The sequence below is a fragment of the Pithys albifrons genome, chromosome 18, assembly GCF_047495875.1.
Source record: "Pithys albifrons albifrons isolate INPA30051 chromosome 18, PitAlb_v1, whole genome shotgun sequence".
Classification (NCBI taxonomy): domain Eukaryota; kingdom Metazoa; phylum Chordata; class Aves; order Passeriformes; family Thamnophilidae; genus Pithys; species Pithys albifrons.
Window position 1 is genome coordinate 2,603,894 of NC_092475.1, and position 70,149 is coordinate 2,674,042.

Genomic DNA, 70,149 nt, shown 5'->3' on the forward strand with positions numbered 1-70,149 from the left:
AGGGCCTGTTGTGGAATCCTGCCTCGTGTGTGGCTTTGTTCTGCTGGCTCATCGTGAAGCTCCTTGCCAGCAGAGATGATGCTTCCCCTCCCTCCTCCTTCTGCTGTTTGCTCTCTTCTGCATGTATTTCCTGTTCTGCTTTTTAGTGAATGTGAAACAAGGAGCTGAACAGAGGGTTTGAGGGAAGAGTGAAGGAAACAAGGCTGCTGAGAGCCCTCTCAGCTATTAACTGAATTCTGCAAGGCTGCTTGCCCAGGAGCTTTGTTTTTAGGAGGGAAAGCAAAGGGGAAGGAGGGTGCATTGTTCCCTCAGTGGCCCTGGGGTGGCTGCCTCATGGGGCTGGAGGTGATGCTGACCCAGGTGTTGTTCTAGAGGTGTGACAGAGACACCTGAGCCACTGGTGTGCCAGGGAGGGACAACATGCAGCTTCTGGTCCAGGGAGTCCTCTGTTGTCCTCAGCTTCATCGTGCTCCTACAGTGCTCAGCAGTGATGATCTGGAGGACTCCCTTCCTCCAGTTCAGTCCCCCATGGGAATGATGCCTCTGGGAGCCCCTGGGTGAGCTACTGAGGCTTTTACAGCAGCAGCACCACCCAGCCTCCTCCCTTGCCAGGGCAGCAGTTGGGGCCATGCCATGCCCCATGCACACTGGTGCCCAGAGAGCACCAGGGGAGGGTGACTGTGCTTGCTTTTCATAGCTCTCACCTGGACACAGTGGTGAGACTCCAGGGCAAGAGAATCATCTGTCCCAAAGTATGTGCTCGCCCTGGCTGGCAGCAGACTCCTTAACTAAGCCCTGCTAGTCACTCCCTGTCCTGCTGGGTAATTTATAGGATCTTAGGTGGTGTGTTGGTGGCTGCTTTTGCTGTAGTGTCTGGCCTCAGTGTCCAAAGTAATTTAAATTTGTCCTTCTCAAATTTGCCACTTTTTTTTTTAAACAAATCATCTTGAGCTGGTTAGAAGTTTCAGGCTGAAGGGACTCTGAAATGGTGATCAGAGCAGCAGAGATGTGGAGAGCATGGTGTGGGTGTATGGCTAGGGGGACACGAATCATGGCATGTGCCAGATCAAATCATAGCCTCACACAGCCTGTGGGCTATGAGCAGGCTGGGGGTGGAGATGTGAGAGAACCAGGGCTGATTTCTACCATCACAGGGTGGGAGTAGCTCAGTAAAAATCCTCCCCGAGCCTTTGCTGCTCTGTCTTGCTCCAGGTACGTGTCAGGGACGAGGGCAAAGGCTGTCACTGCTGCCAGGGTGTGAGGTGGGGATGGAGGGAGCTGCTCAAGGTGAACAGCACTGTCTGCATCCCAATTAGCTGGAGCTATGAATATGAAAATCAAGAGACTTAGGAGACAGGGAGCTCCTGGAGATAATGCTCAGGGTTCCCCAGGGCTGCAGGCTTTGCTCTAGTCTCTCTGCCCCGGTGTCTGCTGCCCCATTTTGGGTTGTAGATTTGCTGCACCCAGCTGGTCCTTAGCCCTGGGGCATCTAGAGTGGCTCACTGTCCTGCAGCCTTGCTACAGCTGGGTGGCAAAGAGGGAAAGATGCTCAAACAGGTCTGCAGCTCACCTGAGTCTCAGCTGGGGCAGAATCCATCCCTGTGAGAAACACGGCCTCAAAGAGAGCTGTATCTTACCCATCTTCTCACCCAAATTGTGTCTTCCCCTTGCTGAAGCCCAGCTTTGTTCCAGGTGACGCTACCTGAGGTCTGTGTATCCAAAGGGAGAAGGGAGATGAGTGCTGGGCTGATATCCAGGCATTTTTCCTCTTAGACTTCGGAATTCAAGAGAACAGGATTGCAGAGCTAAGCAGTTAATGTCGTGACAAAGGTGGAGCTGGATGGAGAGCTGAGAACCACCTTGTGGGAGATGCTCCATTAGGGAATTACCTCTATAACAGAGTGCAAGAGAGTGGCTCAGCAGGCAGGTAATGTCCTCCACGGAGGCTACAGCCTTATCTGCAGCAGAGCTGTGCCATGGGGGGAGGAAACTGAGGTGCCTCCTAAAGCCTGAGAGTTTAATTTGTTGGGTTTTTTGTGCCGATTAAGAAAAAGAACACTCTCAGTTCCTGAAGGAAAAGAGTTTAATCCAGTGAAGTGATTAATTGATTTTTATGTGTACTGAACATTCTGGAAATGTTTGGGAACATTGTTTGGTTGGGATAATGGCTGTTGGCTCTCAGCATGCAGAGAAAGTGGAGTAGAAGTAATTAATTAGGTGTAAATTAATTTCCCCACCTTCCAAGAGCACAAAATCAGCTTTAAAATCCACTAGAAGATGGGTTGAAGGAGGTAAATGGTGGCCCAGCAGCCTAAGAGTGTCCCTGTGTTGGAGAGAGCCAGGGAAGGGGACTCTGCTATCCCCTTGAGGAGGTGGCAAGGAAGGAAGTGGCAGAGAGGAATCTGCATGGAGGGAGAGCAGGTTTTGCAGGGCCAGGCTGAGCCACTGCAGCTGGACTCTGAATTCTTGCTGAGAAGTGTCTGGGAAGAGAGGGATGGGTAGGGGTGCAGGAGGGAGCCAAAGGTTTGTGACCTGCACTCCCTGAGCTCAAGGCTGGCTGAGATGCCCCAAACTCCTCAGTGCTGAGGAAACAGGAGTGTGCAGGAAGGCAGCTTTGTCCCCCATGGATGTTGGAAGGGGGCTGGAAATGGGTGAATCGCTGCTTGTTTCTCCCACTGGTCAATAAAAAAGACAAATTCAAACAAACTTTTTCTGGTTTGCTGTCAAGTTGCTCATCACTGTTCAAAGTTGTTGTTCCCTTGAGTTCAAATGTCTCTAAGAGCAGCCAGGCTTAGAGGCATGTTGATGAATTGTCTCCAGCTCCTGTCCCCCTGAAAGGATGGACTGCATCAAGCTTGACCTTTGGGAAGCTTGAGTCAGCCCAGCCAGATCTGTGGGGTACAGAGGAAGAGTACAGCTCCCAGGAGACCTTCACTAGCATGGTCTTAAGTGACCAAATCATTTCTTAAAGCCTGAGCTGACAATACTTATTTTTGTGTGGGCTAATAAAACCCAGTAATTTAGTTTTCTTCATTTCAATTCTCTGCTGACTTAGACCCACCTCATCCTCTGTGTATTTTGCTATGCTTATGCCAACTGGAAGAATTGAAACAAGAAAACTTCCCCACCCTGAGATGCTGCTCTGGGGCTCAGGGCACTGGAATCTGTTGTAATTCTGCCTAGGAAATCCCAAAGCTTAAGGGCCTGGCAGCTGCCTGGTTGAGCTGGATTTGCAGTGTGTGGCTTGTTCATCCCATCAAGACGGGAAAGGCACTGGCATTTCTCTTCTAGTAGTTCTGGTTATGTATGTTTATCTGAGCTGTCTTTTTAAGAACCTGTGATTTCTGGGCAAAGAGGAGCCTGAGTCAGGCTTGTGTGGGGACCTCAAAATGTTTCCAGCCTTGTTTCCATCAGTGCTCACCTCCAAATGTTTCCCTTGGCTTTCAAGGTCAAATGGAACATTTGGTCTTGCTTTCTGAATTTGCTTTCAGACTTCTAATACAAGCCCAGCTTAAAGCCGCAAGGTGGGGAAAAAATAGACTTTATAGTCTGGATTGTGGCTCCCCTGGCTCCTATTCTTGCAAACCTGGCCATGCCACCCTGTGTCTCAGCAGAGTTCAGTGGGCCACTGATAATGTTCTGCCAAGCATTCAAATAATCTCAGGAACTGAAGTTCAGACCCTCAGGGCATGGCATGGAGCTGAGAAGGGCAGTTGTGGGTTTGCTGTTCTGAATCAAATTGACAAAATGAACTTTTTAGGTCAAATCAGACCCTGTAATATTCTAATACAGACTGAAGATTGTGTGGCAGCTTGAGTAGAAGTGTTACCCTCAAATGAACTCGCACTTTGTTAATAACACACATCACTGTCTGCCATTTTTGGCCACATTTCTGCAAAGGCCATTGCTATAGTAAATGATGGATGAGCTGTAGTTTTAAAATTATACCTATTTGAGCTCTTATTTTGCCCATGAGAGGAACATCCTGGAGCTGAAATGTAAGATTCAGTCACAGAGTCACTGTTGAGTTTCCATTTCTGCAGACTGTGCATTCTCATGGGTAGGTGATTACAGTTTGCTTTGCATCATTTCCCATGTGTGAAAGGAGATGATTGCCATTAGAGCAAGGTGAATCTTTCTGGCAATCAGTTCATGTGGTAAAAGTAATATTGAAATGAGAAGAATTTCTTGAAGTGGAGTTGACTTTGACTTTACCCCTTTCTTTCAGAAGATCCATTGTGATATTTCAATTTCCGATTCAAGCCTCATTCCTCACCAGTTTTTAGCTGGCTGGGGAGGGCTGTATTGCCCATTCTGACAGTTCACATTAGCCATACTCTGACTATGAGCCCTTACAAAATGGCTAATCAGTTTACCCCTGGACCTTTTAAATCAGCTTACTGAGAAAAGCTCTCACCAGTTTTTATAATAATGAAGCCATATGTGATGAAATCCTAGGTTAGCCTTATTGAAGTAATTTTTCAAGAAACACTCCGAGTTGACAGCCTCAGGCTTTCCTGGTGCTCCCTGTCAGTCAGAGGGAATAAGCTTCTCTTGCCCATGGAACTGATTGTGAAGGTACTGGTTGTGTTTTTGTAGGAGCTGGGCTGAGCTGTGTTGATAGACCTGTGAGAGGTTGAAGGGTGAGGGTGATCAGTCTCAGCACGTAAGAAAATACAGCATCTCCTTCCTAAAGTGGCAGAGTGGCCTTGTCAGTAGAGTTCAATGTCTTAGCCATCATGGTCAGGTGGAGCTCTAACCATTGCTCATTCCTGCATTTCAGGTTCACCAAGATGAAGACAGCAACCAACATTTACATCTTTAACCTCGCTCTGGCTGATACCCTGTGCCTGATGACCTTACCCTTCCAGGGTACAGACACGTTCCTGGGCTTCTGGCCCTTTGGCAATGTCCTCTGCAAGATTGCCATCTCCATAGACTACTACAACATGTTCACCAGCACCTTCACGCTGACCATGATGAGCGTGGATCGCTACATCGCCATCTGCCACCCCATCAAAGCCCTGGACATCCGCACTCCCCACAAGGCCAAGGTGGTGAATGTCTGCATCTGGGCACTGGCTTCTGTCTTTGGCATCCCTGCCATGGTGATGGGATCTGCAGAGAATGAGAACAACGGTCAGTAAAACTGCAACTGATGGGTGGGAGTTGCTGGTGGCCAGGAGAGTCCATGGGCTTGGGGAGCCACTGGAGAGGGGTGTCATTTTCATCAGTGGGGGGAGGTCTTTGCTATGAAGTTGCCTTAACCCTTTCCTTTCTGCCCTTGCCTCTCTGTATCACTGCTATTGCTTTTCCAGTATTAAACATAGAATCCCGGAATCGTTTTGGTTGGGAAAGACTTCTCAAACATTGACTCCAACCATTTATCTAACCAGTCAAAACTAATCTGAATGTGCAAATGAGTTTTTGCTTGATCTGTGTTTGCTGATCTTCCTTTCCATTTTATTTTTTCCCTTGCAGAAATTGATTGTCTAATTAAACTCCCTTCACCAGTGGACTACTGGGATCCGGTGTTTGGCATCTGTGTCTTTCTCTTCTCCTTCATGATCCCTGTGTTGATCATCACCATTTGCTACAGTCTCATGATCAGAAGGCTCAAGAACGTCCGTGTCCTCTCAGGCTCCAAGGAGAAGGACCGAAACCTGAGGCGCATCACCCGGATGGTCCTGGTAGTCGTGGCAGTCTTCATTGTTTGCTGGACTCCCATCCAGATCTTTGTGCTGGTCCAGTGCTTGGGTGCCAAGGCAGAGAGTGAGCTCGAGCTGGCCATCTCCTGCTTCTGCACCGCGCTGGGGTACGCCAACAGCAGCCTGAACCCCGTGCTCTACGCCTTCCTGGATGAGAACTTCAAGGCGTGCTTCAAGAAGTTCTGCTTCCCCACTGCCTTCAGGACCGAGCTCCAGATGTCCAACAGAATGTGCAGCATTGCCAAGGATGTGGCCTATGCCTGCAAGAACTCGGAGGGGACTAACAATCCGGCCTGACTAGGCATGGAAATTCCCATGGTGGCTGTCGCCCAGCAGAGTCCAACCACCCCCACGTCAGAACTAACTCAAATAACAGCTCTTTAGCAGGACCTCAAAACTGAGAGGCAAGAAACCAAGGAAATAATTTTGGGGGTTGGGAAAACTGGATGCTGCAAGAGCATGCAGAAAAAGTGAGCCCATTTGATGCATTTTTAATTCTAGAGCATCCTGCACTAAGGAACATGCTTGAAATCAGCCCTTTGATTCCTGCCAAACCCTGGGGGTTTGAAGTATTATTGAGAGTTCAGGAATTAAGGATTTAAAATAGGCATCGCTTCTGGGACTTACACTTTTGCTGCTGGGAGACAGACAGAGTGTAAACTCTTCCATTGCTTTTTGCCTCCCTGAGTTGTTGGAGATGCTGACAGCTCGTGTGGCTCACCAGGCGCTTGTGTGCGGGTTTTATTCCTGTGCCATCGCTCTGAAATGAGACTTTGCTGCAGCCAAAGTGAGCAGGAGCCATCAGACAAAACCCAAGATCATCTCCAGGATGAGTCATCACACAGGGAAGGATGCAGGGAGGGAGAGGAGGGAGCTGGCACAAAGGGAAACTGACTGCTTTGGGAGGAGAAGGCCAGCTCCTGCAGACAGGGTCTGCTGTAACCCCCCCCCCTCAGAGGGGAACAGGGGGTGAGAAGGGACTGCCAAAAGTGGTTAGTGTAGCTCTGAAGAGGAGGAAATGAATTCCTCGTTTACATGCTGCTACTGCTTTTTCTTTTTTTTTAAACTCTGTATTTCCAGTGTAACAGTGGACAGAATGTGTCTGTATATACATGTCTGTAGTGCTCTAGGTACAGATCCATGGTAGGATTTCACCTCGCCAAGCATGCCTTGGGGATCTTCCTCAGTGAGAAGAGGAAGGAATGAAGTGGCCTATATATACACATGTAGTTATGTGGAGGGGAAAGCCATTTTGGAGAAGTCAGAATGGCAACTCCTCCAGAAGACATGGACATTCCTGGTAGGAGGAGGCAGCCTAAAACAGTCCCATCTGCTCTGCATGGGGTAAGCAGGGCACAAACCATACAAAAGGTGGGAGTTTGTCATTTGTTTGTTTTCTTTTTTTTTTTCAACTGAAATGAGATCCACGATGCTGAGAGCAAGTGGGAACTGCTGCCCAGGTACCACCCCTCCTGCCAACCATGGATTGATTTTTACTCTCCCACTAGGACAGAGCTTTGTGGAAAATGAAATGTCGTGTCATTTCATTCAATAATGAAAGCTTAGTCGAAGAGTTCAACCACCGAGTGCTCTCTGTGCTGGGGGGGACAGCAGACTGGTATTCTCACTGTAGCACAACAGCCCAGGGAAATCTGGGCACTTGTTGCCAGTGGTGCTGATGGAGAAGAAAAGCAAAGACCTCCATTTGGAGACAGGAGGTCAACCCCAGTGTGAGAACCAACAGCATTGTCTGGACTGTACAGATTTCATGTGAATATATTTCTTGTGCTCTGGTCTAGGAGATTCTGTATTTTTAATGTATTGATTTGCCAATATTTCAATGCTGTCATGTTCTTTATATATGCTGTATAAAAGAATCAAATGTTATATTTCTATGTAGAGTGTTTCCCTTATGGTTGGGCTTCAAATATAGACAGAATTTCAGTGTCCTGTGTAAAGGACCTAGATCACCCTTGTAAACTGCTCAAGCTGGGAGGATTTTTGTGCTGATTAGCATTTGATTGGGAATCTGGAGGGATACCAGAGCAAATTTTGCAATTATCACTTCCCCTGACTAATCTGGGGGCAGGAGGAAATCTGGGCACTTGAAGCACTTTGGGATGGATGTTTCTCCCCAAGCTCTCACCAGGAAATCCCACACAGCCCCCAGACATGAGAAGAATGACTCCCTGGGAACTGTGCTGCTGGTAAGCTGTATCCATGCCCTTGGAAAAGTCCAGTTCCATGGGATGTTGTGTTTGTGCATGTAAAACAGGCATGGGGCAGTGAATGACCTTGGGTCTGTTCAGCCCCTCAGCAGTTGGATGATCTGGTGGGGTCTGGGTATGGTTGGGCTGGAAGATGACTCTGGACTGTTCTTGCTGTCAAGGAGCAGGAGAGCATTCCTGAGTGGCTGGCCAGGGAACAGTCACTCTCCCTTTGTCATTCTTGGTTGGGTTTTTAAGTAGACTTATGTCCTCTGAATAAAATATACCTGTGTTTGGCATTTTTTAATATGGATTTTGTTATAATGACTATGCTGCAATGATCTTACATAATCAAGTACTCAATAAATGTGTATTTACTAAGCTTTGGGGTATTTCCATGGCCCTTGCAGTGACTGTGTTTAGACATTCTGTTCAATGCTCAGTGGAGTTTGTTATAAGAAGAGCAACAAAAACCTGAAAGCAGAACCTTATTGTATTGTGCCTATGGAGTTACAGGCTTGTGGTCAGCTGGAAGGCTGGATCTCTGGCTCTGTGGTTGCCTTTGGAAATGGTTGTGTTGGTGTGATTCTACAACTGCTGCAATGTAAATGACAATTTCCTAGGTGGTTACTCGTGTGCTTTAATAAAGGAAAATAAAACCTCCTGCGCTTCGAATGATGATCTGAAAGATTTGGGTGTGTGGGTCACAGATGTCTGTGCTGATCCCTTTTTAGTGAGGTAAGTGGGACCTTTGGTTAAACAGGCAGATTTGTCTGTAGGTAACTCAGGAAACATGATATGAAATGCCGGAAAATTGGTGGTTGGAGATGGGTGTGAGCTGCCTGAACCCTCCAGCCTCTACATGATCCCTGGGTCTTGCAACAGGCAACTCTGGTGGGCAGGGCAGTGATGCAGGCAGCTGCCTGCTCTTAGAGGTCAGGTCTGGTGCAGGGTGAAAACAAGCTCCTCCCACAGTTCCCAGGAGTTACGGGATTAGGCAGGACCAGGGAGAACAATAAATTACAGAGGTGCTCTGAAAATAAAGCCAGGGCCGTATTCTCAAAGAAAGATGGATCAGCCAGTGAGATGTGTGATCAGGGAAGCACTTTCTCTCTGCACAGAGATCAATATTCCTACCCAAGCCTGTAAATATCAGGTGAGGGCTTTTTATTAGCAGGAGTGATTTTCTTCTTAAAAAAAATGGTGAGAAAAAATGGAAATCTTTATTTCTCTTCTCGTTCAGTTAATTATAAGTATCCAGGGGTGAGTTCTCATAGCAAAGCCATAAACCAAAGTGCTTTATTCAGTATTATGGGATTTATTAATGTACTAAGTGTTCTCTCTGCTGCTGCTGGTTGACAGGAAGTGCTGGAAAAGGCCAAGGAATGGATGAGCAAGTGACTGAGCTCTCTCCCAAGGAAGTCCTTGGCTCATGGCAAATCTGGGCAGATCACTGGCTTTGGAAGTGCCACATTTCCCTTCTCCCTCAGCCAACAACTTTCCACCCAGTGAACTACAACTTCTAACAGCAGAAATAAGGAACATAATTTACATTTTCACTGAGGTTTGGATGGACAATGCTCTCTGGCACAAGGTGGGATTCTTGGAGTTGTACTGGGCAGGGCCAGGAGTTGGACTCAGTGGTCCTTGTGAGTCCCTTCCAGCTCTGGACATTCTATGATTTATGGTTTTATGCCATGGGAAGAGCTTAGTCAGGGAGGTGCTCTGAATGTGACGGGCCCCCAGGGCTGAAGACAAATTCAGCAGGTGGGAGAAAGCCCAACTGCCAAAAGATAAAGCTGTGTTGGCCCCCTGTGGTACCAACATTGTAGCTGGGGACTTGCCCTGATGAAGACACTGCCTGATGATGAGCAGTTGCCATCTCTGTTTTCCCAAGGTGTTTCCATGAGGTGCTAGACTGTAAATATGTCCTTTTCTACTTTCCTTTTTTTCCTTTTTTTTTTCTTTTTTTTTCCAGAGGAAGACTTGTTAACTTTTCAAAGAGCTGTCACTGGGCTCTGATCTCTCTCTGGGTACTTTGGGATATCATTGCTGGGTAGGACAATGTGTGCCCAGAGAAGGATGCCTCTCACCCTGCAATGCTTTAGAGGGAAGGTGGCTGCTCTATATAGTTTAAGTTAAGCCTCTATTTTTAAATGAAAAGGATCTCCAGCAGCAGCTGGTGCAGGTGCAGCCTTTGCTATCTGCTCAGAAGAGAATCTCTCAGACTGGCAGCCAAGCAGGCTCTGCCAAAAAAACTCCAGTTTGCTTTCCCACTCATTTCCTTGTGCTTCCCCTCAGCTATTTTTATGGCTATTTATGCATAAACAAATTTCTCCTTCCTTCAACAGGAGAATCTCCTTTGGACACATCCCTGATTGTGCACTCATGGCTCGATGCTGCATTTCTGTGTGAATCTCGGGGGCAGCAGAGCTTCATTGCTGTGACTCTGCAGAATCAGTTGGTAATCCACATCCCTGATCCTCACCTGCCAAACCCTGACCAAGGCTGTCTGAAGGACCAGATCTTAATCCCCCACTTTCTCCTATGCTGAGGAGAACCATGAAGCTGAGATGGGAGGGATGGATGGAGGGTACAATCTGCAGCAACGGCTGTAGAAAGGAAAGCTGTCCCAATTCCATGGGGGGAATCACTTGTGACATGGGGAGGCCAGAAAGAGAGAAGGAGACCTGCTGGAGAGTCCAGAGGAGGCCACAAAAATGCTCTGAGGGCTGGAGCACTTCTGCTGTAGAGACAAGCTGAGAGAGCTGGGGGTTCATCCCAGAGAATAGAAAGTTCCAGGGAGACCTTACAGCCCACTCCAATGCCTAAAGGGGCTCCAAGAGAGCTGGAGAAGGACTTTGGACAAAGGCATAAAATGACAGGACAAGGGGAAATGGCTTCACACTGACAGAAGGCAGGGTTAGACTGGATATTGGGAAGAAATTCTTCCCCTTGAGGGTGGGAGGGCCCTGGCACAGGTCACCCAGAGAAGCTGTGGCTGCCCCATCCCTAGAAGTGTTTGAGGCCAGATTGGACAGGGCTTGGAGCAACCTGGGATAGTGGAAGATGTCCCTGCCCATGGCTGGGAGTTGGAATGAAATGGTCTTTAAGGTTCCTTCCCACTCAAACCACTCTGTGGTTCTGTGACAGGAAGGTGGACTCAAGGCAGCAGCATCAGCCCATAACCCAAAAGTTGTGGAGCTGCATGAGAAACAGAGATGGACTAGAAGAAAGTATGTGATGTGTCATGCCAATAGGTGTTTGGAACAGGTTTTTTTGGGTGGGGATGTGATGATAAAGGATCTGCAGCCCCTCCTTGCCATGGCTGAGCTGGTGCACACCTATTTTGAGTGGCCCACGCTGGCTGTAAGCACCTGCCAGTCAAATTGGGCATCTGTACCACCTATGCTTAAAGCACATGATAACAGATATATTGAGGTCATAGCTCATTTTGAAAGGAGTTCTAGGGTTTTTATTAAGCAAAGGGACTGCTATTGGAGTGGGTGTCCCATCTCACAAAGTCCCTTTGTTCCTGTTTTCAGTACCCTGGATAGATTGCATGACAGAATGAAATAATCAATAGAGCAACATGGGTTTGTATCTTGGCAACGATGATGCTGATTGACCATGTAAACTGACTTTGCTCTCTCTTCCTTAATGCAGAGAAATCCTGTCTTGTCTGCAGTGAGAGAGTGATGCCAGTTCTCTGCAGTGCTGGGGGACACAGGCAGGCCCTTCCCTCACCTGATGCCTTTCCTCCTACAAAGTTTCTGCTTCAGGAACCTAAATACTCCCTGAGGTAGAAAGTGCACAATAATATCAAACCCAGCTGGGATCACCTACATCCTCTTGGACAACATCTCTCATGTTTGGATTCATAGAATCACACAATCCTAGAATGTTTTGGGTTGGAAGTGACTTAAAAAATCATCTAGTTCTGACCTCAAAGAGATCTCTAATTCCAACCTCCTTGTCATGGGCAGGATTCTTGGGAATTTGGTCTTGCCATAATCAAATTGCTGGAAGGGCCCCTGGGAGGAAACCTGAGCTCCCCATGGCACGTGGCATCACTTGGGATCTCTCTGAGTAATGAACAGACTGGGTCATTTGAGGATCTTCTGTATACCATGGTTGTTGCATACATGTTGTCTACATGTCCTTACTTCCTCCTCCTGCTTTGCTCTGAGATCCCTGTGCCAGGTGGGATATCCTACCTGCAGAGCCCATGCAGGCAGCTGTTAGAGGGAGGTCTCATATCCTGTGCATATCTATATAGGAGTCCATCCCTCATATTCACAGCCCACTCTTTGCAGCAAAAGGTGTTTTTCATCCTGTGTATGTTATTGCAGTGAGAGGATGTAGCTCCAGTGCTGATGGAGTCTCCTGCCTCCCTGCAGTGGTCAGGGAGATATCACTGCTCCTCTCCCCTTTGGGCCTGAAGCCAGGCAGGATGGGCTGGAGCCTTGCAGAACCAGCCCTGCCAAACAGAGGATTTTCAGCATACTGAAGTGAAGGATGAATCTGAAAGAAACAAAGCAGAAAACTTGATTTTTTTCCAAGGAAACCATTGACAAAATCAACATCTTCCCACAGTTTTGGCTGCATCAGATCACCTTTCTCTTGGCCACAGAAAGCACAGGCAAAGCCTGGGATGGCTCAGTCCATTCCATAGACATTGATTTCTTGGTGTGTTTTCAGTCTGCCATGTGCAGAAGGGCTACGAAAAAAGCTCATGCCATGCTGATTCATTTAGTGATGAGAAATAAAAACACAAGCTCTGTAGTCAATATAAAATTAAGATTAATGGCTTTTCAGCTCTGTGTGAAAATAATCCCATATTGTGATTCAGCTATTTAGTGTTTGTTCAATGTTAGGCTTTCATAGCAGCTTCTCTGTGTGCACAGGTCATTTGTTCACATACTCTGTTCTCATCTCAGCCTTACACTGCTCTTGCTTTGCTTAACTACAGAGAAAACCACAGAATCACAGAATGGAAGGGACCTTAAAGATCACCTACTTCCAACACCCTTGTCATTAAAATTCCTGGAGATAATCACTTGCCTGCAGGGACCCAGCCTAAAAGGGCAGAAAATGAGCCCAGCCCCTGGTGCTGGGGTTTACCCTTCTCCCTGCATTCCTGTGGTGACTGGGAGGTGGGAATGAAAAGCCAACTAGGGCTGCTCACCCCACAGTTTGCTTTGGTGTCTGCTCTGGGGTTTAATTTGGACGTGCTCGGCTGGAAAACTGCTTCATCTTTGGGTGTGTGTTGTGTATCAGGAAACGATCACCACTATGTCCCCAGCTCCTGGTCAGCTTGGATGAAGGAGCTCAGCTGAGTGTGACCATGGCGTGGAGGATCCTGCTGCCTCCATCACACAGATAAGAAAAATGTAATTACATCCGTAGGATTTCCATCAGCACTGAGCAGCAGCAGGCTGGGTCTCAGGGGAGATTCTTCACTGCATTGAAATCTGACTTTATTAATTACCAGCCTCTGATCTCATTTGAGGGTTTAAGTTTATGAAACTGAATCCTTATTCTTCTGATTTCCTTATTCATCTGGTTTATTGAGTCTTGTACAGCGGATGGTTTGGACCTTAGGAATTCCCAAGGTGTCTTGTTGTTCTGGGAGCAGCTGTGCAGCAGAAGCATCAGAGCAAAGAAAGATGATGGAGTTGTACACAAGTCCTGGGAAAAGACAGAGAAAGAAAACACTTCTCAGGGAAACTGAACATGGGGACAGTTGCCTGAGGTCAAAGGTCTTAACCCCAAACCAAAGCTAATTTTCCCTCTGGCAGGAAAAACCTCTTTCCAGATGGGATGCTGGTGGCAGCACCCAGAGCCCCCACCCCTGCCCAGTGAGGGGACATTGAGGTGTGAGACTTTAGCAGAGCCACCACCAGACTTTGGTGCACCCTCTGTTCACTTCCTCCCAGGGAAATCTTCCCACCCTGTTTATCCAGGGAGCACCAGTCTTGGCTATAGGCACTTTTAGGAGTGCCTGGTTTTTATCTGGATATCATTTGTTTATTTTAAGAGAAAATAGCCACTAAACAGCCCTTCAAGTTTCGTGCTAGTGTCTATTTCTACTCAAAGAGCTTTTTTAGATAATTGTAATACTTTTCTGAGAGAAAATAGAGCAATTGAGGCTTGTAATTAAAAGCTATTCAGACAGCTTTGAAACTTCCCTCTCCATATTCACTTACCAAACACAAATGTCAAGAAGAAACTCTTGGCAACATTTACTGTCACTATTCTTGGCCTTTGCCTTTAAATTACCTCCTCTTCCTCACTTTCAGTCGAAAGGAAGATGAGAAAGAGAACTATGGCAATGTGACTTTTCAGTAGAGGTTTCTTTGGAACAATTTTTGATTGGGTTTTTTTTTTGAGGATCCCTGATATCACTGAATAATAGAATCATTAAGGCTGGAAAAGGTCCAACCATCAACACAGCATCACCACCATGTTCACCACCAAACCATGTTCCAAAGTAACACATCCTCACATTTTTTGAACACTTCTAGTGATGGTGACTCCACCACTGCCCTGGGCAGCCTGTTTCAATGAACAGTGAAAAAAATATTTCCTAATATCTAATCTAAATGTTTTGTGGCACCACTTGAGACCATTTCCTCTCATCCTGTCACTCCATAATGACAGGATGAGAGGAGGCCTCAGGGCTGCCATGGAAGAAGAGTTTGGCAGCCCAAAACTGGCTGCAGGCACAGCCTCGGCTGCAGTGATGGTGTGGATGGGGTTTTACCCACAGTGTCTGCCCTGGGCAAGGACAGGGAGCTGCCAGTGCTGTGTCACCACAGCCCATAGAGGGTCCTCAGTTGACCTCCTGACTCACCATGAGAGGGAACCCAGCCTGGGAAGTTCCCTTCTCTTCATCAGCAGGTAGAAACACCAAACCTTGAGGTGCTGAGACCCTTTGAAGGTACTAAATTGGGCTTGTTTCTCTCAGACTTGGCAGTAGAGCCAGAGGGTCACCATTTCATTGCATTTGTGGAGGGAGAATCAGCGGCTCATCAGTGGCTCATCAGCACCACCCAGCAGCCTGTGGGAAACAAGGGAAAGATAAGTCAGGCTGTACATAAAAGAGACAAATTCTCTCTCTTGGATTGATTCTAACAGTAACCTCTGGAGACCTTTCTGCTTCCTATATTCTATAGTCCAAGTTTTTGCTTATCCATTTTTAATCTTTCTTTTCATTTTGTTCTCATCTAAAGATCCTTCTGAGAGCCAGGCCTTCATCTCTCACTGGGGGATTATTTCTTTTCTTACCCAAAAGCATGACCAGCCATAGAAAGACAGTGTGAGACTGCCTAAGTCCCGGGGGATTAGAGCTTCCCAGGGGAACCAGCTGCAGCACAGCTTGGAGGAGGACAATTGATGGAAACAGCCATTATTGCTGCGGCAGGGAGACTGAAAAGGCAACAGTCATTTCCGATTCCCACCCCCTCCCCTTATCTCAGCCACTGCGTTTATAGCCTGCAGTGGGAATATGAGCCCTGTACGAACCATAATTCCGGTTCTGGGGTGGACAACGACTTGTTCCCCCTCTCCCGGGGATGATGAAGCAGAGTCCTCCAGGGCTGTCTGTGCTCAGGGGTGCAGCGGAATGGGGAAGCCGATTCCTTCCTGGAGAGGAGGCAGGCGAGAACCTGCCGCGTTCCTCCGCGCCGCTGCAGTGCCTGGAGCCAAGGAAAGGCTGCAGCTCGGGCTGTGGCCAGGGTGCTGTGAGCTGCCCCTCAGCTCTGCGCTCAGTAGGATACCCCAGACTGTCCCAGAAGGAGGCTTCTCCAGCTTTGAGGCTGAGCTGACTTCCCTGCTCAATGCACAGCTCTCTGGGAATAGGCTGGGATGGGAGAGCAGCCTCTCTAATTCAGCCTCCTGACCCTGCAAACCCCGAAAGAATTTTGGTTTAGGAGGGAATTTTTTTCAGTGAATTGTTAATGGGGTTTATTTCACCGCTTCCAGCTAATGTGGATCGGTGTGACAAGCCAGTCCCAGCAGCGGGAGGAGATTCAAAGGGATGAGTTGGCGTGCAGGATTTCCCTGCGGGAATTCGCGCTAGGGGTGGGCAAACGCCTCCTTGTGAAGGTGTTTTTGCTCTCCCAGAAGGAGCTGAGGCAGCCTGGCCTGGGGTGCCTTGCTCTGAGGGTGTGCCTGGGCATGGGCACCCCGAGTTTGCCGGCAGAGGCAGAGTGCCAGGCTGCGTGTGAGGCTGAGCAGCTGCGGGAGACGCGGCGATGCTGAGCTGAAAGCAGAGAGTGCCCCTTAGTGCCTTGGCTCTGAAATACAGGGCGGACACACCGGACACTGCGGGGCTCCCGTGGGAGCCACAGCCCACCCTAAACGCGGGAGGAGATCTTGGCCAACGCAAATCCTTCTTCCTTTGGAACGTTGAACCAGCTATGCCTGTAAGTGCTTGGGTAAAAGGTGCAGAGAAGAGGGAACCACCGACACTTCTTGGTGATTGTTCAGTGACAGGCGAGGAACACAAACTGAAATATGGAAAGCTCTATTTAAGCACAGGAAATAAATTTGCTGGGAGAATGGTGAAGTGTGGGATTATGTTGCTGAAAGAAGTTGTGGCATATCTGTCCTCGGAGACATTCAAACCCGAGTGGACATTGTTCTGGGAAATCTGGTGTAGATGACCCTGCTTGAGCCACGCTGTGATTCTGTGACAGTCATGACTTGTGATTTAACGGGAAAAGCTCCAGCAATTACTCTGTCAGTTCTGCAAGTGGGTGACTCACACTTGAAGTGTCCCTTCCATCTAACCAAATATATTAGGTTTTCCATTTAATAAATTATATTGCCTTTCCTACAGACCCAATGCCAATGACCAGTGACCTTTCAGCTAACCAGGCAACTCGTGTGTGAGGTGGCACTATTTGTGTTAGTTTTCTACACTCACGAGAGGTGTTTCCACCTGGGGAGCCCATTGCCAGCAGGTGGCAATCATGCTAAAGCAAAATTCCTGGAGAGGTTTCACCTGGAAGAATGTGTTCTCCTTCGTTGTTCTTCCAAAGTTAGCACCTTTAATATGGAGAAGCAACACAGTGATCTTGTATTCACACATCTCTTTCAGTTTTCTAAAAGAGACAAAGGCAATTGCCATCCTGATATATCAGGCGTTTTGTTGTTGGGATGCTGAGGGCACTTGACCCAATTGAATTGACCCTGGAGTCTCCTCCCACACCCTCTCCCATTGCTCCGGGAGCCCTTTTAAGCTGAGAACTGCAGGCCTGTATTCTTCTGTTTTAACCGTCCTGTGCTTTTCTGGTGGAATTTGGACAGGTAAGAGCCCAGCTTGGTACTTGTGAATATGGGGAAAACTTGAGAGAAAAACTTTAGCTGAAACAGCCTTCCTAAAACCAGAAATATATTTACTTTGCAGCACTAAAGGCTGTGAGAAGGAGCTTTCCAAGCTTCTAATATGGTGCTTCTGATCTGCAGACTCTTCCTCTCAAGTCTTGCTGTTGTTGAACTATTTTGACTTTTTATCTGTTAAAGAAGAAACTTTATTGCAAAGTTTGCTAGAGTTTTTCTTGTGGTTTACAGATACCTTAACTTTGTTACAAATCTACTGTATTTGACTTTACAGCAGGTAAAATTATATATATATATATATATATATATGTTTCTCCAAATATATATGATATATATATATATGCTATATATATATGATATATATATATATATATATATATATATGTAGGCACAAGGAGTGGAAGTTTTCTCTTGTGAAAGAAGAACCAGACTCTTTTTCCCTATGAGCTTTATTTCATTAATCACTCTTAAATAAATATATATTTGACATTTAAGAGGAACAATTAGTTAAAAATAATTTCTACCACAAATTCCCACAGTTGTCATAGTAATTGTATGGTATTTTTATATGGTATTTTTGATATACAAATCTTCCTTTTGGTTTAAACCTGTGTTGACAGCTCAGGAGAGCAGGAATTTGCAGTGGGGTGACAGATGGACACCTCTCAAAATCAGAAACAAAGCCATAACACACAGACACATCCATGGACATGAAAATGTTTTTGTTTGTTTTTTTTCTTCCAAATACTTATCCTCTGTCCGTTTTATTGATATTTCATTGAAAGTGCTTGTTAGTTCAGCCCCCATCAACACAGTAACAAAGAACTGAGCATTGCTTTAATCTGAAAACTGGTCTGCAGCCTGTTGGTGCTGTACAGCAGATGGCAATAAAGGACCACTATGTGGTAGAAATGCACCTCTGAAAGGAAGTTTTCCTGTCTTTAATAATTCAGTGTGTAATTAAAAATAAGAATGTAGAAATGCAACACTGAGAAGTTGGGAGGAGCACAGAGAGGAAATAAGAATTGCAAGGGAGCAACACGAACTGTGGATGATGAGCATTATAAACAGACACGTACATTATGTGTAAATGAAAGAAAGAACATTGTGCATTATTCACCAGTCACTCCTTCAGTCTGGGAAGATGCCCTGCAAAGCCCCAGGAGGGCAGGGGTCTATGAGCCCCAACCAACTGCTCAAGAAGTTCTGCATTCCAGCAACTTCCGGAAACTTTTCCGAAAACTGTCATCCAGGAAAGCATACAAGAAAGGATTCAGGCAGGAATTAGCATAGCTTAGGCTGGTGATGAAGTAGGATATACCAATGACCATGGAGGTCTGGGGCAAGTCAGTGGTCAAAGCCACGATGGTGGCCAAGTGGAAGGGGGTCCAACAGAAGAGGAACACAGCCAGGACTATGAAGACCATAATGGTGACCTTCTTCTTTGCCTTGTCCAGGGCTCTGGCGTTAGAGTTCAAGTGCATGTTCCTTAGCTTGTAGAGCATCATGGTATAGAGGATGCAGATGGTGGAGACTGGAATGGCAAAGCCAAGGATGAGGGTATAGATCCTGCTGGCTTTGAACCAAAACCTTTCAGGCTTGGGGAAATTGAGACCACAGCTCTTTATCTCCAGGTCATCGGTGTAGACATTGGCAAAGATGATGAAAGGGAGGACTATGATGGTGACCAGGATCCAGATGCACAAGCTGACAATCCTGGCTGCACGGTACGTACGGTGCGGCATCCTCTTGGACCTGACTGTGGCCAGTACCACCAGATACCTGTCTATGCTCATCACTGTTAGGAAATAAATGCTGGAGAAGATATTGTAGTGGTCTATGGATAAGATGACCTTGCAGAGGACTTCTCCAAAGGGCCAGTAGCGGAGCAGGTGTTCAGCAATATTAATGGGCAAGACAAGTGTGAACAAGTCATCGGCTATAGCAAGGTTCAGGATGAACATGTTTGTCACAGTCTTCATCTTGGGGGCCTTGAGGATCACATAGATGACAGCAGTGTTGCCTGTGAGCCCCACAGCACAGATCACGGAGTAAATCACAGGGAGGACAATGTAGAAATCAGCTGCCTGCTCTTGGAAGGTGAAGTTGAACCTCATGCTGTTGTCCAAGTAGCAGCTGTTGCCTGTGTTGCTGCAGGTACTGTTCAGATCATCCCACAAAGAGCTGTTTCCCATGCCTGTTGATCACAGACCACTGTCAGATGTTACTGAAAGCCTTGCTAGCCTGGAAGAGAGAAGGATTTTTGTTGGTTGGGGTTTTTTGTTTGATTTTTGTTTTTGTTTCCTGGGAGAAGCAGCCACTATCTCATGTAGAAGCAGGTTATTTTCAAAGGTGGGTTGTGAGGCAGCATGAACCACCTAACTTATCTCTCCTGTCCCCCATGTTGGAGAAGTTAGAATTTGAAGTGATGAGAGGGGAGAAAAAGTATTTTAAAGTCATATAAGGCTCCATGAACCAAGAAAACAAGAGAATTATATCTCTCTATGTAAGTTAAGGAACTCTTCTTTCTGAGAGCATTTTGGTTTTGTCTCTGCTGGGGAAGTTAAGTGGCTCCAGTTCAGCAGTCTGCAGTGAGAGTTCTGGTGCTGGCAGGAACAAGGAGGCAGAGAGGGAGCTTTGTGTCTGTCTGGCTGTTCACAGCCTTTGGAGGGCTCGAGGGATGGCTGCTGTTTCACTGGCACAGCACTTTCTGTGCCGGAGCAGAAGCGTTGTAGTTAATTAGTGCCTGCCTTGGTGTTGGAGTTCAGGCTCTCCAGATCTCACAAACAATTAAGAAGTTTCTGATACTGCTACTCCCCACTCCCAGGGTCCCCTAGTAAAAGAAGGAGGAGGAAAAATAGTTCAGGGAGTATTTCCAGAACTAAGGGTAAAGGGGCTTAACCTGCAATCAAACTAACCCATTAAATGAAGGTGGGATATGATCTTTACTCACCATGAAGACCATCCCTAGTGCAAACAACTGGCAGCACAGCAAACATGCCACAGACAAACCTGCAAATTTCAGAAATCCAGGATTAATCAGGGAAGAGGGAGAAAAGTACCCTGAAAGTGAATCCACTTGAGTCACAGCAAGAATCACCACATCTGTAGCAGTTCCCACATCCATCACTATCGCCTGACCTCTACTTCCAAGAATTCCCCCGCAGGGAATGAGCAAACAACCAACCCTCCGCCCCGTGAAGATCAGAGGTTTGGCAATGGGTCCCCAGGCTCTGCAAAGAGAAATGCCTCGGCTGGTCTTGCATTTTGTCATCCCATAGCAATCAAGTGCAGGACCGCCAGCGCTGGGCATGGAGGGCTGAAGTGTCTTACCTGGTGAGTGGCTCCGCTGCCTACTCCAACACCTGCTGCTTGTGCTGCTGAGTCTCTTCCCTCTAATCCGAGTTGGAGGAGGGTCTCTGGGATGCTGACGTTACCGGGCTTCGCAATTATATCCACATGATGCCTCTGTGTGTGTGTGTTGCATGTCTAAGCAATTAGCACTTGCTCAGACCAGGGAAGAGACGCAAGAAAAAGGTTTTCTTTCTGCAGGGTTATTTAAATAGTAAATAAGGTAGATGCTGGTGAGCAGCTGATGCTCCGGGATGTTTCCTTCAGGAATGAGCGAGATGTGGAGGGACGCAGTCACCACCCAGGGCTGGCTGAATGAGGGATGTGTGAAACGGAGGGAAGCGGGGGGTTAAACTGCTTCAATAGGGAACACTGGCTCGTTTTAACAAAGGAAGATGCCCCAGAGGGAATGGGAGGAGACTCAGCAACACAGCGCGCAAAATGAACAAATAAACAGTTCTTGCCAGATCTGCGCTGCTTTCAGCTGCTCTGGGGAAGTTTGGCTGATTTTCCCCAGCTGGGTGTCTGGTCCAGCTTTGGAAATGCAGTGAAATCCTTCAGATGTGCATCAGGAGGTGCTTGACAGAAATGCACCTCAGGTTATAGAGCAAAACCAGCAACAGTGTAAGATCACTTCACCTTCATGTCCCTAGAAAAGGAAGAAAAAGGAAAACAAGGGTTTCTTGATTCTCCTTTAGCCCTATAAAAGTTGCCTGGCCTTTGTTTCAAGACCAGGCAAGGGAAAATGCAGCCATCCATCAGTGCCATGCCTGGCTATGTGCATCTAACCAAACAGGTCAGCTTGTTGATCTGAGCTGTGGAGCCAAAAGCTGTGTTTGACCTTGCTCCTTTTCTGGAGATATTTACACTCTTCTGGCAAGATTATTGTGCACCAGTAACCAGGTGGGAATAAAACATTTCATTGCATTTGGAGGTAATTTCTTAAGGCCTTGGATATAACTGACTTTTCAACAGATGGGAATATTTTTATGCCCAGTGTACAACTCTTCCAGATATTTTCTTCATCTTGACCAAAATCTGACCAGACATTAGGCTTAAGAAAAATTAAACAGAAATTATATTGACCAAAAGATGCATAGGAAGGTTATGGATGATATTTCCTCAATTTAAACACCCCTGGATCTGCTTTCTTGCCTGTTTGGATAAAGCTGGTGCAGCTTGTAAGTAGTTATAAAGGAAGCAATGTATTGATAGGTCTGCAGGGAGAAGGCAGTTTCCAGGAATTGCTGTTGTCTTTTTCGGAGAAGAAAGTACAGGAAGGCAGAGAAATTCAGGAGAATGTGATGTTACATTTGCTGATCTGATCTGTAACTATTCTCCAGGACAAAAGGCTTTGAAAGCATTTTGCATCCACAATCCTTCCACTGCTGGTTTTCAGCACAAAGAACATCTCTGGTCTCTGGGATAGCTTAGAAGCCATCCCTAAACGATATTATCTTGGCGTTGGCATCGCACTGCCCCATCCAGTGGTGGTGTGCCCAGGTGCTGTGTGTTTTAGGGACCATGGTGCTGGGCTGGGAGCTGGGGGAAGGCTGCAGGGGCTGTGCTGCTGGTGATGCTCCCCTGTGCTTTACCCTCTGCCTTGTGCCTTACTCCTCATTATCCAGAGTGAACATTCTCTCCGTGCCTTGGTTAGAATGTGCTTGATTAAAATAACCTGTCAGAGATGCAATAGAGACTAATTTAATCTCGTTGCCTGGTGTGAGTAGAGGGGTTTTTGCTTCTTATATCCCCCAAACAAATTACCAGCACCTGCTTTCTGAGCTGTGCTCCTTGCATAGTTCTTCAGTAAAACTCACTTGCTTTGGAGCAACAGATCTAAATTCATGTAGAAAAGTGCTTTGCAGCAGGGAGCTCTTCCACCAACAGAGAAAATCTTTCACCCAGTGTGGCTCTGGGTCCTACCAGAGCCAGTGGCTGTGCATGGAGGAGGCACATTGTGTGTATTGGTGTGATGGGGAGTGCTTGGAGGGAAGACTGAGAGGGTGTTTATTCGTTGTGTTTTCTCTGACTCGGCATCCCCCCTTCCACTTGATTATAAATGTAATGGTGGCACAAACCCCTGAAAATGAAGCAATGGTTTGAAGATACTGTTATGAAGGACATGAGGTGTATTTTCCCTCATTGCTGCTTGGATCTACTCTTGTGCCAGCAGCTCCAACACCAGCATGTGCAACAGGCACAAAGTTTCTGTTCCTGCCAAATCCATGCCATGGAGATGAACTTTGCCTCTGGAAAGCCATACTCACACTGTGCAGCTCAAGTCAACTGTGCAAACGAAAGAAAAGGCAGCATTTTAGGGAGGGGAAAATCCCTGCCAAAGCTAAACCAATGGTGCTTTATTGCCTTCATAAAGCTGCCATGCTGCTCACTCCAGACAAAGGCAATCCACCATTTTGGAGTTATGGAGAACCTGTTTTGTTGGGCTCTGCTGCTGTCAAAGAGTCAAGTTCATCTCAAGGACACAGATACACAATCAATACTCTGTTTACCAAAACAAAATGTTCTCGTCTGACTGTCTTGCAGTCACTGGTTATTAGGGTGATTTGTTTGTATGAGGTGTTCAGGCTTTTCAAAACCACTGAAGGTTAATAATAGAATGAAGGAATAGTTTGGGTTGAAATGGACCTTTAAAGATCATCTAGTCCAACCACCCTGCAATGTGCAGAGCCATCATCAGCTTGATCATATTGCTCAGAACCCCATCCAGCTTGACCTTGAGTGTTCCCAGGGATGGGGCATCTACCACCTCTCCTGGTGACCTGTGCCAATGCATCACCATCCTCATTGTAAAAACTCCTTTCTCATATTTAACTCAGATCTGCACTCCTTCTGTTTAAATTGTTCTCCCTTGTCCTGTCAGAATAGGATCTGTGAAAATATCCAGAACTGGTTATGACAAGTGCCCTGCAAAGGCTTCTGTCAAGGAAAGCCAGTGTGCCTAATCAGGTTACTTGTAGGATAACTGTGCTCTAACCTCTTCCTTGGGACTGGCACTCCTTGAGCTACTCTGATGAAAGTTTGAAGACATGGTGAACTTGGCCATTGCATCCCCAGGAACCACCTGCTCCTCCTCGGTGTGGTGCTCACTCAGCAAAGGAGCAGTTGGTGGGTGTTGGGGTGAACTGAAAAGATGAAACCTGAGTTTATTCATCACCCCTGTGCTGGGTCCTTCCCCCTTTGCCACAAGCTGGGTCACATCCTGCTGCTTCCTAACCCTTCCCAGCCATACGGAGCCAGGCTGGCTTAGACAGGTGATGGTGCTCACCTTGGTGCCTGGGATCAAGGCAAGGGGTTAGGTGTGGATTTTTCTGGGGGATGAGTGTAGGGCAGATGTCTCCATCAGTGAACTGGTGAATTGTGGGACAAGATAGAACCTTTGAATGATAATAATTGTCATGGATCCAGGGGCTGGTGACACATCCAGCATGCTGTGAGCTGCAGTGACAGCAAAGTGCTACTGGAGGTGATTTAAGGAAAATCGTAGTAATGAGTCTTAGAAATGGCCTGTTTTTGTCAGGGAAAGTACATATCAATAACTGCCCCATCTGTCTCTGCAGGGGAGCAATCGAGACAAATGCCATGTTAGCAATTTCCTCAGACTAAATGTGATGGGGAATAAAAACTGCAGCACTGGGAGGTGGGTGGGTGGCTGAAGCAGATTGCTCTCTGCAAGCCAAGAAGGAGGCTGCCCCAGCAACGAGGCCATTCTCATCCCCAGCTGCTTTTGGAGACCCTGACCCTTCTCCCAAACATCCCCCAGCCCTGTGGTGGCGACTGGGACCACCCAGACGTTTCACCCAGCCATGGAGGGCAAGTTTCATGGCAAGAGGCTGCCTGGCTCCCAGCAGGAGCCCTTGCTCTCAGAAGTATGTTCATTAATAGAGCTCCTGCAGTGTACCCGTGACCGTGTGAGCAAGGACACAGTACCAGTCTTGCTGCAATTAATATGTCTCTGTGAGAATTTAGAGTGCAGACAGAACACTGCTTTAAACACCTTCATCTCCTCCTCGCCCCCCTGTTGGTCTGGCTTCAAACAGCCTCGTTCCAGAGAGAATGCTTCCATTCCAGGATGATTTATTGTCCAGCATTTTTTCCTGCTTTTCCCCAGGGCTGAAGGGAGTCTGTGCTTCGGTTGGTTTGCTGCCTTGAGCCAGTCCAGTTTGTCTAAAGAAGAGCCCTTTGGGAAAGGAAGGTTCCTGGAAGGGGACTGCCCCCTTTTTGGGGTTTCTGGGGCTCCCCTTGTTGTGTTGGTGCTGCCACGAGCAAAAACTGTCCCATGGTGTGTCCTGCAATGGCCTCGACTGTGCTAGAGATGCTACTGCCTCATTCTCCTTAGCTCTCTGGAAGCAGGGAAGTTAATCTGCTGGATCAATCTGTGGATCAATTTGTCTTCTGGGCTTGGAGATGTTGTTTCCTGGCTCAGGCTTCTTCTCTCAGCCCATGTGAGTCACAACTTCTGTGTAATCTGACTGTGGGACCTGTGCCTGTGAGGAAAAAGCATTGTATGTGATGGCACCTTGTGCTGCAGTACTCCAGGGTACAGCCAGTGGCTCTTGGAAGGAACTCTGGAAACTACCAATGACCACTCAGACTAACAGATCTGTTTCCCTGCTGGTTGCCTTTATCAGGTGTGTCTACGAAAGGGTTCTTCAGCACAGTTGTTGGATTTTAGAGGTAGCAAGCAAGACATGAGGAGCAATCCTAGTTTAAAAGGATGGGAATAAATAGAAATAAAAAGATGTTTGTTGCACAAATTGGGTGGATCAGAAATGGATGTGAGTCAGCAGGTAAAGACCTGCTCTTCCCTGGGTCCCTGTCCTTTCTAGTGCTGTGCTGCTGGCAGATGAGGCTGTGTAGGGCACACGTGCCATGTAGTGCTGCAGTCCATCGGCATTCCATGCCGGAATATACATTATTTAGTGCTATTAATCTGGTTGTTACAGAGCTGCTAAGAGCCCTCGGTATCTGCCACTTCCAGGTGATAACGAGTTGTCACTTTGACTTTTTACATGCCATCTGAACTGTCATTTCCGAAAAGTCACCTTTTCTGTCATTGCTTGACCTGCTTTGAAAAAGCTTTGAGTCTTTACAAACAACGGCATTGCAACAGGGCTATAATGTATCCTTGGAAAAACAGCCCGCAGCCCTTCAGGGCTGCTCGACAGGGAGCAGGCTCTGTGCAATATATTCCAATATCTCTAAGCAACAGCTTAATGTGTCGCCTCTCTGCTTAAGTAGCAGAGCTCCTCTGGCCTAAAAGCCTAATCAGTGGAGGGTTATGGAGTGCAAATTGCTGCTGAATAATTTTGCTGCTTTTTTCGCTCTGGTTTCCCTTTCCTCCTGTGTTATGACAGTGAAATGACTCATCCACACCTTAGTATCATGTTTTAGAAAAATGTTCTAATATTTGGTACAATGTTCATTGTAAAAAAGCACAAAACCAACAAACCACATGATACCTGTCTTCTGGCACAGCGTTTTCCAATGTAATTATACAGAGCCAGCACCTTTCTCCAACACTCTACAGGCCAACAAACGTTGTGGAGTACAAGGGACACCATCAGTTATTCTAAAGAAAAAGGGGAGAAGCAGGAGGCCTGATTTGAGTTTAGTGAGACTTGACTCCATGGCTTTGGGCTGCAATCACTTCTTACAGCTCACTTTTGCCATTAATACCAGCCTGACCTACTTAAATAGGTCATCGTAATTCTTGTGGCCAAATATGAGCTAATGAAAATTCAGCTTTAAGAGCATGAGTCTTCTTGGATATGTCAGTCTGATGGAGAAAATGTAAGTTGGATAAACAAGGTGAACTGAACAGGAAATGGTGTGCTGGAGAACTCATGAAAGTAATTTTAAAAGCAAATGACAAAAGGAAAAGGGAAGGGATTACTGCAAGGTGAAGTTTATGTCTGGCTCTCTGCTCATTTGCACCCCATGATCATAGACATAGTGGGGACGTTTGGCTTTGAGCATGAGAGAGGGACTGGATTCAGTGTGGGAACCAGAAATAGCCCAAAGAGCAGCAACAGGCAGTTACATCTTGATCTTCTCTCTTAAAATTTTAATTTGGACCCCGAAGTGAAGCCCCAAAACATAATTCCCTGGGGACTGAAGCTGCCAGGTCACTGACTGGGGCTTTCACAGCTTGTTGGGTGTACATAAGGTTCCCATCAGAAATCCTATTGATGCAAATCTAATTGCAGACAACCACACTATAGAGAAGTTTCAGATGCTCGTGGAGGAGGAGCAAAAAGAGAAAAAAAATACAGATATATCTCTGTGTTTTCCATAGGGAGTAATTTCCAAAGCACAGAACTCCTGGGGCCATGCAGGGCCTCCTGCCAGGCGAGTGATTTGAGGTGAGCACTGACCAAGCAAAAGAAGGTGTTTTGTGTCGGAGGGCTGAGTTAGGACTGAAATTTTTCACTTCTAATAAGAAAGCACATTTGGGCTCTGTGCCCTCTCCATCACCACCTGCTTCTCAATTCCACTTGAAATGAGAGGAAAATTATTTCCTTGTAAATGGCCTGTTTTCACCAAATTCTGCAAACTCTTACCAAGGCTCTTTGACAGGAAGAACTTTTGGGGGTTTTTGTTTTGTTTTTCTGTTTGGTAGTAAGAATTGCTTTCTTTTTGTAAATGTTCAGTAAATTGTTTCCCTGGCTGGGATGTCGGGAGGTGCAGGAGCACATGCTGTACAGAAACACTCCCCAACTGCATCAATAACGTTTTCGTGTTGTTCAGTGAGTCCTAGAAAGCTGCAGAGTAGTTGTGTGTCTCTGCAGGTTACTTGGCAATCAATTCTCCATCTCCAAAACATTCTAATTTACAAGAACGATGTGACGAACTCCTTACTCTGCAATCAGGAGCTGGCAGTGCCCACTCTCTTGTGGGTTTGTTGGCTCAGCAGAATCACATCATGCTCAGTGGCCAGGCTGTGGAGGAATAGAGATGCTTTCCAATGCGGAGACTGAATCTCCCTGTTACCTGACCAGGATCTGAGGTGAGCAGAGCTCTTGGGCTGTGTTATTATCTGCCCTGTTTTCCCCATGCAGCTCTGCAACTCTCCTGCTTGGCAGGACAGCGTCCTTCTACAGCCCTGTAAACGATAGGGAATTTTCTGGGCTGAAAAGAAAAATATCCGTGAGAGAAGCAGAATATGATGCTGCTTATCATAAACTCATGACTGGTGTTCTTACCTCTGTTCTCAGGTTTTTTCCTTCTTTGCTGCCCTGGGGCACCTCAGTAATGGTGGATTGTGTTAAACTGGATGAAGAGTTTACGGACTTGTTTCCAGCCTAAAAACAAGGTCTGTTTTGTCCATTATGTAAGGGAAAAGTGATTTCAGGTACAGAGAGATGAGAAAAAGGTGAGAGATCAGTGGATCTTTTTCATGTGCCTGAAGGGAGGGAAAACACAATTATGGTGTGTGAGATGCGTTGTCAAGATAAAAGCAACCCAAATAGTGAGTGGACATCAATTGAGCTGCATCCCTATGGGACACAGAGCGTCTCCCGTCCCTATCGGCTGGGAAGCATCTCCCACATCCCAGTAGGCTGGGAAGCGTCTCCCGTCCCTATCGGCTGGGAAGCATCTCCCGTCCCTATCGGCTGGGAAGCGTCTCCCGTCCCTATCGGCTGGGAAGAATCTCCCGTCCCTATCGTCTGGGAAGCACCTCACATCCCAATCGCCTGGGTCTCTCCTGCTCCCTCCCCTGCCGAGAGGCTCTTTTGTTGAGGCTGATTGCGCCTGTCATTAACATTTCCATTGCACACCCGGTTCTTCAAAAACAGTTGGCTTTTCTAACTCTCTTGAGCATTCAGGCGAGTCCAGGGGATGGGCTGATAAGTAGGTTTGGATTGTCCTGGCTGTCAATTGTTGCTCTGCTTCCTGGTGCTCCTGTCTGTGATGGAGCTATTTGCTCGGCTCCAAAGTGATCCCAGGCACGTGGCTTTGGTGGAAGGCGGAACAGCTTCAGAGGAAAATGTACTGGAAATTGCCTGTTCTGGGCAAACGCAATCACTGCAAATCTCCTTCTGGAACCTGCTTGTGAGAAAAGACGGAGCCTGAACGGGGGATCTGCTCTTGGGGGTGTCCCTTATGCTCACACCAGGCTCTCTGTGCATCCCCACAGGGTTGTCATCCCACAGAAACGTGTCCCTGCAGGAATCTCCTGGCAGGGCAGGGAGAGGGGGATTTGCCAGCACAGCCGGGCGGTCGGTGCGAACATCGCGGCAGATTCTCCCTCTGTGGTCAGCAAAGGCCGGATGGGCTGCCTGTGTGTTCCCTGAGTGGGAAATCAATCGCTGAGGGCCTTCTGCTGGGAGATCGGTGCTTTCTGCTGTCCTTGCCGGGGGCAGAGGCAGCCTGGGCAGCTGCGCATGAGAATGCTCCTTCCTCTCCTCCGCGCCTTTAATTGGTTGTAATGATTTAATAAGCAGCACTAAACAGGGAAGCTGATCCTTCCCTGCAGCAACACAGGCACGTGGCATTTTATTACCTTTTCTAGTGGCTTTGTTTAGACTTTCTTTGCTGTGTTTTCTTTACGGGCTCGATTCAAAGCCTTGGGAGGTCATCAGAAAAACTGGACTTTGCGGTGTCGAGGCTCTGAGTGCTGAGTCGGAGCCAGATCCGTGCAACCGTCTGAGAAGAAAATAATATGGAGAAATGGCATAATTTAAACAATTAAATGCTTGTGGCTTTGGCACCTTATTTGTAAAAACGCACACCAGGGAGAGGAAGAGAAAATTAGGTACAAACTCTCAGTATTTGCAGAAGAATAAATGGAAATAGCTTGGTGTTTAGGCTGGAAATGAGGAGAAACTTTGTGCAGTCAGATGGGTGTTGACGTGGAGCAGCTGCCAAGTGACAACAGACAGATGGAGACGTGAAATCCCAATCTGAAGACTTCTGAGCTTTTTGGATGCTGGGGGCTGTAGAAGCAGACCTTGCAAACTCCATGGGTGATGCAGGGACCTTCCCAGGGGACCATCCCTGCCCCGTGCCAGGGACCTGCTGCCCTGGTCCTACAGGGCCATTTGATTTGTCCCTGGTGGCTTAGCAGAGGTGGGGAAATGCTCCAGCCTCTGTCTCACTTGGATTTAAATGGTATTTGGGTTAAGTTGATGTGTTTCTTCTCTGAGCAATGGAGTCTGGAGTTCTCACTGGTTCTGCTTGAACACAGTGGTATTTCTCCCCCATTCCAAAAAAACCCCAGCAGATCCCTTGTTCCTCCCACTCTGTCTCTCCCACAACTACGATCCTCAGAGTTTTCTCTTAAACTACAAGAATTGGAAATTGGATGTTTTTTTGCTGCCTTTTGGTGTTGTGCATCTCAAGGGGAAAGAAACTTTCTCCTCCCTTCATTTTTCTGCAATAGAGCATTTTGTTCATCTCTTTGATACCTGGGAAGAAATGCATTTTTTAAAGCTAACTGAGCCAAATTGAATTTGTTTATCATTTGGAACGAAGTAACCCAGTTATTTATGTTAAAAAAAATCCAAAATTTTGAAGAGATCTTCTGAGACAATATTTCTCTTGGTGACTGATTAGGAGTGGGTACATGAACAAACTCTTTGCCATGAACCACTCATAGTAATTCTTTCCCAAAGAGTCGATGTAATTGCATTTTCTGGTTGAAAAAAAAGCAGTAGTGGACCAGTGGAGGTCCAGGCCAATCTTCATTTGCTGTCAAGGACTGAATGCACGTGGTTACTGTCAGCTCTGCCAGACAAAACTTTGCTTTTGGATTATTGGCGGTTTTGTCAGAAATCTTTGTAGCATAAAGAGTTCGTGGACTTCTCTCTTGGCTTCAGCCATTCCTGCTGTCCATCCTATCTTGCTATTATAAGGCAGCTCTTTTCATTTTGCTGTCCTTTCATTCAGATATCTCAGACTTTTTCTGCTTCCAGCCACAGTATTCAGTGATGGCCACACTAATGGAGGCAAGGTGATAATTTATGAAACTTTTTATAATGGGAAAAACTCAGCCTTCAATTTCCATCTCCTTAAAAATCTCCATTGTTTTGTTTCCTCTCCTGCCTCTTGTGGTCTTTGTGGCTGGCCTGAATTTAGTGCTTGGCAATGTAATTATATGGATCTCAATTATTTTCAGCCAGACCAATCTTGTACATAAAATCAAAGAAATTTAACCTTCCCAAATTTTGAAGTCATGTGATGTTTGGGATTTCCCAGTTAACAGTTTTCTGTAAATTTTTCATTCCTGCTTCGTGGCCTTATTGTTACTTATTTAAACAAACAGCACCTACTATGCCCATTAATCCTTCCCTGGCACAGAGTGATGGAGGATGAGGCATCACCATCCTCCTGATGAGGCTGTAAACCTTTGCCCTCCCATTTCTTCTCACTAAGCAACTTGCTGGGCTCAGGAATGAATGGATGCTTTTCCCTCCTCAGTGGGTGTTTATCACTCGGGGGTCACCCTGCAGCAATGATGTGTAAGAGAAGCAAAGGAACTCATTTATTGCTTATTTTGCCACAGGACCAATAGCTGAGCTGTTTGTTGTCATTTCTTCCCCTCTACAAATGTCTTTTCTAGCCCAACAGACATGGATAGAGGACATCAGAAGGAGCAGGCATGTTAAATGTCCTGACATCAGCTGTTCTTCTGGGCCATCCCTGTCCCCCGGGCTGCAAATGTGCTGGACAGCAAATGCAGATGGACCCTTGTTATTCCAATCCCACGCAGGACTTACTAATCACTTCTTTTCCTGGTGTGTCTCCATCCTCTTTGGAGGCAGGGCTAAGTCTGAGCAGGACTGGAGCACTGAATTGCTCATTTTCTGGAGAGAAAAGGAAGGGTTTGCAGTTTGCTGAGGAATTATTTGCCAGAGGAAGGGGATGCTGGCAGGTCTGGAGCTGGTCCTGCTGTGCCCCCCCTCCCTTGCTGCAGGAGCTGTACCTTGGGGCACAGCCACTTCTCCCCCAGAGCCAGCGTTTGGGTGACACCAACAGCACCACTTCATGATGAAATGACAGCACTTTGACACACAAGTCTTGGGGTTTTGGAAGCAGTTGGTGCCTGGCCAGTCTCAGAACACAGAGGTTTTCTGATTTAGCTGAAATCTCTTTCACTGGGGACTGAGTAAAATTGCTTCATATTTGCTCAGCACTACAAATCCATCTGAAGCTGATTGCCAAGACCTGCTGCAGCTGCTGAGTGATGGGATGGGCTTCTGCAATGGCAACATGAAATGGGAGACTGGGAGAGAAACATTAAGAAATGCCATTTGCAAGCATTTACAGGCTCTGCTGTTGGCTTGCTGCTGTCAAAGGGGTTGATTTTAATGGTTTTAGAGACACTGACTTGGGCAGTGAAATGCACCTGAGGCAGCAATTGCATCTCTGGTCTCTGCAGGCACCTTCATCTCCCTTCATGCTCCTCAGCACTGAAATCCTGCAAGAACAAAGTGAATCTGGGGCTCTGGGAAGGTTCAGTGGTGACATGTTTTGGAGAGATTTGAGGTAGGAGTTGGAAGCAGCAGAAGATGGTGAAACCTTCATGCTTGTGCTCTCCTGCATTCTGATACAGCCTGGAGGAGACTGAACTTCCATAAAACACTTTCTGTATCTCCTGTGGGAGAAAAACAAGTGGCAAATTCTTTAATTTCTCAGAGTTTCAGGAATGTGGTGGGTGGCTGTGCTGCACCCCAGGGCCAGCCTCTGCTGGTCTTTGCTCTGCCTGGTGCCTCCAAGCTGTCCTGTGTGAATTTTATTTGCAAACCATCCCTTCAAACAGCCTGCAATTTGCTTTAAAAATTCAGCACCACGTTGGCAGCTGAATGGGTCCCAGAGCTGGGGAGAAAGATTTGAGATGCAATTTGCATCGCAGAGTTGTTACAGTGTGGAAAATGCCGTGTTCCTCCTGTGCCTGGAGCTGCTAATCTTGTTCTGAACACTGAAAACCTCTCCAGCTTCTCCCATTATACCTAAATTTGATTATTGCTTTGATTCCACACCTTTTTCATGCAGACTTTTCCTCCCTCCTTGGTTGGAAATGTCAACCCTGAAAAGAGAAATTTTGTGGAGTCTTGGAATTGTTCACATTGCCCATCCCTGCTCCTAGTGCTGCTTTTAACTCTTTTGGGAATTTGAGCTGGAGACACTTTAGAGAGGGTGAAAAATAAGGCACACAGGCCCAAGTGTAAATGCAGAGTGTGGGTTACTGCAGTTTGCAGCATCCTGGGAGTTTGGGCTGTGCAGGTGGATGCTTTTCCTCGTGAATGGATGGTTCCTTGTGTGTGTGTCTCCTGAAATTCCTACGTAAATGGCAGTGGGATGTGAAAATGTTATCCCAGGTGGCGAATTGAGCCCCAGGAACAACGTGGTCTGGTCCCACCTGGTGTCCGAAGGTGACCTGGAGCAGATGTTCCCAGCTTGGTGTGAGGATGGAATGCTGCCAACATGGACAAGCATCTCCTCAGCCAGGGCTGTTGAAAGACTTCTCACCTTCTTGGCACCTCTAATGCACCCTTCCTTTTGGAAAGTACTTGGAATGTCTAAATATTCAATGGGTTAAAATATTTGGGCTGTTTTCAGCGCATCCTGTGTGTTATTTCAGAGTGAGTTTGGCTCATTTTCCGCAGATGAAAAGTTACTTGAAATTTTTGGCATAAATTTTTCTTCTTAGGGGAAATACTGCCTGTCTTGGATCCTGTCATCCTTCTGCTGGAGGCAGGCAATACCCTGGGACCTGCCCCAGGGTCCTGAGGGGTCCCTTCTATTGCCCCTTGGTGCTGCAGAATCCTCTGGATCATAAACCAGAAGAAGACAATTGGGTCAGCTGCTCATTTTAAACATTTTTTAAAAAATATACACATTTGTCTCACCAAGAGCTAATTATTATTCATGTATTTTCCTATAAGGTTTTTTTTTTTGCTAGTTTAATGGTTTGCTAAAAAGTAGGTAAAACCATATAAAAGGCACAGGTCCTGCTGAACTCCATTGCTGGTGTTTCCCTCAGGATGGTCCCAGCTCCTCCAGCTCCATGCTGGAGGGTGGCTCGTGGAAGCCTCATGGTGCTTGGGCCACCTCATCCCTTGGGTGGCCCTGGCTGGGTGTCACCAGGGCTGGTGCTGGAGCTGCAGCCACACAAGGTCCCCGTGGGAGCCAGTGAAAATCGTTTGTTCCCTGGTTTTGGTGTGTTGACAGGACACCTCAGTGTCAGGGAGGTGACACATTAATGCTGCTGCTGTCAGCATGTCAGGCAGTGCCCACACACCGTGTCTGGAGGCAGCTTGGGAGGAGAAAATGAAGGAAAACCAGGATGGAATTCCACATGTTACTGGATGCTCTCAATAACTGCTTGGGAGAAAATTCTGTGAAGGGACTTGTGGGGCTGGGCAGAAGGGACAGCTCTGAGAAGTGTGTGGTGCATTGGTGATGTGCTCACAATTATCTTTGCACTGGGATGAAAAAGTATCAGTTTGCATGGCCTGAATGCCTGGATTTGGAAATTCTGCCTGTCACAGGAGCTGTGCTGAGCTCATCTGGCTCTGAAATATCATCTCTGCACCTTAACCAGGAGCAATATTAGAGTCCCAAACTGTTTAATAAAAATCAGTCATAACTCAGGAGCAACCTTGGCAATACATCCGTGGCAAGTGAGGAGACTGAAAGCCTTCATCAGGTTTATTGTTCTTGGAAAATGAATTCAGTATTTAAAAAACCTCTCTCCTTGGCATTCAAGGACTGTCTGTTTGGTTTCAGCTCTGCCCCAGAGTACCAGTGGTATGGGATAGGTTTTCCCCAGGTAACTCTCAGCAGGTAGGTGCTAATTAAAGATGTTCTGGGGGTGGTTCAGATGTTTTGGTGCCTGAGCAGGGACTGCAGAACAGGCATCATGAGCACTGACATTTCCTGCTATAGAAAGTCCAAGGGACATATTTTTGCCAATTAACATCACACCTTTAACTAGGAGGATCATGTTATGCTTGTACCAGAGTCTGGTGACAGAGGGGGTCTCCAAAGGGAATTTGAGTCCATGTAGAACCTGGTAATGCCCTTCCTGTCTGCTCCCCATGAACAGCAATGAGTTAGATCAGTGGGAGTCAAAGCTGGAGGGTGGCAAATAGCATCAGGGACTGAAAGGAGAGATGGTAGTGTTAGATCCAGGTTTGTCTCTAAATGCACAAAATTAATAGCAGTGGAGGGACAGATGGTGGGATGCTTGCTCTGCTCTAACTGATGAATATTGTCTTATTTTTTCTGCTTTTCTGTCATGCTGACACAGGATTTGCTGTTTGAAAGGTGCAGTGCCCCTTGTCTTCTCCCTCTGTGAAATGCTGAGCACACAGAGCCCAGGCAGGCTGATGGTGTGGAGCAAAACCTGCAAATATATTGCTGGTCTAATGCAGTTAAACCCAATCAGAAATAATTTCTGGTAAGTAATGCCTGGTTTACATTTCTTTCAGTTTGGCTGTGACAACTTCACACTTATTTACAAAAAAAAACCCCAAACAAATCCCCAAACAAACCAAACCATAAAAAACCCCAAACAAACCCAAAGGGAATGAGGTGTTGGTGTTAGTTATTAGCAGATATCACAGCTGGCAAATGGCTGTTTCCCACAGTCTCACTATGAAAAGCCACATGTAAGAGCTGCTCAAATATATACTCAACAGGAGACACAGAAAAGGTGATAGATGGCAGCTGTGGCAGCTCCACATTAAGGTGAAGGATGGGCATTTGGTGGGATGGATTCAGTGTTCCCCACCCTCCAGGCTGCTGTTTGCTCCTGATGAAAGCCCCTTGCATGACTTTGCCCCCTCTCAATACAATAGAAATCATTCCCATCGCTCTCTGTTGATCTGCTGGTGTTTCCAGAGCTGGATTCAGGCTCAATCCTACTGCCTGCTGAGCATCTTAACCCTCAGAACCACAAAATATCTCAGGCTCTTCCTCAGCTGGGTCTTCACAGGAGGTTTCCAGTATCTCTGCAAGGTTTTTTTGACATTCAACACATATGACTTTATGTGTATTTGGGTTTCTTCCTTACTCCTGTGTGCTGGTGAGGAACCAATCCTGTGTATGGAGGGCATTTTGTATAGAAAAACACGTGCCTGGATTGTCATTTTATTTCACTCTCACTAAGCTGAACATGGTCCTTATCTAAGAAGGACATACAAGAAATGTTTAAGAATTTTGGCTTAATGAATAACAGAAATCACATTTTCTAAGTCAGATTCCCAGCTGATGCAGTTTCCTTGGCAAAACTGTGAATCCAATTCATCTTCCTGGGAGGAATGCAAAGACTCATTCAGAGATCACGAGTTCAGCTGACCTCTGGGTTTGTATCTCTTTTCACACATCCAATTTCAAGGGCCATTAAAACAGGCTCGTGTTTACTTTGCTGCACAGAAGTGCTGTAATTATTCACAGGAGAACAATAAATGACTGTCCCGTGGGAGCTGTCACAGTAACCTCTTGGGTACCGACACCAGGTGTGGTGTCTGGGTTGGTACCTCGGGTAGAAGTCCCACCACAACTACTGTGACTGTGAGCAAAGACAGCCAGTGCTTTTTGAGGCTATAAAAGCCCAGAGTGTGGCAGAGCAGTTTTTATATTATCATTGTTCCCCAAATAATCTTTCTCTCCTGGCTTTTGTCATAAATTGTACAACAGAGAAAATGGAAAAGAGCAGAGGCTTGATTAAATTGGCCTTTTTTTTTTAAAATTAGTGTCAGCTTGATGCACAAAACTTTAGAAATTAGTAGTGTCTATTTAGGATTAGTAGCATCTATTTCATCCCACCTGAGAGGTGGAATTTAAAGCTTCCAACAACAGAAACACTGGATGTGCAGCAGCAGTTTTTCTCCCCTTGCACACTGATATTTTTGAACCATTTAAAGCACCTTCAGCCACGTAGATAAATATACTGCTCCAAACAAGAACAACAGAATGAAAACATACCACCAAATGGGGAAAAATAAGTGGGTGGCAGCCCTTCCTGAAGAGCTTCGGATGATTCTGGAAAGTTGGATGCAAACAAGAAAGTTCACTGTATTCCTTTCCTAGAAAAATGTAGATATTTAATAGAAATCTATCTCTGATTTTCACAAGGCAGTGAAAGAGCAGCCCAGTCTGTCTGCCACGAGAAGGAACCTGGTGAATTCCCAGCTCAATTCAGCAGAGCTTTTCCTTCTGTGATTGTGTATAACCCTGAGGCACTCTGGGGCTTTTCAACCCTGCAGCTGGGGAAGCTGAGGTTTGCAAAGGAAAAAAAAATATTTTTACTGAGATTTTGGAGAGTTTGAGGCTATTCTTTGCCTGCCAAATCTTGCCCCTTTGTAAGAGAGCTGAGAATCCTGAGCTCATGAGATGAAAGTTCTTGATTAGTGTTTTTTTATCACAGCAGGACTCAGAGTAAGACAATATGTGTAACCTGCCTGTCTTTGTGTTCGTGACAAGAACAATGACATGGGGAAGCTGCTCAGAGAAGCGTCACTGCTCTACCCTTAATTTTCCTTGGGCAACTGAGGGTGATTTAATAAATGAGGTACAGCCAAGACCTTTGCTCCTCCTGCACTCATCCAGCAATCACCACCTCGTCACGCCTCAGCTTCAAATATCTCATTTGCATCTGGCTGCCCTTGACTCTCCTCAGAGGATGGGAAGATGAAGAGGTGGGAATGTAAAGGCTGGGGCCTGGATTTTATGGGGAAATCATGAAATAGTGGCTGGTGCAGGGGAGGTGCTGTGGAAACGTTGTGTGCTGTGCTGTGGAAGATGATAGGAAGCACAAGCCCTATGGGGAGAGGCTGAGGGAGCTGGGGGTGTTCAGCCTGGAGAAGAGGAGGCTCAGAGGTGACCTCAGCACTGTCTGGAACTGCCTGAAGGGAAGTTCTGGCCAGGTGGGGGTTGGTCTCTTCTCCCAGGCACTCAGCAATAGGACAAGGGGGCACGATGGGCTCAAGCTCTGCCAGGGGAAATTGAAGTTGGAGATCAGAAAAAAATTCTTTGCAGAGAGAGTGCTCAGGCATTGGAATGGGCTGCCCAGAGAGGGGGTGGATTCCCCATCCCTGGAGGTTTTTAACCTGAGCTTGGCCGTGGCACTGAGTGCCATGATCTGGTAAAGGGACTGGAGTTGGACCGAGGGTTGGACTTGATGATCTTGGAGGTCTTTTCCAACCCAATCCATTTGGTGATTCTATGAAATGGATTAAACAGGAGATACAAAAGGGGAGGGCACCTGGTTACCTAATGTGGAAAGAAAAAGCATGTAAAAAATACACCAGAGATGGTCATTAACTGCACTGCAGGTTCAAGGCTCTTTTAATAATTGGCCATGTAGTGAATATTGGAAATTATATAAAAAGCTCTTAAGTGAGTGAGGTCTTCTAGTGAATGGTTGGGGGGGGAAAAAGAAGTACTGATTGTGGCAGAACTTTTATTCTAATTTAAGCAAAACCCTTTTCCTGAGATAAAAGCTGCATTGAATAAACTGAAATATCTTCTCCATTAACTCTGGCAGGAAGTGGATAAATCTCTCATTCAGGTAAACTTTATTGTGTCTGCAGAGTAATAATTTTAGTGGGAGACAATTATTGTAGGAGTAAGGATGGTGCTTAGGGCTAAGATTTCCAGCTCTGGTATGAGTAGGAAGAGTAAATTAGAAGTGGACAAGCCATGAGTTATACCTGATTTAGGGGGAATATTTAACTAAATTAAGCAAAGGGTCTACCTTCATTGCAAGCTAAGCTTTACAACAGACCTCTGCTGCTGGGGATTTGGTCGTCCTGGACTCCAGATACAAGTTTCCCTGTGGTTTGGGAAAGCTCAGGCCTTGAGCAGGATTTTATGGCCTTAGTATTGACTCTTGAGCTGTAAATGCTGCTGTAAAATAAACACCACCAAAGTTATAGCTTCCACAAAGTTTTAAGAGCTCCAATGGAGCAAGTTCCTACTGGATTTTGGGGACAATTTCTCAGTGCAAAACGTTGCAAGTGCTATTACACTCCATTAAAACTCCATTTTATAGGGGAGTTAATTCCACACACTGGTCTGTCAACCTGATGTGTTCGTTGACAAGGGACAGACTTCACAAGGCATTTTAAAAATAATTTCACTGACAGGTTTGCAGCTGTGAGAACATTAATAAACTGAAAGGGCTATTCACCATGCAGTAACCACTAAACAATTATGATTTGTCTGTAGGCAGCCTAATGAAACCAGCAGTTAATGACCTAGAGGAGAATTTAACCCAGCCCACTGCTCCACAGACACATCCCTTTTCTGTCCCTGTTTGTTCTGCACCCAGTGCTTTGCAGAGAGGTTTGTTGAGCAGGTAAAAACTTCCTTATTTTGCAAAGAGATGCCCTTTACTGAGGTGGTGTTTCACAGGTCATGCTGCCACGTTGGGGTCACATCATGATGTCCAATGTCTCAGCAGGAGCAGGGAGATACCCGAGAGCACAGCCTGGGAAAATCAGAGTGGAAGAATTTTGTTCTAGTGTTTCCTTTAGTTCCACACAGCATTGGTTATTGATAAACCTTTAGATCAAAGATAAGATGTTGCTGTTTTGACTCTAAGTTTTTCTGGTTGTTAATATATTATTCTTTTGTTTCTTTTGAATGTCATTCCAGATGACCTTTAAAGGTCCCTTACAACCCCAAATTATTCTCTGATTATTTTGATACATAATGAGTAGCAACATCTATTTTATCCTCATTATGCACAATATTACATGATGTTTAGCCCTTTTAAGTTCTTTCTTATCCAGGTCCTAATCCCCACTCTCACTTTTATATGCTTTTAATTATTTCTGTTGCTTATCAGTGGAGTTTTCAGTTCTGCCACCCACATTTGGAGCGAGGTGTCTGTGACTCACTGCACTGTGCCCTCAGGTCAGTCTGAAGGAGAGTATTAGGATTTATTCAGCTGTGTTTTCCCTTCCTCCCTCTGTGTACATGGTGCTGCTTTGTTACAAGCACTCTTGCTTTCTGAGCTCTCTCACCTGGCTTGATCCTTTTCTGGATAGTCAGACCTCTGCTCTGAGGTCTGGCTTTTGGAGAGCCCCAGTCATGCTCTCCTACTCATCTCATCCTGCCCTTGGTGGAAATTTTAGGCCTTCATGGATCATTTTTCAACTTTGTACATTCTGGCACTGCCTCTTAACAAAGGTTTTTGAGCCTTTGAAGAGTTTTCTGGTGTGGGAATGACAATCCTAATGCTTGATGGGGGTCACAGTTGCCCGAGTTGTGAGATCTGAAAAATGTCGCTTTTTTTCCTTTCAGGTGACTGTTTTCATGAACAGACTATGAGCTTTTGGGATGTCTTTTCAAAGGGAATTTCAATGAATCTCTGTTTGGGATTTCAAAGGGGAAAGGTGCTTTTTTCCCCATCAGCACCTGCTTACAATTCAATTAGCTAACTGCCTGTAATTAACCATAATATATTTCAGGAGAACAGAATAACAACAGAACAAAATCAAGCAGTGACAAACCTGTGATTAAACTTGGACTCAGCCTTTCCCAGGTGCAGGATTCTGGACAGCCCCAGAACTCCTTACTGTGCCCTTTGAGCTCTGACATGAAGTGCCTTGAAATGCTTGAGGGGCAAAAAACATCCAGTTCTGCCTCTCCAGGTTCCCATTTGTGCAGCCCCCTGTAAAACCAAAGAGGCCAGTGGGAATTTCTGCCTGTGGTTTGGGTGCCTGGGCTTTGCACGTAGAAGCTTTTCCTTCATTTTCTGAAGATTGTTTGATGGAAGCCTTTGCAGACAGGAGAGTATGGCAGGACTGCTGGAATGCAGTAGCTGAGGTTTTGTAAGGGATGGGGTCTGGCTTTAGGTAGCTGATTCATGCCTTAGCTGCTGGGCCTAAAAATCCTTTAAATTCCACAGCTGATCTTCTATTACCAATCTGGGACTGAGACAACACTGAGCTACTGGGCTTTTCTTGAGTTAGCTGAACATACCATTGTGTTTCTAAACTGCAGATCAGTACCCACCCAAGGCTTCACCCCACTCCCTACAGACATGAGAGGATGGGTGCTTGTATTGGTCATCTCAGTCACTGAAAGAGATGCATTCAAAGAATTGGATGCCCCAGAGGTGTCTGGTTATGTGCTTTCCTCAAAAATCTGGTTAGATGAGGTATGTGGGACTCATTCTTCAGAGGGGCAGGAGAAACAACTGATGTTCCCCATGAAGGGCCTCCTCTCCCAACAGTCTGACATAGATTTGCTTCTAAAGAGCTTGATAATTTGTCCTTATTATGTTCTATGTATGATTTAATGAAAGACTCTTTTTCTACTGTAATTGAGCTCTTAATCTTCTCTGAAAAGCAGAACACAATCCCTTCAGAAATGGTGTTTGAGTAACAGCCTGTTTGTGTTTCCTGTGCTGTTGTGTTGCTCACAGAGCTGCTCACCCTTTATTTAAGAGCAGACAATAAACAGATTTCTTTGAGTCAAAACCACATCAGTGATGCCATACAGGGTAGGTTTGAGCTGCAAACTATCTCACTGCCCAACTGAGAAAGCAAGACCTTCCCTGGTTTTGCAAAGAATACAACAAATGAATTTTCCTTAGTGAGCCCCTGAGGGTTCATGCAGGTGATGCTCAGAAAATGGCACTGGGGGGTGGCAGCTGTCAGCAAAATGATTTGCTCTGGGCAGGTAAAAGTTAGCAGGAGATAAAAGTGAAAACTCAAAACAAATGCTGAAAAGAATGTCCTGCTTTTGATCAATCTTGATCTTCCTAAATAGCACTTCACAATCAAAATTATGAGGTAAGAGAGTCTAAGGAAGGCTTAGCACAGAGTTTTTCATTGTGACCGTAGCAGACTTTTTTTTACTGTGCTGAAGGTTGGAGGGAGGCCACAAGTCCCCACAGCAGGCTGGAGAGACCCTGTTGATCTAAACAAACCCCAAACCTACCGTTGGATTGACCTGGAACCAGAGTCTGGAGGGGACTACGTGATGCCCTTCACACTGGAAAATACCTGAAGCTTGATGGTGATCCAGTTCCCAGTTCAAAACCACGGGCAATGCCAGCGGTGACCAGCTGGCTGCCTGCTCTGGGCGGAGTGGCTGGTTGTGAGCAGCAGGGGCTGTGGGATGAACAGGCTGATGGCTCTTTGGGGCACACAGAACCCTCCATCTCTCCTCTGCTTTGCCCATACTAGAGTGCATTTTACTAGAGCAATTCCTGGGGAGTGGGAAGGAAGGCAAGCCTTCCCTGCCCCCGGCTGTCAGTGCACACTGTGTTTGTTGCAAGCACACAAGTTACACTTTGTAAAAACCTGTGCTGTCAATCGGCAGAGGATTCCAGGCTGAGCTCAGATCAGCTCTGTCATTTCCCAGGTGACTGAGGACCAAACTGTATCACACTCCCACAGCTGGAGACGAGTGGGTCCAATCGCATCTGTCAACGAGATGAGGAATGTGTCGTGTTTTGTCTTGCCAGGTACAGCAGATATCCTGATTTAAAACAGATCTTCACAGATTCTACTTCTTCCTGTGCCTCCTTGTAGGTGAGAAGACCCATCCATCTTGGTTCTGTCACTTCTTCTCTCCCTCCCATGCTTCTCTTTGTACTAAGCCACTCATCCCAGAGAAGATCTCCATTAATGGAGTAATTGGCACTATTAGATCAGCCTTTGATGTGATGAGCTGTGGATTTTTGTAGTCAACGTGTCAATTTAAGGCTCCATAAATAAGAGATCAATTCCTTCTTTCACAGAGAAGAAATTAAGGAAAAACCTTTTCATGTTATGAACTGAGTGTGCAAAGCTGAAGAGGTTGAAGGTGGAGACAAGGTTGTCTCCTGAGAGGAGTAAATTTTTCAGTTTAGCAAATTAGAGAGAATATGCTTTTACCTTTGAAGTAGTCAGGTACCAAAATGTTGCCACGTTGAGTAGGCAAGGCTGGAATGGGAATTGCTCTCATGGATTTTGACAGATCTGTTCACACAAGAGCCCATTTGCCAATGCCAGCTCCCAAAGCAGAGCCCAGAGAGCAGGCTGGTCAAGGAGAATGTCTCTGCCTGATTTTACAGCATGTTGCTACAAGGCTATTTGACAGTGTTTTCCACTCCCTTTGCACCCCTGTGGATGGTGTCCTTGATGAGACCATCCTGCCACATGCTTACTGCTTGTGTGGTGACACCAGGGGGGCTTTGCTTGATGTAGCTGTGTCTCCAAGGGCTCTGCCCCCTTTCATTCAAACCTGTGACAGGTTAGAGGGAATTTAATGAATTATTCAGCAGCATCAAAGGCCCTCTGAGAAATAATTAGTGCTGTGGCAATGTAAGGTAAAATCTCAGGGTTTCAGGCTTTTTGGCAGAGGATTGGGTTCTGCTGCAGGAGCTCTGATCCAGAGTGCAGCACTCCAAGACATTGTGGAGATGGAAGAGATGTCCCCTGGGGCACCATGGTGCCACCTGGCACAGCTTCTTGTCCAAAATCAACCCAAACAGCATCCTCTCCTAATGCAAAGAACTGCTGTTTGTGCCTTCTACCAGAAATAGGGCAAAAATTGGGAGGGGGAACCAACCAAGCAATGCTGAAGGCAAGAGCTCAGTTCCACAGGGATGCTGTGGAGGGGGTGGAGGCAGCACCTGCATGTGCTCATGGACGCTCACGCAGCTTGTGCCACCCAGTGAGTCCCTTCTGCAACTGCTAACGTGCTCCTGATTGCATTTAATGAATTAGCAACATGTTGAGAATCTGGAATCAGAATTGTGCTGGTGGAGCAACAGGAAACAACATGTTCTCTTGGTGCTGGAGCTCCTCTAACAGTACCTGTGGCTGCGCTCGCCAAGGTAACGGGAGCAGTGACTCAGAGGCTGGGCAGGAGCAGCTGTGCCTGCTCCTCACAGGCTGAGCACTCAGATTCAGTGCTCCCAGGCATGGATCTCATGTCCCTGCAGCACCTTTCCATCCAGGAATGGGGTGGAAAAGGATGGTGAGTCTCCAGGGACGTGGATTAAAAAGAGATTGATGAGATGAATTTTCTGCATCAGCCCTTTCTTGCTGCTTTATTTCCTCCCCTTGTGAGATGATGTGCTGGGATGTTTTTTTCTTTTCTGCTGTTTCACTGTTGCACTCTGGACCTCAAAAATGCATTTTTGGGTTTCAGATTTTTAAAATTACATTGACCTGTACCTCAGGAACATGTAATTCAGTGAGGTTTGTTACTATGTGAAACATTGAGGTTTTTCTTGCTTTTTGGCCCTGATTTTGTGTCTATGCTTCATTTAAAAAATGTGGTTAGTCCTGTCATTGTCTCAGGAGCTGCTCAGATTACTGAAGTTAAGCAGGTTTATATTTCCCAGGTACTTATATCTGTAATTGCAATGTAAAATAATTTCTTCCTTTTCAGTCTCATGAGAATGATCTATTCTTTGATTTCTGGTGCCTCCCTAGTTTGGTTTTTTCCTGCTTGTCCCTTTTGTGTCCCATTGAATACTAAAAAGAAGCTAATGCTAAATACTTGAGAGCATCAGAAAAAGGTTTGTTCATATTTAAAAGCCATTGTGCTTTATAGCACTACCCTCTCTTAATGATTAAGTTCTTCCAATTTTGGGGGTGATTCCCCTACCCCCCTTTTTTTTGTTTGTTTTTTTTTTGTTTGTTTGTTTTTTGTTTGTTTGTTTTTGGGGTTTTTTTTTGTTGTTGTTGGTTTTTTTGTTTTGATAACTGTGCTTCTGCTATCTCCCTGCCAAGGTCACCAAAGAGCCCCAAGAAATCAGGCTGCCAAGCAGATAAGGAAACAGATGTTATTAGAGTGCAAAGGTCAAATAAATACAGACAGCCTGAAAAAAAAGGCTTTGCAAAACAGTGGGAAGCTGATAAAGTGTAAAGGAAGGGGGGTTGGAATGGAATTACAAAGGAGAAACCATTTTCTGAAGAGAAATAAGATAGCTTGGTCTCTAAAAAATATCTTAATTCAGAGCAGTAATAGAGAAGGCATAATAACTTGCATTAGGTAAATGGGAAGCTCTACCAGGCAGTGGAGACTCTGCAGGAGCCCAGGCAGCCTCTGCAGCCCTGCAAAGCTCTACCTGGTGCATTTAGACACTGATTTTCTCATTGATTTCTGGCCTCTGTCACATGGGGAAAATAGGGAAAAGCTCCAACTAGGAAAGCATTTAACAGGCTGTGGTGGGTAGGACTTGCACATGCCAGTCTGGCTGGCTGCTGACCCCAATTGTGCCTTTACTCTGAGTAATTTAGCTTATTAGAAAAGAGATGTTCTTTAATTAAAATGCAGTTAATTCCAGCCTCATTAGCGTGGATTGTATTTCTCTGTTCCCTGTATCATAGGCAGAGATGGGACTTGTACTTGTTTCACTGCAAATGCAAAATGCCACCGGGTGGTCACTCCTGGGTACAGACAGTGCCTTACGCTTCAGGTTTGTCAGCACTGACTGCAAACCCATCATCCAGATCCATCCTAATGACTCCATCAGCCATCCCAGAAGGACTGGTGACCCGGGGCAGCAAGCACTAAGTGCCTGGATCTCTCTGCCCACCCTGTGCCCTGGCAATGCTGATCCCTCCCAGCGATGCCCAGCCCCTTCTCCCTGCGGTGTGGGAGGGATGCAGAGCTGGTCTCAAGTCTGGTCCCACTGAACCACAGTGCTTGAGGGTTCCCATGTCATTTCATTATGTTGATGAAAATTAATGAGGCATGTGCCTCTTGTCTCTCAATTATTGAACTGTGGCTGTGTTCTGAAATGGTGAAGTGCATAAGAAGGATGTTCATGCTGGAGAGAGTCCAGAGGAGGCCATGAAGATGCTCCGAGGGCTGGAGCACCTCTGCTATGGAGACAGGCTGGGAGAGCTGGGGTAGTTCAGCCTGGAGAAGAGAAGAATCTGGAGAGACCTCCAAGCCCCTTTCAGTACTTAAAGGGGCTCCAAGAGAGCTAGAGAGGAACTTGTGGCAAGGACATGGAATGACAGGACAAGGGGGAAATGGCTTCAATCTGACAGATATTGGGTATTGGGAAGAAATTCTTCCCTGTGAGGGTGGGCAGGCCCTGGCACAGGTTGCCCAGGGAAGCTGTGGCTGCCCTATCTCTGGAAATGTTTAAGGTGAGGTTGGACAGGTCTTGGAGCAACCTGGGATAGTGGAAGGTGTCCCTGTCCATGGCAGGGGGTGGAATGAGGTGGTCTTTAAGATCCTTTACAAGACAAACCATTCTAGGATTCTCTGGGCTGCTGAACCCAGAAAAAGGAAGAGCATCACTGCAGTGGTTAAATGAAAAGGAGACTAAAACCCCCTGTGTTTGCTAGTGAACCCCTTTAAACATCAATTAAGATTGTTCTGATAACAACTGGGCAGCACTCAAACAGATGCTGCACGAGGTTCATCTACGGAACCTCTAGTTAAGATCACAAAGGAACTACTGATAGTCATTAGTCATGGCTGAAACCTAAATCTTGGCAAGTGCAGCTTGGAGGGTGACCTGTGCTGGCACTGGGGGCACAGTGTGGGACTTGTTCTCAAAGATTCAGGAAATACAGAGGAGAGGTTCCTGAAAACTCTAACTCTGCATACAGCTGGAACTGAGGCATCTGGCCAGGGATTTCATATTCACTACTGGGAGGGAAATCTAATCAGGACTTGCTAATTTTCATGAAGTCAAACACCTGGGATTCACTTCAGACTCAAATTTTCTTGGAATAATTCAACACAAACACTGTATATTTATACACGGGCACTTGAATTTTCTGTTGTTTGATGAGACTACAATTTGTCTTCCTCTTGTGGTTCCTGCAATCCTTCCTCTCCTGTGGTTTGCAGTTGAATTACCCACCTCTACCCCAGGAACATTCATCTCTTATGCTTTGGATATTGTTGGTTCTTCAAAGAAAAGCAAACAATGCTTGTTTAAGCCAGCTCACTTCTCAAGCAGATTTTATTTGAACAAGGTCCTACATCAATCCAGAATCCAATCTCATCTCCATTGTTGTTGATCTCTATTATTTTTCCCCTTGTCATTGCTTTTGCATTTCTTCTTCCTATGCAGTTTTCATTCTTCAACATCATTCAAAATTGCATAGAAGTCACATGCTTCTGCTTTTATATTCATATCTGCTGTGTTACCTGATCTCAGCTGATTTTCTGTTTAACAGCCATTTTTACCTGGGTTGGGAGGTGTATTTTTAAGCTGTAATGCTGCAAATCAGAAATACAGACATTTTCTTACCCCATGAAGCTGATCAAGGTCCTTTTCTAATATGGCACTGAAGATCTGAATTCTCCTTTTCTTCCAGCATCTTCCAGAGCTGTTTTTGGCTGAGGTAAAGCAGGCAGTGCTGTTTGGATTCACTCCCAAGCTGTATTTCCATCTCATTCAGTGGCTGGGGTAGGATGTCTAGTTGGGCAGGCGGCTCATGCAGACAGGTCTGGAGATGGCCCCAACCTGCTGCTCCTTCACCTGCTGGTGTCCAGCCCAGGACAAGGCAGGCTGGGTGCCATATGGGACCTTTGCCATGCCCAGTGACACTCCAGGCTGTGGTGATGGAAAGGCCAAGTACTGAAGCAGTGCCATTTTGGAGAGAAACACAGAGGGAAAGCAGAACAGTGCATGGCCATTTTGATGCCTGTGCTGGTGTGAACCCACTGCTGGTGCCAGTGCCAGCTGGGACACTGAGTCAAGGAGCTCTGCACAGATCCACAGCATCACTTAGCTTGGAAAAGCACTGTTAGATCACTGAGCCCAGTTGCTCCCCCAGCACTGCCAAAGCCACCACTAAACCATGTTCCCAAGTGCCACATCTACAAGTCTTTTAAACCTCTCCAGGGCTGGTGACTCCACCACTGCCCTGGGTACCCTGTGCCAGGGATGAACAACCTTTTTGATGAAGAAATTTTCCTCATATCTAATATAAGTCTCCCCTGGTATGACATCAGGCCATTTTCTCTTGTCCTGTTGCTCGTTACCTGGGAGAAGAGACTGCACACACACATGCAGGGGCAGATGGCACATGGCATGGGAAGCCCCTTTGATTCCTGGTGCAGAAACCCATGTGGATGGTCCTTTTTGTTACATTGCAGGCAGAAAGTGCAGCAGCTGAGATATATCTTAACCAGAGAGAGATCTGAAGGTGGGGGGAAAAGATGCTTTGAAAGGCAGTAAAACTTGCTGGCTTCCCTCTGAGAGCAAGTCCAGTTTCTTTCTTTTCTTTTTTTTCTTTCAGTGCTGTGTTATTCCTCCATGGACAGGAGGCTCCAGGCATTTCAATTCTCTTCTTCAAGTCCTTATTTCAAAAAGGGCCCCAAAATGTGTTCTCTTCTAAGAGGCAGTAAACAGCAAGTGCACAATGCAGCTTCCCTAAGCCTCTCTTCTCCTGTCTCAGGGAGAAAGGAATTCACCAAGCCCTAGAGCCTGACTCACTCGCTGTGTGAGCATGAATTAACCAGGAATGTTCGAGAATTATTCCTGAATAATTCATGAACCTGAATTAATCATGCATTTTCATGAATTATTCATGAATAACTCATGGAAATGCAAGGTTTATTCATGCTCCAAAAAACCCAAGGCTTTTTCTCTTCTCTTCTCTTCTGCTCTCTCTCCCTATAAGAAACAGACTTAAAACAAGCTAAGGAAAAAATAATACATGTATGTGGAAAAATAACAGGAATAATAATGCTGGAACAAAACAACCAGGAAAAAAGCAAGCAAAGGCTCTCTTCTTCTTTGCAGTGGGGACAGCAGGTGGGAGCTTTCCAAGCCAAACAAAGGAGACCTGACAAGGAACTCTGCTGAAGGGACAAGCCCAAGGCAAAGAAGTGTCCGATCACCTCCTCTCCTGGAGCAGGCAGCTGAGACCTGGAGGGACAGGAGACATCTTGCAAGACTCAACACCTGGAGCAGTGCTGACCAGGCAAGAGCAGCTCTGTTGCTATCAGGATTTTGATATCTCTCTTTCCTTCATTCTCTGTTTGTGTGTTTGTGTTGTTTTGTTGCATTCATTAGGGTAAATGAACAACTAGTTAGTGGGGAAGGAGGGAGCAGCAGCAGCTATGAAGATCAGTGTGTTTTCTTTAAATGTTAAAGCAAAACCCCTCTAGAGAGCTTTTTGGACTGGGCTTTTTGCTGTTTGGAATGTGGAGCAGTGTTTCTGGAAGGGAGAGGGCTGAGTTAGGCATTTATCCCAGTTTCTGGACTGTAGCCTTCCCTGTGTTCTTGTCTTGTCTTTTCTCTCTGTGCTTGGGGGGGTTGGCAGTTGCTTATCCCAAACCAAGACAGTTCTGGAGAGGGCTGGGGTCAGGCTCCTGCTGCAGGGAAGGGTTATGGGGACACAGTTACCACCCAGATAATTTGTATGTGGTTCCTCATGAAAAAAATTAATGTTAGAGTGTGTCTCAGCCAGAAGAGGGTTGGAGAGAACCAGGTGTGAGACTGTGCCTGCAGGGCAGGCTGGCAGCTTTAGGGAGAGCTACAATTCCTGCAAGGAGGTTTCCCGTAGCTGATGATGGTGGATGGGGGGAAGGAGAAAGTTCTCCAGGGTGAACTTGAACCTTCCAAGTGAGATGAATCACATTCAGACTCGACTTTAATGTGGGTGTGGAGGCAGAACAAGGAATGGCAATAAATTGGGTCCTAGCTGACCTTCCTGCCAGCTTGTCCCTGCTCCACCTCTCATCTCCTTGTCCCAACTCCCTCCCATCAGCTTTGGACACTGTGGGCCATTCTCCACAAGGAACCCAGCACATGGGCTCAGCCCCTGTCCCCAGAACTCTCTGCCAAACCCTGCTGCTGATCAGAGCAGGCAGGACTGGGGTGATGCTCTGCCAGGGCCCTTAGGAGCTCTGGCAGGTGCTCTCTTCTTGATTTTGTCCCCATCCATGATATGTTGCTTGAAAGCTGGAAAGAAACCCCTCCTGAGCTCAGCAGCCTTTGGCTTCTCAGCTGCTCCTCTGTCTCAGGAGGTTTTGGAAGTCACCACCAGCTTGGCTGTTGTTTGATTGCTGAGCAATCTGTTTTCTCCAGTGATTTAAGTCTGTGGCTTCAAGGGGAGAAAGAGCACTTTAGTGGGCAGAGCAGTGGGCCAGGACCCAGGTCCAGCTCCTCACAGCTTTGCTACTTGTCTGCCTCAGATGTATCTGTCACTGGTCCGTGCCTCAGTTTCCCCATGTGTGAAATGAAGAGAATTTGCTTCTCTCCTTATCAAACCACTTTGATGTTTACTGAGGGAAATAACTGCACTGGCAAAGGAATGATCATTTCCTGGAGTACCCCTGGGTCTTTTTGAGTCTCTTCTCTGTATTGCCTTGATATCATATAGATACAGCTCTGCACTGTAGCAAGTTGCTGATATCTGAGCTGTGATGGTTCACATGGGCTGAGGAACCAGCCTGGGTCTGTCTGCTCAGTGGCTTATCCAGCGTCTGCTGAAGGTGTCCTGCATGAGAGCTGGGCTGGGCTGATCCCAGGTGAGATATGTCATAGCTGTCCTGCAGTTCCACGTCAAATTAGACTTGGATGCACTGAAAGCACATGGGACTGTGCTCAGTCAGAGCCAGGACAGTCTCCCAGTGAAGGGGTTTAGGATGAGGCAAGCACAGAAGGGCAGGAATGGGAAAGGAGAAATAACTGGTAGGGAAGATGCAGGGAGAAGTATTTTCTATCTGCAGGCTGTTGTGCCCCAGGTAGAGCATTGTTTGCAAGCACTCCCAACCATGGCAGAGCCTGAAGCTGTGCCATGACGCTCCCTTCCTGCTGCCCCTGCTCCAGGTGGGCAGCCCTGATGTCAGCCAAGCTCTATGTCCTCATCAGCTGGCCCGATGGCAGCCGGGTGATCAGCATCGAGAACATCAAGGAGCCCCGCAAGCCCTTCCACCTCTACACGGTGGGGGAGCAGGTGCTGGCCCGCTGCCCCGGCTTCAGTGGGCTCTACTGGGGCATGCTGGAAGGAATAAGTGGTGAGTGACACCCCTCTGTCCTGGGCTTTGGAATTTGGGGCTGCTTGGGGGCAAACTGTCAAGAAGGAGTGCTGGAAAATCTTCTCTTCCTACAGAGCATAAAGATATTTTAGAGAAGAAACTGCTGGAAGATAGACAGCTCCTGGAGAAGTTAAGTGAGTAAGGCCTTTTGAAGATTACACCCTTCTATTTCCATGGGGTTTTTGGGGTGGGAGGATGCAGAGCACATTGTACTCCCATCATAAATTTCACATCACTACAATCAAGGTAAAAAGCTCTGACTGGGATGTGGGAGATAAACAATACTGATGTCCTGTTGCACATCTTGAGTATCTGCCTTCCTTTCAGAAGCAGAACAAACTGTCCCCAGCATGATGCCATCCCCACCAAAAAAATCCAGGAAAACCTTCCCAAAATGGATCCCGGGGAATGCCTCCAGGAAATACCACAGTGACAGATTCTACTCTGCAAAGGCCAGCCTGCCCCATGATGCTGGCAGCTCCTCCGTTGTCAAGGAGAGACGTGTCCTGGGCAATGCAGCAGGAAGCCCCTGCCCACTGGCAGGTCCTCCCCACCCAGCCAGCGCCTTCACACCTCCATCCACCTTCATCACCATGGCCATGCCAGGGCCGGGGACTTCCCAGGGTGAAGAGGACAGGGCTGGTCTGGCTACCAGAGGTAACCTTGGATTGTAGTTCTCCTGCCTGGTTCTGAGCAGCAGGGTGGGATGGGGACATGTAGAACAGCCAGGAGACCTCTGCTTTGCTCCAGCCTGTGTGTGCTTTCTCTCAGGGCTACAAAGGTCAGGGATGAAATTTTGTGCTCCTTTCCACCTGGGAGATCTCCTCCAGGAAGGCTGTCTAAAGGGATCTGCCTCTGTGATGGTGGATGGTATCTGCTTTAGCAGCCCTCAGCTCTGTCTCCTGGGATAGCGGTTCTTTCCTCACAAGCCAAAAGGCAATGTAGCCTGCCTGCATAACTGTGAAATACCCCAAATCCTTGTGCTTAATTAGTCAAACCATCTCATAATTGTCTACTTCCCTGCCTTTCTACTCACTACTACACACATTAAATAAAAATATGTTCACTTACTGTTTACCTGCTGACTAACAGCAGTGTCCAGAGACACATTGCCTCTGTTTGCCTTGCCCAGGACTTCTTTTATGATGAAAATAGGAGAAGTCCTTGAGATGCCACCTTTTTCTAATAAGAAAATCCCTATTGATCAATCCTGGAAAGCATGTCTGGATCACTCTGTGCAGAGGGAAGAACATGTTGCCTTGCAATCTAGTAGGAGTGCTTAGATACTCTGTTCTGGAGACAGAGGGATTCAGGACCTTTTCAACAGCTGACTCATCAGCTTGTCTCCCATCCCTGCTGCAGATTATGTTGCCTTGCCAATGAAAAGGAAGTCAGATGGCATCTTGTCCCAGTGCCAGCAACACATCTGTCTGAGCAGGTAACACTTGGAAGTGCAGTGAGGACCCTGATGTTTCAAGCCATAGATACTGATCTCATAGCGCAGGGTCTGTCCACTCTGCTTCCATTCCCTGGTGGTGCTCGCCTTGAGTAGATGTTAATGGAGACTTAAACCCAAAGCACAAAGATAACAGGAGTTTGTGTGGGTAAATACAGCAGAGCAACTGAGTCTGTGTTTTGGAGTCCTGATTCCTTGGGTGGTCAGTGGGAGGTCCCCCATCTTTATGTGCCAGGGTGGGGTAAGAGGGATGCACAAGAGGTTGTCTCCAGGAAAAAATTGTGATATTCCCTCTCAGTCCATTTTATTCTTGCTGCAAATGAAAACAGAATTGACTTTGCTCTGAATTACAGCCTTTGAATTACAGTTAATTCTCATCAGGAATGAATACGAGCATGAAGCTGTTTGTGGCAGTGCTGTCTAACATCTGCTTGTTTCTTCCAGCCATGAAGAGCAAAAGATCGACACTTTGCAAGAGATGGATGACTTCGAGAGGGTTCAAAAAACTTTTGGTCCTGGTGAGATGGAAAGGTAATTAGCAAAAGAAGACACTTGTTCTTGACTGTGTTTTCCTCCTCACCACGAGGGTGAGCAGTGATATCACAGCTGGGTGACAAAGTGGTGCAATTTTAGAACCAAAAGTCACTGAATCTCTTTATAATCAGAGCCAGGTGTTTCTGATTGTAGGGCTTGAAGTTAGAGATGCAAGAAGACTAGAACAGTGCAGAAACCACAAAGCTCTTGCCTGAAACAAACAAAACAACACCTGTCATATTCGAATGTGGTTGTGTGCTCCTTGTATTATCTTTCATTACTTTGATGACAAATATCCAGTGATAAAGTGGCACTGGGGGACAGCATTTTTGCAAAGAAATGGGTGCCAAAAAGAGTCATGTTGTAGATCTTGCATTGTCATTTCCCATGTCTGTTTTTTAATACCACAAATATGTGCCTCCTGAGACTTGCAGGACAGGGCTTATATATTTCCTTACATCTGAGAAGAAAATTGAGCATCAAAATCTCCACGTATGCATGACAAGGGGGAGCTCAGTGTTACTGGACAGTTCTGAGCTACTGAAAAGTCCAGACCATGTCATTCTTTTCTCCTGTCTTACTCCTCACCCAGGCATAGCTGGATGGGCTGTTACTCTGTCAGAGAAGTTGTCCTGGCCCTTCTTGTAGGAGGTGTGTAATCACTGTTTGGATGGAGGTGCTACATCCCTTGGCAATATCCACAGTGAGGTCATGGTGTCTTCTTGCCTTTACACACACAAGTTTAATTTTTCAGGGTGGAGAAGATAGAGCAGCTGGAGAGGATGGTGTTGGACCTCCAACAGGATGTCCTCTCTCTGAGGAAGAAGGTGCAGAGGCTGGAATCTCTGTCCTTCCAGGAGGAGCCCCACCGGCAGCCGTGCGAGGTGGTGGAGCTCTTCAATGGCTACACCAAGGAACAGCTCAAAGAAACCATCAGGTTTGATCAGAAAATCAGCACAGCCTGCAAGACACTGCTCTACAAGCTCTTCACCTCTGACTACATCCAGAGCCACTCCATCACGGGGCGGAGAGGCAACACCTTCCGAGAGGCGAAGCCCATGATGGATGAACGCTGCATCAAAATCATCAGGGTGCTGTTGAAGCAGAAGTTTGGAGATCACCTCAGCGACACCGTGATCACGGAGAAGATACAAAACGTGCAGAAAGCCCTGAGGCAGAAGTTTAAGGCAGAATGTCTCTGAGACATGGGGGACTTGGTGTCTCCTCCTGCCATTCTCATCTGTGTGCCTGAGCAGCCCTCCCTGGAAAAGATGAGTCCAATCTGCTGCTGTTCAGCTGATTTCCCCCAAGGAGACAATCCAAGCGAACCATACACTCAACACAGCTCAAACCTTTCACCACCAAACCTCTGCCCACATTAATTGAGCAGCAATTTTGCCCCACTTGGGTGGGTTTTTGCACATCTGCTAGCCCTCCACAGGTTCCTTCCCATCCAGTCTGTGTGTGAAGCTTGCTGTGGGTGCATGGAATCATCTGTATGACCTTTTGAGGATATGCTCAAAAGCTGAGAGCTCCCATTGTGTCCAAGTATGGGTCAGTAAGTCAGCTCTGCTTCACCTTGCAGTGGTTGGGGAGAAATGTTGGCTCTGGGATAGGGAGCCCAGCTGTGGATGGACTGTGTGTCACCCAACACAGCTTCTCTCTTTATGCCTCTGGTGGCCTCTTTCTGCTCGTGGGACAATATTTTCTCTCTGTGCCCCCAGTGAACGTGTTTTACAATTTCCTGAAGTAACAGAAAAGCAGACTCATAAACAGCACCATAACACACTCAGAGAAAGATCATTTCACTGTTTTTCCTCTATTTTAATGTAGCCATGTGGAAGAATTGTCTCCATTACCAAAAACCTGCTGAACAAGAGAAGTGGCCACCCATGGAAGTGACTTTACATTAATTCTCCTTTGAAGAGCAGATTATTTCCATGGAGAAACCCTGTACGTTTTTATGACACAAGAGTGAGGGTGAAGGACTAAATATGGCCCATTGTAGTTACATCTTTACTTTGAAGATCAGACATGTTATGGATACAGTCACTATAATTTAAATACAGTATTTCTATGCTAGTTAAGAAATGCCAAGTACAACCAGTTTGCTGAGAGATTCTAGAGAGAGGCTAAAAAGACACATCTTTTCCTAAATAGTTCCAAGCTGGAGTTTGGGTGGCTTAAAATTGTTTTTAACATTAAAAGAATAAAATGCTGACTCCAGTCCACTTAACAGAAGTGTTGTAAAATACCAAACACTTTCTTTTACAAAGGCTTCTTGAACAAGTAATTGGTTTTCTAAGCTTAATTTTTAAATTATTCAGGGAAAGAAATGTCAGTGGTTTTGCATTAGTCAAAACATTCGGTTTAATTTATATATTTTGTTGTGTTTTCAAGTAATTAATTTCTTCACAGTTACATGAGAAATAATAATGTAAAATAAATGTCTTGGAAAAACAAGGAGCTGTTTTGAAAGGGGAAAAAAGGTGTTATTTTCAGAATATTCATCCCCCTTATGCCTTTTTTTTAGTTGAAAAACACAATCATTAGAGAGGGACTAATGCTATGAAGCATTTTGATTTTGGAGGGGGATGTGCTTGCCACTGTTTCTGACACTGTTTTCATCAGATGTCTCTGACAGTCTTGCTAAATTGATGTAGGTAATAACTACAGATATTCCTTCTGGTTTCCCCATGCAAATGCTTTTTCTAACTCTCTGTTATGCAAACATGCTGGTCATGATGTCTCCTTTGTATGGCCATTGACTGGAGCAGCAGCTGGAGCAGGTCTGTTGTGATCACTCAGAGTGCAGCCAGTCCTCCCAAAGACACTCAAACGGAATAGAACTGCCTCCAAACCTCCTCAGTGCAGAAACACACCTCAAAATACAATAGCCTTGCCAGAAGCTTGTTACCTTCCCACTGCAAGGAAGACCTTAGGTTGGTATCACTGCCCAGGGAACCGCAGGTGATATTTCTAATGTTGCCTGGTCTAAGAGAAGATTGAGGAGGTACAAACAGGCTTATCATGCAGAACCTTAAAGATCACCTAATTCCAATGCCCTGCCATGGGCAGGGACACCTTCCAGTAGACCAAGTTGCTCCAAGACCCTCCAATCTGGCCTTAAACCCTTCCAGGGATGGGGCAATCACACCTTCTCTGGGCAACCTGTTCCCATGTGTCTCTCTCAATCTTCCCTCCTGAGTCTTCATCAGATCCCTTGCCAAGCTGCAGCTTTGAAAGCCAGCTCACAAATGTTATTTATTAAAATAAGGGCTGCTGCTGTCCTCCCCTGCTGAGCCCCCTCTGATGAGCTGCAGATTATTAACTGCAAGAGGAGGGATAGAAAAGACCAAGAGAACAGACTTGCTGCGGGGTGCGATGACTCCCGAAACGAGTCGTCTCTAATCAGCTCCCCTGGAAGCGGATGAGCTGGGTGACCTTTCTGCTTGAAAGACCCTTTGGTGGCTCCCTCAGAGGTAACTTCACAGCCTAACATGCTTGCTGATATTCAGCCAGTGCTCCTGGTAAGTAGGCTGATGGATGCTCCATGGCTCTGTGCTCAACACAGCCACGGCACTAACGAGTCGATGCTCAAATGGGCCCTTCTCAGATATAAAAGTTGTCCTCAGCTACTCTCACAGGCTTTGATGTGCCAGAGAGGGTTGAAAAAAGGTAACACAGGAGGCTTTTTGTTAAACTTAATTTTTAAGGTATTTGTGAACCAGAGGCAGCGTTTCCAGGCTAATTGGGAGCACTTGCAGACAGAAGTGATCAAATGTCACCGCGAGGGTGCCGATGCTTTCACCTCCCTGAACTCTCCAGCTCTGGCTAATCAGCCTCAGGAGGGGGGATCTCACTGCACTGAGCTGTGCTGTCCCCTTGGGGATCAAGGGGTCAGGGCAGACAGAGGAGGAGGAGCATTTATGCCAGAACCACTTCACTTGGGGGTGTTCACAGCCTGTGTCTCGAAGCGATGAAGGGCAGCTCTATTGAATCCCATTAACCTCCCACTTTAAGGGAATTACTGGAGAAAACTGTACAGGTCTTTCTTGTGAGATTAATTACTCTGCTGAACCCTCAGCATCTTGTTAAAAATGATACTCGTGTTCTGGTTCTGGGCTGTCTGGGTGTGGGAGGACATGGGTAGTGAAAATAAGGGTCAAAATTCAGGGACATCTTCAAGGAGGGTTTGCATTTCAAAAGCAAGCAGAAACGGGACTCATCAATGTTTGCAAATATGGGACAGGTGTGGAACATCCAGTCCTCCCTCCCTCCCTCCCTCCCTCCTGCAGGAACCAGAGCAGCAGCTCTGTCCTCAGGGGTTTGCACAGTTCAACCAGGGTGTGCAGCAACTGAGCAGGGACCTTTCAGGGCTCTGGGGCGCTCTGAGGGCCCTTGGCCCCAGCTCCTCAAAAAACTGCAATGGGCACTGCCCACCACCTGGTTACACCTGTTTTGTTTCCTTAGGGGCTGGCTGAAAGCTGTGCATCACTGACAGCACTACACAGGCTTTCTGGGAAAGATGGGAACCTCCCCAGCCTGCTCTGTATCAGCCTTTACACTTCAGCTGGGCCAAAATCAAAGAATTGGTTGAGTTGGAAGGGACCGTCAAACACCATCAAGTCTCAACCCTCTGCAATAAGCAGGGACATCATTGACTACATCAGGTTTCTAAAAGCCCCATCTAACCTGCCTTGAATGTCTCCAGGGATGGTGTATCAACAGCTTCTCTGGGCAACCCATGCCATTGGTTTTCCACCTTCATGATACAAAAAAAATCCAGTTGCTGGTAGGATGACTTCATGTGGAAAAAAAAAAACTCAGCCAAAACAGGAGGGAGATTCTTTGCTGCTTAACCCCATTTATTTCAAATTAATTACCTTGACTCTGTCGGGGGGATTCCATGTCCAGTACAGGCAGATTTTAATTTTCCCATTACGTGGCTTGTAGGAAACACTCACAATTGAGTCTCTCAGTGTCTGCCCTGCGTGTGTCCCCTGGAAACCATAACACATTAATTTAATGACATGCAAAGTATGAGTATCAGATAAAGGCATAATGTTAAAATGGAACTAAATCCCTTCTTGGGTTTTAATCAAGGCTTACAAAGCCTGGCTGCCTTTACATGAGCCCCAGACAGCTCTTGCTGAGTCTGCCTGATGCCCTGAGCTGGCTGGATGCAGCTGGAAAAAGCCTCTGACAGCGAGTGAGTGGGGCAGTGGATTGTGGAATTGTCCTGTGCTCGTGTCTTTGCCTGGATTGAGATCCTCCACCAGGCAGCTGAGGGAGCAGGGATGTGACACAGAAAGGGCTCAGCTAGGGGGTCAGTGAAACACAGAAAGAACAAGCCTTGGCCTGTGGGAGCTTGAAGCTGTGTGCCATCTCCTACTGGCATCCAATACAATGTCACGAGAATATTTTTCTTTTTGTTCTCATAAGTCTTTATCATATTTGCCTTCAAAAAGACAGTGAAAGATAAAAAAAAGCACAGAAAGATGTGGCCCCAGAGCTATATATGTGTATTTTATTTGCATTTCTAGAATATTTTTTGATAAAAGTAATTTTTGTATAGTTTTATATTTTTCTTGAAAGCATGCTTGCTTTTTTTTTTTTTGAGAGTGCACACACTTGCCTGGTAGGTGTGCAAATATATCAGATTTTATAATTCAAGCAATCTTTTGTGTCTCTGCTTTAGTTTCATATCCATTACACTTCATCTTTACCAGTATTTCTCTGTCTGCAGTACATGATTACATTAGTCCAACTCATATCTCTCTATCTCCCCCATCTTTTCAGAGTTGAATGGAACTGGGGAGATCGTTATTAAAACACAGAAAGTACAGAAATAAAATTAACCAGAGCACCAGTTCTCTGTGTGCTGAATACACTGAGGAAATAAAAGGGCCTTCCACTTCTAATAAAATCTGGATATGAATTGCCTCATAAAAGCTTAAATGAATTATATTCAGAGGCCAAAAGGAGAGAACAGAGAATGCTCAGAGCCCTCTGATGGCAGGATGGCTGCTCTTCTTGCCTTGGTGTGCAGCCCAATGAAATGTGCCATGAAAGCTTTGGAATCAGGTGTCATGTTCTGCTCAGAAGGAGGACTTGATGAAGCAGGTGAGTCACAGGTTCACAGGTCAGTAAGTGAATCACAGGTTCACAGGTCAGTAAGTCCCTCCCAATGAAATATTAACCCACTGAGATTGCCAGAGCTCTTCCTGCTGCTTTCTGAGATCTCAGCCCTCCAGTTCTTGCCCAACTTGCTTAATGGTGGAGGAAGGACCCTACAGAGGAGGAGTGGCTTCTCAACCCTGAGATTAGCTCAGTTGGTTAAAACTTGGTTGTAATAATGCCAAGGTCATGGGTTCAATCCCCTGTGTGGGCCATTAACTTAAGAGTTGGACTCGATGATCTTTGTGGGTCCCCTTCCAACTCAGAACAGTCTGCGATGTAAGTAGACCCTGTTCTTAACCCACTCTGATTCTCCCAGGGTCTGAGAAAGGATTTTGGGAATGGATGTGGCTTCTCAGCTTCTTCATTTCAGAGCTGGAAGATGAAGGCTGGTGAGGAACATGTCCCAGTTTGTCTTCTTTGTAAAGCCCCATTATCCCCTTGTCAGCATCATGTACCTGCTGTCCCAGGTGAGATGCACTTTGGTGTCATACTTTCTTTTAAGCACCTGTTTTATTGGGGGGGTTCTTTCATTTGGCACAGGATGTCAACTGAAGCCAAGGGCACTGCGTGCCTGACTCAGTAAGGGAGGGATTAGAACCCCAGAAAGCCAGGACTGCGTGGTGCTTATTGATTGTTTCTCTTAAATGGTGTAGCCCAGAGTGTCAGGCATCTGAGGGGAGAGGAGACTGCACAACTGATGTACTCCTGGTAATGAATAATCGTTAAAACTCCAAAGGAGTTTATTATTATTACCATTAATTCAAGTTGTACTGTGCCCAGAGACATGGAAGGTGCAGGCAGACGAGTTCATGACCTGCATAATACAAGCAAGGTTTTATCCTGGTAATATGAGAAAATCGATCACTTCTTAAGTGAGAAGACTGATAAAATCACTGACTCCAGAGGAGCAACATCATTGCTTTTATGTGTTCAACAAACTCACTGCAATGGTGCCGGAGAAGGGTCAAATCCCTCTCCTGTGTACCTTAAGTTCAGGAGTGAGTTTGCCCTCAGTTTCCCAGAGGCAGGAGGGAAGCAGGTGACACCATCCAGCATCCACCTTCACTTATGGCAGATTTCCCCTCTGTGATAACCTACCCCTGTGCAAGGTGGATGTTCCCCCTTCTCTGTGTTGGCTCCTTGATGTTTTGCATACCCTGAATTCATAATAAATTGCCAAAAGTGAAGGAAAGTCATAGGAAGACCCCTCCAGCCATAACAGGGATGGGCCAAAAGTCAGAGGTTTGATGTTGTTCCTTAAAGTGGTTTGGACCAAGAGTAAAACACTGTCAAACCCCCACTCTTCTTCACATTACCCAAATTACTTGAGCATGTTCCTTTGTACCTCACTGTTTATGGAAATGCTCTGAGCAGGGGGACTCTTTCCTCTCCTGGAAACTAAAAAGCAAAACTAAATATAAACCAGACTCACAAAAAAGTCTTAATTTGTGCAGACTGAAAGGGATGTGCAAATTGCTCTCTGCTTTTTGGGTCTTTGTGCTGTGTATTTCCCAATTCTCTCTAGAGTTGAACCAAGAAGAAGTTGGGTTTGCTTTCTGCAGAAGTGCTGCCTTTTCATTTGGAGATTTTTCTGTATTTCTTGGCTCAGAGTGGAAGAAGCAACTATGAATGTATTCATGACCCTTCCAACGAGACCTTTAGGGTGAAAAACGGAATCAGTCACTTTAATGGGTTGTCTTGGTACAGGAATTTTACACCTTACTGTAGTCTTGCCTTTAATTAACTTAATTCCTCTTTGGATAATATGCAGTGCTGGTTTAGCCAATGCTCTGAGGGAAAGTCATTCCTGACAGAGTCAGGAGCAGACCTGTTTTCTGGTGAATAATTTGAAAGTTGTAACTGTCATCCCTGTATTTTTTCCTGTAATTGCTGCAGACCATGACCCACTTTTTTTGTGCTTGCACAGCTTAGAGAGCTGCATTTACAAGGTCACTGGAGAGCCAGCAACACAAACCAGAGTAAGGTGGACATTTCCAAAGAACTGAGGGAGGACAGGGATCTACCAGCCCTGTTCCTTAGGAAAAATAACCCACTAACCCTGCCTGCCCTGGTAAAACTGTGTCATAAATCTGGAGTAATCTTTGATGACAAATGGCCTGGAAAGTGGGAAAGGAGAAAGCTCCTGTTGTCTTGTGAGAAGAAAGATGAGTTAATTCTTGATTAGGGAAGACAGGAAGTGGAGACACTTCCAGCTGCACAGACATTGTGTTGACATTGCCTCTTAAATGCCTAACAATGACTGTTAGTGTGAATTAGCTACAGAATATGTTTTATTGTGTTTCACCTTCCCCAGGGCAGAAACTTTAAAAAAGAATAAAAACATAGAAGAGGAAGCCTCCATACAGGCTCATTTTGAATTTGTAATATCTGATTATTAAGAATATTGCACAGTCAAAAAATCCACATGTGATACCCTTATCTTACAGGTTAAGCTTCAGCATGCTCTGTCTTTACAGATAAAAGCAGGGGCAAGTGGCTGAATCCCAAAATGACAGGCAGACACATACCTGAACATGGGAATTGTTTTTCTCATTTTCCAGGCTGAAGAGTGGGATAATGGTTTTGGTAAGAGGCTGAACTGGCAGCTCTTCCCAGGATGCCAATGCAGAATCCAATTTTTGTTGCTGAAGTTCAGTTTTTTTTCAATAGCTTTGACTATCAGAAATTCAGATGCAAGAAAAGGAAAGTCATCAGAACTCACCAGGATTCAATTTGCCATTCCTGGGTTTCAATTTGACAACAACTATCCATAGAAAAAATGCAAATACAGTTTCTGCTGCAGACAGAAAGGAGAGAGGGTGCTGAGAGCTCTCATGTTGTTTGATCACATTAAAGCCTTTCCTGCAGAAAGTGAGCTGGTGAAATTCTGCTTGAAATATGCTGGATGCATTTACAGGCAGAGATGAGGCAGGTAAACCTTCCCAAGCTTGGAGTAGCCTCCCCCAGAGCTTTATGTTTATCCTCTTAAATACCAGGACAAGATTTTTTTCTGGCTCATCTGTGGCTTCACCCTGTGTGCTGCTTCTTTAGCGATCCACTTCAGGGAAGGAAGACTCAAAGAGGTTTCAGCTCTTTCCCCCTCCCCAGCCTTCTGTGTCTTGTGATGTTAATGAGAGATAATGCTCCATGAGTTTTTCACAAGCTATTGCTGCTCAAAATCTCCTTGGTGCTTTGGGATGATTATTCACTGGGTATATCCAGAGCTTTCTGCAAAGCAGAGAAATAAAGATAAATTAAGTGTTGTGGCTAGAAATCCCATAATACTCCAACCTTTATCTTGTCTCAGCTTATAAGGGCTGGGTCTTGACTTCCCTCAGGCACTTTGAGGGTGCAGGGGTTCCCTCCCTGCCCTCCATCACTCACACATCCAAAAGGCAACACGTTCCATCCAAACTGAGGAGTTGTTGGAAACTGAACGAAGCTTTTGCTTTTCATAATTAAATCTATAAAAAAGACTGACAAGTTTATTCCCTGGGCTGAAATTAGTTGTGAAGAGAGGCTGGGGCAGCCCTGTGGCTCCATCATTACCCCTGTGAGAATGTTGGGCTCTGGGTAGGGGAGGGATCACTGGGATCTGAGTAACCAATATTTCTTTAGAAGGGGTGGTAACTGAGGCATTAATGCAGTCAGGAGAAATGGGGAGGACTCTCAGATGTATGAAATATGTATCTAACATGAATCTGTGACAAAGCAAGGCCCAGCCTCTCCCCAGGGCTCTAGTAAAGTTTTGCATGCAATGGTATTTGCCCCCTCACATGTGTTGCAAAGGCAGGGAGCTGCTGGCCAGAGCCTGGGCAGGGTCAGGCAGGAAGATAATTTCTAAAACCCTCTTGCCTTTCAATATAAAACCAGTAAGTCCTCCATGCAGCCCTTCACTGATCTTTAAAGTCCCTTCCAACCACAGCTTGTGCATGTATAAATATGGATACTGGGATTTCTTTCCCAGAACTTTTGGCTTCTTTCATTTCAAGCCTCCAGTTTTTCTAATCCCTTGGGAGACCTGAAATAGCAGTGGCTGCAAAAGTGATGCTCAACAGCCAGATTCAAGCCCAGGGGAGCAACCAGAGTCAAAGCAGTGAGAAACCAGACTGTGGCACAGAGAGCTGACTTTTTTCCTTCCCATTATGACACTGAGAAAATGCTTTGGGCCTCTTCTGCCCTCCAGGGTTCCCCAAGGGGGCTGGACACAGATGTTTCACAGCACTGTGGAAACAAAATGAGAGCTCCCCAATACATGGGCGAGGTGGAATATCTTCCCTGTCCACGTCCTTTTGGATGGGTGCTTTAGGGCAGCTGGCAGAGGCACTGGCAAGGGATTTCTGGACTCACACTGTACCATTTCTGAGAGATAACAGCCCTGGATATTAAATAGCCTTTAAGGGAGCAGGAGCAGCTGTTTTTGTAGGCTGAAGGTGCAGCTCTGGCAGCGCTAAATGTGGAAAGTCAACAAGCAGATTAAACAGTACTGTTTGGCTCTCAGAGCCAGCCTGGGGCTTGCCACTGAACTTGGGTATGAGAGGCTGGAATTCAAAGGAAATCTGATCTTTCTATATCTCAGAAGGTTTGGAAGCTGTGGGTGAGCACAGGCTGGGTGATGGTGTGGGTGTGTTGGTGTGTGCACCTCCATCCTACCAGGAACCACTTAACCTTTCTTGTAAGCATCCACAGATCCTCTTCCTCAGCATTACCACAGGAATTAGCACTTGCTTGCATCAAAATCTAGAGTAAAATTATTAACTATTTATTATATTTAATTTGCTTTCCCTTGCTCTTTTTGTATGTATGGAGAGGGATAAGTGTGTGTCTGATCTGGGTTTTTATCACAATTTTCTTTATTATCTCATGCAATGAGTTCTTAGGGCCTACAGGTGACCAGCTTTTACATCCCACGCCTGGATCTACCCAGCATAGAATAGATTTTGCTCAAGGTGTGAACTTCTATTTCTCAGAAACAATTTTACTTCTTTCTTCCCTGGACATAAATGGATCTGTTTTCTTTTGTTACTCAGAAAAAAAAAAAAAAGGAGACAAACCCTCATTTATTTCAACTGCTCAACTTTGATAAAACCATAGCTTAGAAAACTCTACATATTAATAGTGTGAATCATTTAAGTGAGGTACATTATGTTTTCAATTTCCATGATGTTTTTAGTGTAGGCAACTTATCAGGGGCTGCCTTTTAATCTGTTGTAGCAATCTTGAACATTAAAGCCAGGTTATTTCACAAAGGGAGATATTCCTTTCACTGGGAAGGTTAATATCACCTATGATTATATTTGACATTTGGGTCTGGCATATTATTTTTCATACTGTGTCTGAGCCTAACTACCCACTCTTCCCCTGAGCAGTGTTTGAAGTGGGTACATTTCAAATATCTGCACACATCCATGAGTGTCATCCTAACAGCCTCACTGCTGTAAATAAGAAAAGACAATTTAATGAACAAAATGGGGAGGGGGAATTCAGTAAATGAATTTATTTTCTGGTGGGTAAGCAAGCAAAGGGTAAATGTTGTTGTTGTTCATTCCTGCTGAAGAAACTACCGAAGGGGAGATGGTGCATCTCCAGAGCATCCTCACTCAGTGGCAGCCCTGAACAAACACTGCTGAGATGCAGCTGATGTGCAGCCAGGCCTGCCAGCTGCCTGCAGAGATTCCTTTCTTAATACATGGCTTAGAGGGCTTATCTCCCTGAGAAACAGGGATGCATTTGAAGGGACAGGTCCAGAAGCTGCTGTCTCAGACTGAGCAGCACTTCATCCTGTCCTGTAAAGCCAAGGGACTCTGGTTGGCTGTCACTGCAGGGCTGTTTGAATACAAGCCTAAAAGGACTCTTCAGTTCTGAAGATGGTAAAATTAATCTTGAATTTCAGTGCTGGCCTGGTGAAGATGGTAATTCTCAATTAGAGTAAGTGGCTTTCAGTTAGCAGTGAAGGAAGCCCGTGTTATGGACAACAATGACTCATCCATGTCTCAACCTGAATAGATCTACCAACTTCAGCTGTTCTCTCTCCTTTTGAACCTCACTCACTCCCTTTTGTTTGGGTAAGAATAGGCTGGTGAAGGGGAAGCTTGAGGAACTCACTGTCACCAAATCTCAGCAATACCTAGAGCTGAGCAAGTTCTTAAGGAAACTAGGGCCTTTCTACCTAAAATATTAGTCCCTGGGTGCTGTTTCTGTCATTGGCTGCAATGTGTGGAACCCAGCAGGGCCTTGATGCAGCCTTTGAATGGTTGGTATTTTTACATCACTGTCCTATTTAGGCTTTGTTTGTTCAGCCATAGTGCCTTAGTTACGTCCTGATGAGCTCTGAAAACAGAGCAGTGGATTAAAAGGGAAGAACAGGACATGAGACAGCAGTTCAGGAGAGGGAAAGAGTAAGTGGAATTAAATTACCACCAATTTCTGAGGCACGACTATGCATTAGTGGACTTCATGGAGGAGTCAAACAACTGAGCTTGAAAAATTCTCTTCCCAAAATTCCATGTCATCAAACATCATTTCCACAGTCCCAACCTTTGATTTATTTTCAAAGCTAGCTGATTATCCTCCCATAACCTCTTCTGCCTTTGTCTTTTCTCTGTTCCTGACACTGAGACTACAGCAGAGGAAAGACTCCCAAACAGTGACAGCAGAACTCGACCTTTTGTTTCATACAGGGCAGGTAATTTGAGACAAAAGGGACTGTGTAGGACCACAATTTAAAATGTAAACAGCCAACAAAAGACAGAATATCCACATTCCAGGCTCTCTGAGCACTGCCTGGGTGAAGACACCAATATATGGGATCACAGCCCACTGCCCTTTACAGCCTAAGACAGCCCAGTGCTCCCTGGGGGAATTGTTTGGTATCAGTGTCCTGCAAGTGGAAACTCCACTTGACAAATCTAAGTAGAGCTAGACAAAATGTCATCAAAATGAAGCCATTGGGATTAATTGCAATACTTCCTGAGCTTAACAGGGCCAGGATTTCAGCCTGAAATTCCCCTACTGCTTAGAAATATATATTAATACAGTCACAGTCATGGGAAATGGGGGAGAGGACATCAGATCGTCACAGAAATCTGCTCCTCCCTCTACCTGTATCTGATCTATCATTTCCATTCCTGTTTCCACAAATCTCATAGACTTGGAGACTTCACTGTTCCCCACACAATTGGCTCCAGTGTCCTTACCCCTGGAGAGGTCTCTCCAATACCTGGTTCCTGACCAGGATGGGTTGGGGGAGCTCCAGAGGTGAGTTCAGGGTACAGATAACCTTGCTGTCATTTCAGTAGTGGTCAAATGGAATAATCTGTGTTTTGTAAGACATACCCTTGGGTTAACTGATGGGGGCTTTTATACATCAGCTCCAAATTTTTTGATCCACCTGTTTGCATCTGTGCCACAGCACTGCTTAAGTAGAGCTGCTCATGAGGAGCCCAGCTCTGGTCAGGGCAAAGCCCCTTGTGAAATGTACCTCTGGACTCCCTGTCCCCTCCTCCTTGTCTCCAAACAGATGCTCTGCATTCAGACCCAGTTTCAATGAGAACTGCTGCACTTATACTGTGGGGGTTTTATTACTGCAATTTTGTTTAACGTTGCCCCTGAAGTGCCCTGTAGTGTTTTTCAGAGCTCCAAGTACAAGAGCTCCTTGAATCTTTCCCCTAAGTATTCCTGTTGCTGTCAGGATTAGAAGAGTGTGGTCCTGACTCCCAGTCTCTCATTTGGAGGCTGTGATTCATGTTTTGCAGCATCCTGCTCCCATTACCCAGCTCTGCTTTCCGGGGGTTTGTTCTGCAGCAGCAAACACAGCAGGAGCACTAATGAGTTTTTATGTCCCATGGGTGTGTATCCTTTGTCTCGTAGCTGTTCTCTTTTATTTCAGTAACCTTGATCCTGCTCCTGCCCCTTGGCTGTCCTGTCCAGACAAGACAGGGCAGCAGGAAGGATGTTCTCCAGCTGCAGGGATGTGAACTGGTCCACACAGCACATGGCCAACAGAAGATGCAATGGATTAAAGTTTTACTTGTTTTATTTATTTTATTCAGGCCAATCTTTTCACAAAATTTCTGTTTCAGACCCTTCCTTCCTTTCTCTCACCCACCTTTCCACTCATAACTGTGTAGTGAACTGAATTTGAGAAGCAGCCAGAGCAACCAGCACAGTTGCAGAAACCCCATTTTCTTTGGAAACCAGGATAAGAAAACAGCTGCAAGGATTTTGAAAGTGCAGGGAGAGGATCCTACAAACAATTCATACCAGGGAATGCTTGTGAATGCTCTTTGATAAGAGCTTGTCAGCACAGTGAGGTGGAACAGCTGAGTTTGTTAATGAAAATGCCTTTTCAATCAACATTCCACTATTTTGCAAGGCAGGATTAATTCAAACAAAATAATTTTATTTTAAAAAGAGAAAAGATTTCTGTCACATCTGATTGCAATGTTAGTGAGTGAGATGTCATTTTGAATGGACTTTTCTGGAAGGGAACTGGTTATTTATAGGCATAGTTCGTAAAAATTGGTCAGAACAATTGTTTGAATTGAAGAGAAGCTCATTAATTTTTTCTCTCTTTTCCTTCTGCCAGGGCAAACAGCTGCTCTTGGGCTGTATCCAGCATGGACCTCTCTGCAGACCAGCAGTGCCATTGTGTGGCAGTCAGGCTACATGAGGGCAGCTGCCACCACTGTCCTCTTAGAGACAGTCCCCAGCAGGAATGAGCCCTCCAGCCTCAAAGGCAAGGAGGGGACTTTCCTCATAGGTGGCAAAACCATCACCTGGATGAGGCCATTACTTCATTTCAAACTTTTTGGTTAGGAGACTCTTAAGAGTGAATTAGGAGAATGTCTGAGAGTCTCTAATGCTGGCACCTTCCCTGGGTTTCTGTGCTTGAACTCAGGGCTGGGGTTTCCAACTAGAGTAGCCATCACAGGAGTGTCCCTGGTGGCACTAAAAGCCCCTGCCATGCTCCATCACTCCTGCTGCAAGGATGAGCTGTGTTCCCCCTGGGTGGCTGCCAGAGCACACCCTCCTCCTCGGGCATCCTGCCCCTCTGCAGCTGCTGGTCTCAAAGCTGGTCACTTTGGGGAGTTTTCAATAGCGTTTGCTTGAGCTGCTGAGGGGCTGAGCTCTGCTTGACTGAGCTTCCCATATTCTGGGAAATGAAATAAATGCTGGTACAGACCCTGCATTGCTAATTAGCACCCAGTAAAGGAGCTGGCATCCCCTGCACCAGGCACTGATGATGTGTAATACGGCCTGGTTTTGCCTGGTGATAACTGGGATCAGAGCAGGGGGAAATAGGATCAATTTTACTGGTCGTCTCTGCTCATGTTCCTCCTGTCTGGCATGGAGGGGTCATGGTGATGAAGCAGAACTGCCTCACCTTTGCTTCTGAATAGTGCATCCCATCCTCATCCCCACGCTAAGACACTGCAGGATATTTTCCCATGTGCATGTGTAACAGGAGCAGACAATTTCAGGCTGTGATGTGGACTCAGCTCATAACAAGATTGCTTCCAAACCACCCCTGAAACCTGGCAGTTTTCACCTCTACCAAACACATTTATTCCTGCAGCTCAGCTGCTGGGGCTGGAAGGTGTTTGGCATCATGTCCACAACTCATCTTGCAGCACAAAGTAAGCCAAAAAGTCCAGTTAAAATATGATGGGGGAGGATGGTCCTGCCAACTCAATTAATGCAGGGATTGGAAGATAAAAATCCAGCAGGAAATATCATGTACATTTGTGAAGGTGGTACTTACTAGGTAGAAAAAAATGTAATGATGGCACTTTATTTGAGAATTAATGCGAGCCCATTTCATTGCCCAGGGTGAGCCAAGGGAAGTGTCTGACTGTGCTTAGATCTTCACACTGCCTTCTACTTCTGGCTGTTCAAACCCAGAACCACTTAAAATTATTTTTGTACAAATAAGAGTAAAAACAACACTAAATCCTTCGTTGTGAAATACAGAAACATGATTCTTCTCTCAGGCTTCTTTGTAAGTCATCATATATTACAGCTGCAAAAGCAAACACTAATCCACCTGTGTGTGTCCACTAAATCATATTAACCTCCTGTAAAATACAATGCTCTCCTCGAGGACACAAAGTCCTTACTGAGAAGCCCAAGGATAAAATGAACTGACCAAAGAAGTGAAGGACTTTATTTTTTTTTCCTAAAAACCATCCTTTGATTTGTAATCTATCAAATTGCAGCCCTGCTGCTGATCAGAGCCATCTGCTTCCTCTTCCCACTAACGAAGCCCAGGCTATTTAGCTCCAGCCTCCAGTTTTGCTGTTCATTATTTGCTGGCTACTCAGAGCTGCCTCATTTGGGAAAATAGCTGTTTCCATGGGCAAGCTTGGCCCCAACGTGCTTTGCTCCAGCCTCTTGGCTGCTCTGTGTGCACAGCTGCATCCACGGGCCAGGTGCAAACAGCTGGGAAAGCTGCGCTGCAAAAATGCAAGTGTTTCCCTTTTGGTTATTCCCTCCCTTCCTCCTGCCAGTCTGGGTGTTTGGCTGCCTCTTCTCTGGGGTGTTCTATCTTAGGGCTGTGCAGGTTTAGTGTCCCTGTGGGTGCAGTGGGGTGAGATGAGGTGTTTCCCTGGGTGTGAGCTGGGGTTACTTGGGGTAAGAGGCAAAGCCCAGGTTGGGCTTCTCCTATAGGAGGAAAAGTGTGAGCAAGCTCCAGATCAACCTTTCTCTTCCAGAACTGAAAACCTGCTGTGGTCTGGGAAATGGGTGAGATGCATGGAGAAAGGAAGGTGGTGGTTCCTAAGGGAGTCTCATTGTCCTGGTTCAGGAAACTTATTTGCCAATGGTACCAAGTTTGTTTAACATGAGGGAACGTTTACTTTCTGTACCAGATAATTCTAGCAGAAGTTCCCATGGAGGCATCACACCCAGCTAGAAGGGCAGATGGCATTTTATTTCTCTTGCAGTATCCTTAGTCCCACCAGCTCCTAGGCAGGGATAGGAGCAGATAAAACTTTATCTGTGCACAGCAAATTAGAGCAAACTGGAAATGGGACCTCCTGGCACATCAATATTTGACTGGGGGAGATGTGGGGGTGGCATTGATTGTGTTGTGGCTTTGATGCGTTGTCACTTCAAAGCACCAAACTCCCCAAATACTTCAGGGTCTGCACAGATGTTGGCAGGTGATTATAAATCCACGCAGAGATGGGGAAAAAAACCCAGTCTTTGGGGAGAGCTTCAAAGCTGAAGCTGAGAATATTGCAAATGTTATGAAATATTTCAAAGTCTGTCAAGTGGGAGCTATGCTTTTAGATTAGGTTAAGGAATGTGTGGGCTAATTTTGTAAGACTCTCCAGCATTTACTGTAGATTATGGATTCTCTTTTAATCTTTAAATGGCTGCACTTTTCTTTTAGTTTTCAAAAAGAAAAAAGCTT

The 70,149-nt window shown here is 46.0% G+C and overlaps 3 protein-coding genes across 8 annotated transcripts in view; 2 read left to right on the top strand and 1 right to left on the bottom strand.

Moving 5' to 3' along the window:
- OPRL1 (opioid related nociceptin receptor 1) overlaps window positions 1–8,573 on the top strand; it is a 12,970-nt gene extending 4,397 nt beyond the window's left edge. For all 4 annotated transcript variants that reach the window (XM_071573138.1, XM_071573139.1, XM_071573140.1 and 1 more), the window contains 2 exons: window positions 4,784–5,139; window positions 5,482–8,573. In XM_071573138.1, coding sequence (XP_071429239.1) covers window positions 4,784–5,139; window positions 5,482–6,005 — 880 coding nt within the window. In that variant the 3' untranslated portion in view covers window positions 6,006–8,573. The remainder of the gene's footprint in view (window positions 1–4,783; window positions 5,140–5,481) is intronic.
- Window positions 8,574–17,815: 9,242 nt separating this feature from the next.
- On the bottom strand, window positions 17,816–20,667 carry NPBWR2 (neuropeptides B and W receptor 2). Its single transcript, XM_071572908.1, has 3 exons — window positions 20,597–20,667; window positions 20,217–20,275; window positions 17,816–19,507 (listed from the first exon to the last, which is right to left on the bottom strand). The coding sequence occupies exon 3, from the start codon at window positions 19,456–19,458 to the stop codon at window positions 18,460–18,462; it is 999 nt and encodes a 332-aa protein (XP_071429009.1). The 5' UTR covers window positions 19,459–19,507; window positions 20,217–20,275; window positions 20,597–20,667; the 3' UTR covers window positions 17,816–18,459.
- Window positions 20,668–48,120: 27,453 nt separating this feature from the next.
- On the top strand, window positions 48,121–54,999 carry LOC139680325 (uncharacterized). 3 transcript variants are annotated; one of them, XM_071572848.1, is made up of 8 exons: window positions 48,121–48,233; window positions 48,318–48,498; window positions 50,352–50,539; window positions 50,635–50,694; window positions 50,888–51,217; window positions 51,923–51,998; window positions 52,461–52,547; window positions 53,305–54,999. In XM_071572848.1, the coding sequence occupies exons 3-8, from the start codon at window positions 50,365–50,367 to the stop codon at window positions 53,750–53,752; spliced, it is 1,176 nt and encodes a 391-aa protein (XP_071428949.1). In that variant the 5' UTR covers window positions 48,121–48,233; window positions 48,318–48,498; window positions 50,352–50,364; the 3' UTR covers window positions 53,753–54,999. The 3 variants fall into 3 exon arrangements, with proteins under 3 accessions (XP_071428949.1, XP_071428947.1, XP_071428948.1); XM_071572846.1 differs by lacking the exons at window positions 48,121–48,233; window positions 48,318–48,498 and having other exon boundaries at window positions 49,643–50,539; XM_071572847.1 differs by lacking the exons at window positions 48,121–48,233; window positions 48,318–48,498 and having other exon boundaries at window positions 49,643–50,539; window positions 50,891–51,217.
- Window positions 55,000–70,149: the final 15,150 nt, after the last annotated feature.

Excerpts from the sequence above, each read along its gene's own strand:
- NPBWR2 (XM_071572908.1), bottom strand. The coding sequence starts at position 19,458 with ATGGGAAACAGCTCTTTGTGGGATGATCTGAACAGTACCTGCAGCAAC.
- LOC139680325 (XM_071572846.1), top strand. The coding sequence starts at position 50,320 with ATGACGCTCCCTTCCTGCTGCCCCTGCTCCAGGTGGGCAGCCCTGATG. Across the intron at positions 50,540-50,634 it reads CATGCTGGAAGGAATAAGTG|AGCATAAAGATATTTTAGAG; the intron begins GTGAGTGACACC and ends CTCTTCCTACAG. Across the intron at positions 51,999-52,460 it reads CAACACATCTGTCTGAGCAG|CCATGAAGAGCAAAAGATCG; the intron begins GTAACACTTGGA and ends TGTTTCTTCCAG.